At 34.3% G+C, this 53,326-nt stretch overlaps 3 protein-coding genes across 3 annotated transcripts; 2 read left to right on the top strand and 1 right to left on the bottom strand.

Moving 5' to 3' along the window:
* The first annotated feature begins 7,361 nt into the window (after nt 1-7,361).
* Nucleotides 7,362-15,470, top strand: LOC131950337 (COMM domain-containing protein 4-like). The gene is made up of 9 exons (XM_059312440.1): nt 7,362-7,525; nt 10,330-10,401; nt 10,528-10,593; nt 11,062-11,101; nt 11,591-11,710; nt 12,336-12,416; nt 12,938-12,999; nt 14,053-14,167; nt 15,088-15,470. Exons 1-9 carry the CDS (start codon nt 7,523-7,525, stop codon nt 15,129-15,131), a joined length of 603 nt encoding a protein of 200 aa, XP_059168423.1. The 5' UTR covers nt 7,362-7,522; the 3' UTR covers nt 15,132-15,470.
* Nucleotides 15,471-21,606: 6,136 nt separating this feature from the next.
* On the bottom strand, nt 21,607-34,283 carry LOC131950359 (uncharacterized). Its single transcript, XM_059312461.1, has 14 exons — nt 34,135-34,283; nt 30,631-30,811; nt 29,891-29,997; nt 29,310-29,485; nt 28,640-28,838; nt 27,945-28,071; nt 27,466-27,625; nt 26,175-26,331; nt 25,154-25,286; nt 24,841-24,988; nt 24,026-24,229; nt 23,715-23,817; nt 23,127-23,271; nt 21,607-22,466 (listed from the first exon to the last, which is right to left on the bottom strand). The coding sequence occupies exons 1-14, from the start codon at nt 34,255-34,257 to the stop codon at nt 22,243-22,245; spliced, it is 2,187 nt and encodes a 728-aa protein (XP_059168444.1). The 5' UTR covers nt 34,258-34,283; the 3' UTR covers nt 21,607-22,242.
* An 11,888-nt stretch (nt 34,284-46,171) lies between these two features.
* On the top strand, nt 46,172-48,968 carry LOC131950364 (uncharacterized). The gene is made up of 3 exons (XM_059312465.1): nt 46,172-46,245; nt 46,689-46,816; nt 47,986-48,968. The coding sequence occupies exons 2-3, from the start codon at nt 46,804-46,806 to the stop codon at nt 48,816-48,818; spliced, it is 846 nt and encodes a 281-aa protein (XP_059168448.1). The 5' UTR covers nt 46,172-46,245; nt 46,689-46,803; the 3' UTR covers nt 48,819-48,968.
* Nucleotides 48,969-53,326: the final 4,358 nt, after the last annotated feature.

Raw genomic sequence — 53,326 nt, 5'->3', positions numbered from 1 at the left:
ATTTTCTGAGCGCGAACCTCATTTGAATTTTAAAAAATGACAAACTGTTAAAGCTAACGTCAAACTAGTAATGATCTAGAACCAGTTGCGTGCGTTGTGATTTCCAACTGTACATTATCTTTGTGGGAAAATTTAAAAATAAAATAAAAATAACCCTGATTATATGTGCTACGAATCTTACCAAAATACGTATTTATGTAGAGAATTATGTTCTTTTTTACCAAACTGTAAATCACAATTTCATTTAAAGACGTTGATTAATTTATTGATATACTCATTGGTAGAAACAACACATTACTGTTTCAAAGTTTAGAACAATTACTGTATTTATAATGAAATCACATGATTCATTTATTTTTTGTTAACAACAAACATGGCGGCTTCCATGGAAGACTTTGTTGCCCATTCAAAAGTTTATTATAAAGCTAAATTTTATGTCGGCTTTAGCTTTAACAGTACGTCTGTTTGCTATTTTTGTTAGATTCCAACACTATTATCAATTTTCATTGGGATACGCTGGGCAGTTCTTCTAATTTGAATATACAAAAAATTGAGCTAACCTAGAACTTGTGTCTAGAGATTCTAGATATACCGATAAGCCAAACCTAAGTTTACTCGATAAAAAAAATTGAGTTTGTTTTTTAAACTATTTTATTCCTTTAATATTTGATATGAATCTTTTCTTTTTAGCTTCACAGATCATCTAATTCGAAAATACAAGGAATTTTTCTAAATATAGAGAGCAAAAACTAGACTTAAGCAAAGTTTCTTCCAGGCATCTCTTCGGGGGGGGGGGGGGGTGTGGGGCGGTGCCCCCCACCCCCGAAGAAAGTCTACCGCCCCCCCCCTCCCCAAAAAGAAATAGAATGTATATAGAAAATATATACTTTTGACTGTGTCCGCCCCACCGGAAATTGTAGTCCGCCCTCCCGAAAATTTCAAGTGCACCCCCGGAGAAAAAAGTCTGGAAGAGACACTGGACTTAAGCCAGCCGTAGATTCTAGATCTAGATTCTAGATCAGCTCTATCTAGATTTAGAATGAGTTTCTAGACTAAACTATGTCAGACCTTAATTATTTTATATATATATATATATATATATATATATATATATATATATATATACGTTTTGAAATAATAAGGCTTATTCATGTAACTTAAGTTTCATACGCTGGCTCTATCCCACTAAATTTGCAACTAATCGGAAGGGCCGAGCTGGCTGAGATGATAATGTAATAGACACCATGCGAGGGGTTCGAGACAGCATGGCAATGTTGTTTTTTTTTTAATTCACAGTAGGAAATCACAGCACACGCAATTGGTTATAATTCATTATTATTAGTTTGACAGTAGTTTTAATAAAGCATTCATTTATTATTTAAATAAGGTTCGAGCTCAGAAAATTCTATAGAAAGAAATCGGTGTTTTTAAAAGACAAAAACATGCAAGCGGAGGTGTGACTTCTCTTTAGATGAGAATGATAAAGTTGCCATACGGGACTTGACGGGACATTTGGCAGGTGAAGTAGAGTTTACTTGTTTCTTTGACCTCAAAATATGAAGCGATAGTGTGGTCAGACACTTGCTCGGTCCAGATCGGTGTTTTTAAAAGTAGAAAACATGTCTGACATGTGACGTCTTTTTCAATGTGGGTTCTGGTTTTTTTTCTAAAAATGTGTGACAATGGGAAAAAGAAGGGAAACGATAAAAATTGTCAAACAAACGTAACTTATGGATTTCCCCCAAAACACAGGGTTATTCAAGAATAACGGGTAGTCTAGTATGTCATGATTTTCTTTACGTTTTTTTTTTGTTGATCATCCGTAATTCTTATAATTTTGAATGACGATTCAACCCTAATTTTTAATATTGCTAAATGAAACAGATTTAAGAAGAATTAAACCAATGTATTCAGTGGCCATCAGGCCAGACATTCTACCAACAGACATTCGTAAACACCCTTCTCTAACCAGAGGCAAAATTATGGAACGCGCTACAATGTTGTTAATTAGCAATTCATGATTGTCTTTTTAAATAAAGTAGGTTTTGAGGATCTTACCCTCATCACATTTGTTACAAGACTTTTTACAATTGACGAACATGTAACTTGGGTTCAGATAACATTCGTCTGTTCCCTTCCAATTTACACAATTCGTGTTAAGATCTACACAGTCCGCTGCGGTGGGGGTTGGGAGACAGCATATGTTAACATTTCATCTTAATGGGACAGTCTCGCCCTGACTAAGGCATTCGCCGAGAAAAACTTATTAGACATACACATGTCAAATTTGTTACAGTGGCAGTAAAGTTTCTTTGGATATAATACAGCATATAATTTGATGGGTATATGTATAGCGCCAGTTATTCTAAAATTTAATTTAATATTTTTACATTTGTAAATTTATTGTAAACAATTTTTTTCAAACCATAAATAAAGTACTTAAAATTTGGTATAACATTTCCAGTTTTCATATATTGTATCCTCTGGTAGGAACTACTATTAAAGTATTCTGATGCGAGATAATTCTTTTTGATTTTTTTTTTTAGGAACTTTCAAATATCCCTTAAGATTGGTTTGATTTCGAAAAATTCTATAATGTACAAAATTTGTCACAATGAAAACTACTAATTCCAACCGTAGGTTACTATTTTATGCATCTCCTTGCGTATTTTCTGCAGGAAGGGCCTAAATGTTGGAAAACTGCAGCCCTATATTTCTTTTTATACATTTTTGGGTCAAATGATTTACAAAAATGTTTGCATCGTTCATTGACTTTCTTTTATGTGATGTTTTAAAGCTCCTTGATTATAACTATAATGGTATAACATTTAAGTGTGTATGCAGAATGTTCTTCTTTTTTGGCAAATATTTTCTTCAATTTTTCATTGTCTGGTTGATACTGCCCGCTTAAGTACTAGTACTATTATGAGATTTGTACTAATGACATCTATATCTCTCAGTGTATATAAACTTATTGTAATTTGTCAGTACTGCGTGTTAAGAGCGTATGTAGTGTGTGTGTGTGTGTGTGTGTGTGTGTGTGCGTGCGTGTGTGTGTTTTTTATATTTAAAAAAATGTCAATGGTACTTTTTTTTCCACTTAGGTAAATCAATACGTATTAGTACTAGATTATGCGATCATTACTAAAGGCATGTATACCTTTCAATGTAGAAAATTTAGTCATAGTTGTAATTGTAGGTACTAGATGTTAAGACTCTGTGGTGTGTGTGTGTGTGTGTTTTTTTAATATAAAGAAAAAATATGTCAATGTTACTGGTGGGTTTTTTTTTCTCATTACAAGATCAGCATGCATTAGTACAAGATTATGAGAATTGTACTAATGGCATATATAACTCTCAGTGTAGAAAAATTAAAAACAGTTTTCTGTGGTGTGTGTGTTTTGATATTTAAAAATATGTCAAAGAAACTATTGCTGTTTTTCCCAAAGCAATATCAAGTACTGATTTTTTTTTTTTAAATATTTGTTAAATAACAAGTACATCTTTGAACCTGGTACATTTTGATAAATAACTAAAGCAGCGGCTTGTTATGACATGGGAACAGAGGCGTAGCGAGGCGGAGGCCAGTGTTTCTTCCAGACTTTTTTCTCCGGGGGGGCACTTGAAATCTTCGGGGGGGCGGTAAACTTTCTTCGGGGGGGCGGACACTGTTAAAAGTATATATTTTCTATATAAATTATATAAATTTCATTTCGTTCGGGGGGGCGGTAAAAATTTTCGGGGGGGCTTCGCCCCCCCGAAGAGATGCCTGGAAGAAACTCTGGCGGAGGCGGGAAGAGGGTGGTTGACACGATAGCGGAAACTTGCAAAAAATATAGAAAGAAATATGCTTTTGTCAACTCAATAAAGGTTTAATTAGAGTTAATCCACATATATTAATAACTGACTATAAATAAACATCTTTATTATTAACTGTGCATACTTTAAAACTATCTCCCGGCAAAATTTAAAGGATAAAGAAGGTTTTGTTGAGCATTTGGAATAACTGATAAGTAAATCAACGACCGGTGAGGGGGTGACACCAAAATCCAGAAATATAAAATGCAAATATTTTTCCACTTGAATTAATAGTCGGAATAATATAATGTGCGTAGAACTTGAGGCCATTAGACAAAATGGAAGTGGGGAGACACCAATTGCAACTATTTATAGTCCTATATAGACCTATATAGGCCTATATATATATATATATATATATATATATATATATATATATATATATATATATATATATATATGTATATGTATATGTATTTTTTATGTTAACTATTTAAAACGATTACAATACGTTTTCTATTCCTTGTATAAAAGAAAATACAGTGGGACAGTAGAGAGGAACAGTTTGGTGAATTTTCAATAAAGTAAATAATATTTGACTCTTTTATGTTTTTTGTAGCCTGTTAGGCCTATAAATTCAAGATGAATCCCCTATAAACTGTATATAAACCCACACTTGTACCTGCTTCCGCGCTTGCGTTAAGAATAGCGTAGACTATTTGCACGATCCTAAAAGTCAAGACGGAAACCTCAAGTAGATCCATTCATCGCAATCTGAAATTAATCGACACAGTATCGTTGTTTGTGCTAGTATTCAGAATTTCATTCAGGCATCTCTTTGAGTGGCATTGCACCCTCGTCCACGTACCCTTTCCAAACAAAATTGGATTTAAATAGAAAATATACGCCTATACCTTTAACGGTATCCGCCACCCATACATATAAGTTCTTTCCCCCACCTCGGTAGTTTAATGTACCCCTGTCCAGGAGAAAATGTCTGAAATAAACACTCTTAGTATTTTAACCTAAAGTAATCTAAGTTAATAGTCTGTAGTGTATTATTATATACTTAAAGAAAAAAAACATTTATTTTCTCCTTTTTAATACATTATTACATAAAAGCTTGTTATTAAAACCTTTATAAGCAATATTTTTACGTACTTTAATTTTTCTTTATATACAATAAAGCTGCATGAATACAAACTATTGCGCACTAAGTGAACCTGATAACGCGCGTATAATAGTGCGAAAAGAGTAGCAGAAGTCTGCCTTCTAATTGCAGAAAATTTTAATATATTCATTAAAAAATTAATCAGTTATCCAATTAAGTCAAATTTGATGTCAGTTTGCATTGTTTTCAAATCTTGACCCACGTGTAAACTTTGAAACGAATATGTTAGTTAAAAGTGACCGAAATTTAGTTCGCCCGTTTCGATCTATGACGACAGTTAGACAGACTGTCGACAGACAGACTGGCGACAGACAGAGGACGGAAGTTAAATAAAAGCTTGTAAAAAGCAAAATAAAAATAAGTAGATTCTAGATCTAGATCTAGATTTTGATCAGGATCTAGATCTAGATCTAGATCAAGATCAAAAAAGTAAAATAAAATAAATAAATAACTTGTATATTTTACATTCCCTTAAAACGTATAGATAGTTAAAATCAATGTAAGGATCTACTTTACCTCAATTAAGACGTAAATAAAAACTGAATTACATTAACCTGTTGACAAGACGCCGATGAAAAAAGAACATATAGATCTAGATCTAGAGTCTAGAATTTGGTGCGATTAGCGCCAGTGTTAAACAGAACAACAAAAACATGTGTGTTCAAAAAGAACTGCAAACTTTTTCGACCTAGGAATACTTGTACTTTTTGCATCTGTGAGGCGAGGTTAGATAATATATAAACTTAGTATATAATATAGGCTATATGAGACACCAAGTTTTTTTTTACATTTTCAAAAGTAATTTATAAAACAGAAATTTAGCATTTATTTAGCTTTCTTTAAACAAATATTTTTAGCGCAATTTCCATTCTGGAGAATTGCGTTTATTTAATGTAACAATTAACTGATCGGGAAATTTAATGATGGCTTATATGTCTATCTATTGAGAGAGAAACGGTAAGACAGATTTTGAGTTTTGTAAATTTTCGATGAAATGTCTATAGGCCTACTGTCTTTATTCTTTAAATATGTCTCATTGAGTTGTTTATACGTTAAACTGATTAATTTTTTTTCTAGGGTGCCGACGAATCCATTTGCTTCATAATTCAGCACGCTTTGTTTTTATTTTATTTTCCGGTTAATATACTGAAGCAAAAACGTATGTGTGGTCCAGTCAGTGGCGTCGCGAAGTCGGGTGTCATGCGGTGCGAGACCTAATGGTGTCATCCCCCCCTCCACCCGGAAAAAAAACTTTGTAATATAAATATATATTATTTATATATAGGCCTTTCTATATATATATATATATATATATATATATATATATATATATATATATATATATATATATATATATATATATATATTTATTTATTTATTTATTTATTTATTTATTTTAAGGTCAAAAGAGGCCTATATATAGTTGCAATTGGTGACATCACCTTCCCAATTTGCCTATTGGCGTTACTGAGTGCGCTCAATCAACCTATTAATTCGTGCGCGGAAAAAGCATCGTTTTCATCATAAGTCATTAGATTTTGGTGTCACCCCCCCCCCCCTCTACTCTCGATGATTAACTTATCTGCTATTCAAATAATCAACAAGCCTTTATTCCTAACTTGGTGATAGAGTGTGTACAGTTCATAGTAAAGATGCATCATGGTTTTCTATAGTTAGTAATTAATACAGGTGGATTAAGTCTTATTAAGCGGTAATTGAACTGGCTGAAAGCATATTACTTCTATATAATTTGGAATTATTCGCCATGGTGCCACCCCCTAAATGGTGTCACCCGGTGCTGTCCGCATCCCCCGCCCCCGCCTCGCGACGCCTCTGGGGGTCCTAGTTGGCTGAAAAGCTTTGTTTATACTTTGAAAATAAATAAAAAACAAGGTTAAGCGTGTACAAATACACGTTTCGAAACGTGTTTAAAAGGTTGCGTAACCCTCTGTGTATAAATAAATTCAACAATGCAGCTTAAAACGATCGCATAATTTATGCCCGATTTTCTACCTGTTTTCGTTTCTACTTGATATGATATGCGCCAGGGTAACCTGGGCCCCGGCTAATTATTTTTAATGCATTAAAGAGAGAGGAAGTCTTTTTGCTAAACTACCAGTGTTATTATTCCTAAAATGTTTAAGACGCCCAAAATGTAGGCCTACACTTTCGTTACATGTTAAAAAAAAATAAACGTCTTTGTACAAAGTCTAAATATATTCCTCACTTTAGAAGACTAGATTCTAGTATAAATCACAATCATTGTTATTTAGAACTAGGTCTAGACCTACATTCTTGAAAATTATAATTAAGGAATACGTTTAAAATAAGATAATATTTTAATGTTTGTTTTTGCTACGCTTTGCTAACTACCGGCAATTAGTTTGATTATTAAAATGTTTTTCATATAATGAAGAGGTTTACTTTGTTTACAAGTTCTATATCACATAGAGCCGTATAATCAAAACGGAAACATAAAGGGGCGTTTTCACATGATGATTTTGAAGCATGAGACCTAGACTACAAATCTGAGTTAAGCCACGTACAACGAAAATGGTAACATAGTTCTTAGCATTTTTATTTCTTAAGCTATTCGAATTGATACACATCTTTTTGCTGAAGTGTTTTCATCTCACAGCTTCACCTTCCTGCTCAGCCGGTCACGAGTTTGAAGTTTGAAGTGTATAGTATTTTAACTATTTTTTTTTAGATTTAGAATATCTACTATATTATCTAGATCTAGATTTCTAGATCTCTGATCTAGTTAACTGGGTAATCTATCGTTTTAGGACATTTTAGTTGCGTAAAATCGTCCGAAACTAATTAAATTAATGTGAAAAAAAGTTGACTCATTGAATTTTAGTAGCCTAATTAATAGTTTTTCTCACTAAATCTAGAATCTACGCAATTTTCAATTTAAACATGACCACTGAATAATAGACATACATATTTAATCCATAAGCCACTAATTTTGAAGTTTTTAGTTCGTTTTAAACTAAATTACTTAATTTAATATTTATTGACACTCACTGCCATGGCCAACACATCTCTCCATGACAACTCTTCTAACCCTTGAAGGTAAAGAAAACCACAAATGCGATTAGACTTTTTAAGTGGCCATGTACCCAGAGTTCCCCACTAGTGATCATCAAATAGAGGTCACATGGTTTTTAAAATATAAAAAATTTGGTTGTCATTCAAAAGTCGTGTCTTATTTTAAAAAGCGCATGCAATATTTGATTTATTTCTTCATATAATGATAAACCTAATAGTTCTACAACCTCCAATTCATTTTTGTGACCTCCAGGCTGATATTTTAGAAGTTCTATTAATTTTAATGAGACCGACTTTTAAATTTAGCCTTCATTCTCCAAAGCAAATTTTAAAACGCTTTTCTGGCATATTTAGCCTTGCCACTTATGGTTTGTTGTTATGACACGGAAATCCCGCCATTTTGCGCGTGGTAAACATTTTTAAATGTAATTAGTTGAAGGTCTCTGGAATTTGGCCGAAAAATCGCCGAAAATCGAACGTCCGGTCCGGGCGCCATATTGTTGTTAGCAACCGACCACGCCTCCAAGTTAGCGAGAAATACTACTAATTAATAATTATTTCACATTTTTAGGAGGATTTATGTTTTGAAAGTTTCAAAGTTTCATTCATGATTCATGTAGAATTGTAATTGTAGACTCTACCTTGTTTTTAAACAATTGTATTGTATTAAAACTTTTCAGTAAAAAATAAAGACTAGCGATGTTTTCATCAAATGCAACCAAGCTCATTTACTTTAGCAGCCATCTTGTTAAAAAATTTTTTGGTAAAATTATAGTTAGAGATTCAGGGGAAATCACTCTAACTTACAGACGGCCGATGTTTATATATATAGCAAATCCGGCTCGCAAACACTGCTGTTTAAAGTTACTTTCTCGCCTATATTGATATATTTAGCGACTGATTTTGGTTTATTATTCAGTTATCAATGATATTTGACACACAAGATCACAATATAGTATACTTCTATTAAAGCCTTAACAATGAGGCAACTTTTTCTCACATTACTAGCCTCAGACGATTTTATGCACCTAAAACGATATATTACCGTTAACTGTAACTGTAATGATTTGTAATCTAGATATAGTTGGGAATCTAAATAGTAAAACATAGTTTATTCGTCATCTTTTCCTGTTTGTGCTCAAGTGTATTGGAAAAGTACATAACTTGCAAACCAAAAAATTCCAGGCTGTTCTACTAATTTGAACCCAGATTTGAAATTGTGACTTGTGGGTTAGCAGTCTAGCTCTCTACCGCTAGGCCATGCTGTCCTTAAATAGAAGAAGAGGCAGGTATCCTATGATTTATGGATTACAAGTTATGTTCTTTTCCAACTGACCAAGTTATGCCATGCCACATTTGCCATTTCAGTTAAGAATTTGAACAGACATATCTGGTTGAATCCCAGTGTGCTTGTATTTAAGACTTGAAGGGGGTCGGCGTGGTCGAGTCAGTAAAGCTCATGGTTGCTAAGCCGAAAAGTCTCAAGTTCGAACCCTCGGGGAGATGAGGCTCGTTAGCTGGGGACAGCCACTCTTCTAGGAGAGACAACTCCAAAATTAATCAACTACTGCCTTGTAGTTTGTTCTTGGTTGGACAAAGGCTATGGAAGCAAATCCAAAAAGAAAAGCAGGCTGAAATCGGAGTCAATGGCCTCAATGGCGCATAACCAGTTGACACGTAATCCTTAATTGTGATGGAAGCATGGTCGAGTCGGCAAAGCTCATGGTTGATAAATTCAAAAAAGTCGCGAGTTCAAACCCTCTGGCAGATAAGGCTCGATCCCTCCCAACACTAAAAATTAAGAACGAAGAAGAAGAAAAGACTTGAATAGAAATGTTTGATTTCTCAATGTACAAATTGGATAAAAAGACAGATAAAAATGTTCTAGATTAGGTCGTAATGACTAATTTAATGAATTGATCATAAGATAATTTTCCATCCTAATCAGAGAATTTATCTGGGAAGATTGAAAGAGGTCAATTAATTGAAAATGATTTAAAATTTGTTTACAAGATTAGATCATAAACCTAGATATACCTAGATATACAATGCAAATTTTCAAAAGTTTTGAAAAAATAAATGGAATAACTGGACTGTATATTAGAGACATTGCATTATTGTGGTGTGTGGTAACCTGGTTACGAGGGAAATGATAGTACCCTGGCATTGGCAAGACGATGTGTAGATGGACCTGTCTTAATTTAAGGTTTTACCTCAGTGTTGTCTCCTCATATGTTCAGCATGAAGAAGTTAATTGTGCTCTGAATAGTCAAGTAACTGTGTTCTTTACTAACTCTTTTATTCAGAGGTTTAGATTTTGTGGAGATCTAGACTGCCCAGATTGGGTCCTTGCAGAAATTAACATACTCTCAAAGATTGTAAGTACCTTTTTCAAGTCCATTTGTAATGATTCATATTTAATGACAGTGTTTTCATTTCCTTAGACTTTAATCTTAAGCACAAGTACCTTACTTTAAATGTTCGTTGAAACTTTAACTTTGCAGACATCAGTAAAGATCAAACTACTAGCAGTTCAAGTATTAAAAGATTTACTTGGGGAAGGAATAGACGTAAGTTGACCTTTGTTTATTTGACCACATTGTAAGTAAAGTTCCTTTTCCAACCTGATAGTTCAAGGGGTAAGTGAAGTAGATTTCACCTATTTCTGTGACCTCAGTGTATGCATTGATAGTGTTTTCAGCACTATGCCAAGTTGCCTTTACATTCCCTAATGTTAATCAGGTTTCTAACAGAGCTGTGTGGACTCCTGTACGTCCTACATACTTGAACCAACATTCAAACTCGTCATATGCACTATCATTTGTGTGTAGTCTCAGTGTGTGAATTGAATTTATTTTATTTTTGCTTTAGGTAAAAAAAAAATCACCTTTCATCTGATGTGTTTTGCTTTCTAAATATAATAAATTTTATCAACACTAAATTACTTTAACTAAACATCCACACAAAACAAAAATTATTCTTTTTTCCTTTTTTTAACTAACAGTTTTTTAAATAAAACTTGTAAATGTTCTTTTCAGTATGATAAAGTTCACAAGTTAACCTCTGACGCCAAGTTTGGTAAGAACAGTAAATGTTTTGTGTCTTAAAACAAAAAACTCTTTTTAGAACTGCTAGTTTTATGGCAGATGCTCTAGAGTTTGTCTTTTCTGTGAGCTCAATATTTAGTGGTCAGCAATGTGTTCAGCTGTCATTACATTTAACTACTAATTACTGACTCTAATCATGGAGGCCATCTCATAAAGTCAGTCTTCACTTGTTTCAGTCTAAGGAACGTAAATTAAAAGAAAATTATTATGCTGCAAATTACATATTTCCTACTTTAAAACCTTAAAAACTAGAGATATTAAAGCTTACATTTTTGTCCTATTTTCTATAAGACCTATATATTTAAAAGAATATTCTGTTTAACAAATTTTGTATTGCCTTATTTTAAATTTCAGAAACTTGAGATATCAAAGCTTTTATTTTTACTGTCTTTTATAAAACACAAATTTAACAGAACATTCTATTTAACAAATTTACTTATTGTCTCATTGTAAATTTCAGAAACTGGAGACATCAAAGCCTCCATAGCTGCGCTGTCTTTTATTCTGTCTAGTGCAGCCAAGTATGATGTAGATGGCGAGACTCTCTCCAATGAGTTGCAACAACTAGGTTTACCTAAGGGTAAGTAGCTCAGGGTCATCTTAGAGAAGGATTTAGAAATAACATGACAGGCCAGGTGTTTTTCAAAATTGGGGAGGGGTGGGGTTCTGATATTGTTGGGATGATGTATTTTGTCTTTATAGGTGGGGAGGGGGGATTCTTCAGAAATGTAATAGCAAATATCCTGTGTTCTTTAAAAATAATACAAAATCTGGAACACCTGTTAATGTATGTTGATATTTTGGAAGCTAGGGGAATTTTATGATGTTATTTTAAAGGAATGTGGCTGTTCTGCCTTTTTTGTGACTTAAAGCAGGATTTAGATTAAAAATCAGCTAAATTTTCTGTCATCTAACTTTTTATGACATTATGTATCAGCCAAAATTTTTGTTAATTTATTTCTCTTCTTTAAATTTGTTGAAATCTCTGTATAGTGCTACCAATACTGTTTAGCAGTATATGAAAACATTACATTCACATTTGATTAATTTTGTTGTCAATTGTATATGAATACATTACATTCACATGTCATGAATTTTTTGTATATAAATACACCACATTCACATTTATGAACTATGTTGTAAATGAATACACTAATTCAGATTTAATGAATTATGTTGAGTGATTGAAATAATACCTTCCTCAGAACACACAACGTCACTGTGTAAATCTTACTCTGATGCTCAGGTCAAGCTACAGGAACATTTTAGACAGACAAGTTTACGAGGTCAGTTAGGTTTTTTAACTCAAGAAGTTGTATAACATAATATTTGTCAAAAATTCAATTTTGATTTTTTTTTCATTATTGTAATACTTCCCCTCATCTTCTGTATTTAAAAAAGTAATATATATTTTTTCTAAATTTTTTTTTAACATTATAGACCTAAGATTGGTATTTAATACTTCTATTTTAATATAAATATAAATATTTTAATTTTGTAAATACCAAAGCTAATTTATATTGATACATAAAAACCAAAAGTGGACATAATTTTTAAATTTTTAACAAAAAAACTGAATGAAGAACAGTTGTATTTTTTTACAACAATGTGACAATAAGAAGAAAAAAAACTAAAACAAAGCTTTCTATGAGCTTAATCCTTAAAGCGCGCCAAGCCACGATTGTGGCTTTGCTGTTACATAACTTATAACGCGTAAGACCACGTGGCGTGCACTTTAATGGTTAATGCTGCTAGATATACAAAAAAAGTTTTGTTTACATTTCCTGTAATGTATTAAAATTTGCAGTATCAAATCTTGACTCAGTGCAATGGAGAGTTGACTATGTTCTTAGTTCAAGTGAACTTCAGGTGGGTATCCAATTTTTCCATTTTTTAACTGCCACTGTTGTACTGTTTGGTAGAAATTCCTTTATAGAACTACAATGTCACATTTATGCCATTGGTTGAAAAAAATTATAATGTCCTTGTAAGTAGGCCATAAAATGTACCCATTTGAACCTAGTGGGGCAGGTGAAGTAAAGTTCACCTCTTTCAATGATCATGGCATATGAAGCCATAGTGTGGTTAGGCTTTACTTTCCCTAATTTGAGTCAGATACCCATTAGAGCTGGGTGGAATCATGTATGTCGAACAGCCTCGAGATCTGAACTTGAGACTTTTGGGTTAGCAGTCAAACACCCAACCATCCGAGGTTAGAAAGGGGAGCTTTACTTTTTTTTTAAAACATAAATTCAATCACGAGCTTTAGGACATGGTGTAAGAGTTAACTAAAATGACAGTTCCTGAAGATGATCATTAACCCCTTTACTGTGGAAAAAAAAAACTTTTTTTTTGGAAACTGTGTATTTTTTTTTCATTATTTGATTTGTTATGTTGTCCTGACAAAATAAAACATCATTTTGAGTGAAAATGAGTTGACATTTAGAATTTATGAGGTAAATATAAAGAAGGTAATTAAAAAGCACAGTACCAACATCACGTGATGACCTATTTTTATCATAGGCTGTTAAATTGGCTGTTAGATTAGCCTCCCTCTACATTGTTAATGATTTCCAATGCTATTTTTGTATTTTCGTATCAAAACGAGTTAACTCGCGACGCACGGCACACAGACGACTTTTTTATCTGAAGACGAGTTAACTCATGATGTACGGTTAAGCCCAAGATTTTATATGACGAGTTAACTCGTGACACACGGTAAAGGGGTTAATATAGACTTAAGACTCTTAAGTAGTATATTTGCTTTTTGAAAAAAACAAAAAGAAATTGTTTTGTTTTGCAATTTTTTTGATCAATTTTATTAGTATTAGTAACTAAGCTAAAAAATATTATTTTTTTTTTTAAAGTTTGATGTTGTTATACTGAAATGTATTTAAAACGATTCATGATTTCTGCTATCAGCAAGTCAACGAGCCCAGTGTCCAACTGAAGCTTGGAGTCACCCAAGGGGACTCGGCTAATCCAGAACCTGTTGCATTTACACTGACCGCTGACAAGTTTAGAGTTCTGTTACATGGTGAGTTGTGACACTTACACTGACCGCTGACAAGTTTAGAGTTCTGTTACATGGTAAGTTCTGACATTTACACTGACCCCTGACAAGTTTAGAGTTCTTTTACATGGTGAGTTCTGACATTTACACTGACCCCTGACAAGTTTAGAGTTCATTTACATGGTGAGTTCTGACACTTACACTGACCGCTGACAAGTTTAGAGTTCTGTTACATGGTGAGTTGTGACACTTACACTGACCGCTGACAAGTTTAGAGTTCTGTTACATGGTGAGTTGTGACACTTACACTGACCGCTGACAAGTTTAGAGTTCTGTTACATGGTAAGTTTGACATTTACACTGACCGCTGACAAGTTTAGAGTTCTGTTACATGTTGAGTTTTGATATTTACACTGACCGCTGACACGTCTAGATTTCTGTTACATGGTAAGTTTAGAGTTCTGACATTTACATAAAACTTACAGTTAAAGTCCTAACCTGAATTAATTAAACCTCACTTTTTATGTATTGCTCTGTTTTTTTTTTACCAAATTAGAGCTGTAGTTAGTCTTAGTTTTTCCATTCCAAAACTTATTAGGACCATGTTATTGAAACTTTTTTTTTTCACAAGATACAACAAATATAAGATTGCAATAAAATTTCAAATTTTTATCTAACCTTTTTTTTATAATAAATAACATTTTGGAGAATTTTGATTTCTCAAGTTTTGAAAGCCACATTTCAATGTTGCTGGATATTTTTCCTTTACCTACTTCGGTAACGCGGTAATAGATATAAAACTACTTACAATATATTTATAAATTCTTTATCTTGAAATATATTATTTTGTAATAAAATAATTTTTGTTTCCGCATGTTTTGTAATCGTTGCTGGATTTTTATCCTTTACCTACTTTGGTAACTCTTTGTTTAATTTTTTTTTAGAACTGAAGCAAGCACAGACAATCATGGAGAATTTAGAGAAATGATTACAGGATTATCTCCCCTGCTTTATCAGTTTATAAAAGTTATTCTAGATTGTGTTGTAAAAGGTGACAATGAGAAAATAAACACAATATTAAATTGTCCTTTTAACATTAAAAAAAACATACAATAAAGAATAAATATCCCTAAAAACACACATACATAAGATACAAATACATTTTGAGATAAAAATATGTTTAGTTGTGTGTTCTTGTTTAATTAGACTACTTCAAAGAATGTCCATTTAACTAGAAACATTATTGTTCTGCTCTTTTGTGATCATTAACATTTAATGTATACTTCTGTCATTACTTAAATGTATTTTTTTAAATAAAACTTTTCCATAAAAAACTTTGTTTTTATTGTAACAGGATCAATTATAATATTTATAAATCTACAATTTATTTCATTGTGTTTTACAGTGAGTCTAAGTATTATGTAAATTTATAAAATTATTTTTATTATTATTATTATACTTTTTTATATTAGTATTTTGTTAATTTATGTATGCAGCACTTCCCTATTGAAGAAATCATGGCAAAATAAATGTATACCATAATAATTGCAAAGCAAGAGATTAAAGCTGTCTTGAATAATACAGCTTAATACATTGCTGGGTGATTATAATCAAACATGTCACTAAGCTTGTTTAAAATCACCAAACAAGAGACTAGAATGACTAACTCCATCAGATGAATGCTGCTGTATCATATATTAATACAATGTTGGATTCTTCTTCTTCGATCTTAATTTGTGAATATGGTGGAGGATTCAGACAAGTCCAACTTCGTGGACAAACTGGACTGTGGTCTCCAGTTTGTCAGGTGCCCCATATAATTTTTCCCTGAGTGGGGTGGGCTGGGGCCAGTGTCTGTCTCGTGCCTGGCTATACAAAGTACATTCCTGGAGTACGTGCTCCGTGTTTTCCGGGGCCTTGCCACAAGGGCACATTTCGCTACACCCAACCTTCAGTTTTCTGTGCATGTGTTGATTTAGTCTGTTGTGGCCTGTTCTAAGTCGAAAGATTATGTATTGTTGTTTTCGTGTTAAATAATAATAGCCGTCGTCTTTAATGTAGTGAGGGTGTGTGACAGACCACATTTGCGTTTGTTTTTTATTATTCTTTTTATTTCTTTTGGGTGTAGCGAAATTTCCGGTTGTGGTTTCTTTCCCCCAATTTTTGCCAGCTGGTCTGCGATCTCGTTACCCTGGATCTGGCAGTGGCCCGGGATCCACTGCAGCACAATTCTGCTGCAGGTATTTTTTAGCCTCTCTAGTGCTGTCATAAGTGTTTGAATATAGGACTCTGGATTTTGTAGGGATTGCAGGACTGATTTGGCATCTGTGAGAAATACAATCTGACTATTTGGTGATTCAGGGTGTTCTGACAGGAGGTTTGCTGCATGTTCTAAAGCTTCTTTTTCTGCCCTAAAATTGTCGGATAGGCTGCCTGTGGCTATTGCCTTTTCCAGGCTTTCTCCGCTTGGCCATTCAATAAGGATGCCAGCCCCGCCATTTTTTGTGGCATCTTTAGCTGAGCCATCTGTGAAAACTCTAATCCAGGTATTGCTGGGGTACTGATCCTTAATGTGTTTATTTGTTATTTTCTTAAGTTCTTCTAGATCATAGTCTGATTTTTTTCCTATGGTGTCTATTGAGTCAATAATGGTTAAGTGACAGTGGGATATCCAAGGCGGGGAGAGGTTTTGAGTTTTTATTGCTTCAGGAATGATATTTTCGATTTCATATTTCTTTTTCAGATTCTTTGCTTCTTTGATGAAACTTGTTCTTTGTAGTCTGGTTGATGGACTGGGTTTCTGGAGTTTTTGTTTTAGGTTATGGTTTTCCAGTGCCTCTAGCTTTGTGTATTGAGTGAGGATTTTTGATTCTCTTCTTTCTTCTATTGAGCTAAGAGCGGCTATTTCCTCCATAGCTTTTATGGGTGTTGTTTTCATGGCTCCTGTCATTATTCTCAAACCAATGTTCTGAACTTTGTCAATTTTGCTAATATTTATTTTTGCTGCTGAGCCCCAAGCCGAAGCACCATATTCTAACGTAGGTCTCACATAGCTGGTGTAGGTTTTTTTCAGGATGTGGTGATTTGCACCCCAGTCTGTTCCTGCCAGTTTCCTCATTAGATTAGGTCTTTTGATCCCATTACTTTGTGTGTTTTCTATTTGTTTTCTCCAGGTAAGTCGAGTGTCAAAAGTGACTCCTAGGTATTTGGGGTGGTCATTTTTTTCTAGCTCTTGGTTTTCTAGGGTAAGTTTCATTTTTTGATGTTTAGTTGATAAGGTGAAGATTGAATAAGTTGTTTTCTTGGTATTGATGGATAAGCCCCAGTTTTTGGTCCATTTGCCGAGCTTGTCAAGTGTTTCTTGAAGACGAAATTTTGAAGTACCAATATATTCCTCTGTGCTGATTAGTGAAAGGTCGTCTGCAAACATGCTTCTTTTTACTCTCCTTGGGATGTTTTCATTTAAGTCATTTATATAAATGAGAAAGAGAGTAGGAGACAAGACTCCTCCTTGAGGGACTCCATTTTTTATAGTTACAGTGTGACTTCTTTTTCCTTGCATGGAGACTGATGCTTTTCGGTTGCTTAGGTAACCTTTTATCCAGTTTAGCATGTTATGAGATACAATGTTGGCTAATTTAGCAAGTGTGAATAGGTGGCTTTATAGTAGTAGTAGTAGTGGTTAGCCTGTCATCCCACTAAAAGATATAAGTCTTGTCATTAATGCATAAGAATGAGAGCCTTTGTGGCAACTCTGTCCTGTCCTGCTTTCTGGCATTGTGATCCTTCTAGTGACCCCATGCATACCATTTAATCAAGATTATTTCACCCATGTCTTTCTCCGTTGTCCTGGCTATTCCAAAATGAGGGCCTAGCTTGCCATGACTTTCCTAAATCTATAAATAATCTGTGCCATATTCTTGGGTTGATTTCTTTCTTCAACATGTCTTCTTTGTTTTGTTTCGGTGATTAGTCCGCAAGTAAGTATTCTGAAGCATCAGTTAAAAATTGTATTTTTTTTAATAGGGTGATTTTCTGAGATCTTTTCACCTTAGTGAATAAATTTATTTTGAGTCCATATCTTTCACTTTTAAACTTTTAAACTATATGAGTGGAAAAAAACAACAAGATCATAAGGATAAATTATAAAACAACCAGAAAGCACAAAAAAGTAAATACTATATTTTATTACGAAAAATATGATGTTGCTTTCAGACATGTTTTTATGGTTAAAAATATCTGCCAATTAAAAGATATCAAATCTTTAGTAAAAAATGAGCTTATTACTTAGCTGCAATATACATCATATTGTAAATCAACAGTAGTGGAATGTGATCTAGCAGAAATAAATTATAAATGGCTGATATTATAACAATAACATGCTAATGGTGACAATCAGAAAAAAAAATATATTTACACAAAAAGAGATAGAAATCAAATTCTGATTGTTAAATTGTATTTACACAGATAATAGAAACATGCATATCAAACAACCACACGCCCAACTGACCATTACAATACAGAATTGAACTATCTGAACATCCAACAATTAGTAATATCAAGTACTCATAAGTGATGAAGCCATCCTTTTTGTGCAGTATGAATGATATGTTGTGTATACATGCAACTTCAACAGCAACACATCTATAATAATTTATATGCATCTTAGCCACTAATAAAGGTCTCCTCTTAGCTGTCAACAAACACTGAATATATGCCTGTAGAACATAAAATCCTTGCATAGGATAATCTAGTTGACAAAACCAGAAAAAGAAGAACAAATGCTTACAACTGACAAAACTAAATGCAAGACAATTTTAAAATTTAGCTACCCAACAAGGCGTGATCTGTAGCGAATAGAAATCTAAAACATGGGTCAGTCGCATGCACACAACATATTTTATCAGCTAAATCGCTGCATCTTTATCAAAGTGTTGAGCAAAATGTTTTCTGCAATCTAAATTTACAGAATAAAAATGTTTAAATACATTAAATCCTTTTTCTAAAAGTGCTACAAACAGGAGTAGTTTACTGGTAGTAAAGAGAGCTTATGCATTAATGTATCATTTGCTTTAGTTAATGTAAATAAGAACAAAACAATAAAGTGTAGATTAGATAGTAGTGAAGTTAAACATAGCTGCACAAAAATTGAGAAATGTGTTTGCAGTTGCTGTAAAAGTTGTGTAAAAGATACATTAAAAATGTATTTCCACTGTGCATACATTGAACAATTAGTAAAAGGTAACAGCTGCAATAAAATTGAGTCAAAAGGCTGGCAACTTACAGTAACAACACAATCTTTTTACAGTGAAATCATTCACAAGTTTAAAAATTCTAAAGTTGTAGAACACAAAACCACTGAACTTAAAATTTCAGTGATGTAAAACCTAAAAATTAATTGTAATAGATTTGACAACACTCATAAGGCGAAAAAAATGTATTGAAAAAATGAACAAAAACAATATAAACCTATGTGTTAATGTTTTAGCAGTGCAGAATATTGCAATCGGAACAAACGTGTGTAATACACATACAGAGTATAGAAAATAGACATGAATTTATAGTAAAAAAAACAATGATCCTAACTACAGTAGAACCAATTTGGAGTTAGTACAATCAATACAAGCACTAACTTGTACCTTTATAATGTTGGCAACTCTTCAGATTTTATAAAACATACAAGAAAACATTTTTAGACCTTACACAAATCAACAAATGTATATTTGTTATAATTCAACTGTACACAAATATTTAAGTAATATTTTTTGATGTAGAAAGAAGTTTAGTCTGAGTTCATGTTTTGATGAAACTTTACCATGATGAACTATAAGCACAACTTTATTCTAAACATCTTTGACACCAACCTGAGGATATTGAGCACTATTTACAATTTTTTTTTTCTAACTACATTAACATGTCACTCATTTACGATGGACCATTCAAAGGGCTGTCCATAAATTTGATCAGACATGTAAAGAAATCAACTCTCATGTGGGTATTAATAGAACTTTTCAGGAAGAAATTATTTATTTGAAAATTAAAATTTCAAAAAATTCAACAATATATATAATTTACACAGGTGGTAGAATTGAGACAGTATAAATACGACTCAGACTGTGTTCATGTATGCACATAATATGTGCAACTTTGGTAAGGAATGGTTAGAATTGTTGAAACAAATGTAGTAAAAGGGCTTAAAAAAAAAATGTACTAAAAATTCACACAAAAAAATAAATCATACACACACAAAAAAATGGCCATTGGGAAATAATTTGTGAAATTAATTTGTCAGCGTAACCATTTTGTGAGAAAACTTTAAATGATTTTTTTTTGAGAAAAAGTCTAGCAAAGTAAAATTTACAAATATTTTTTAAAAAAATCTTTAAATAAAAAAAATCGGATTTCAGCAACACAGCGGAAAAAGTGTTATCTTTACATCATAAATCCAAACTACTAGTCTCAATAAATTTGAATATTAATGATCTATTATCTAACAAATTTTAATCTTATAAAATTCACACGCTGCTAACATTATATATTAAGGGAATTATGAATGATGTTAAAACAAAATGTTAATTAATAAAAGAAACATGATAAAACAAATTAAAATATCTTTAGAGATATTAAACATGAAGAAGTCAATTGGAAGCAAATTAGTTACACACAGTGTCTGGGGTGATGCTGGCAAGATGTAGAGCACACAATTTCTTACACAGGTCTTCAACCCACAGCAACAATCCAGTCCACAGCTCATTTACATTAACTGAGAGAACAGAACCAATAGGGACTGCCCTCACTACCCTATTGTTTTAAAGCCTACACATTTCTATTATGACCAGAAAAAAATATGCTGATGAAAACCGCACATATAAATGTGCTTAAGGGAATTTTTTTTCTTATTAACTAGATAATTCATATACGTTTGCGAAAAATGATCACATGAAAATTGTTAAATGAAACACTTTTTCTTGAAATATCACTACATGAAAGCGAATTAGCATAATTTGTTTTGTGCATAATTATGTTCGCACAGTTTACAGTTGAGCTAACATTTCTGTACATATAAAATCTGTATCTGGTGTTATGACTAACTACTTACATCTCATACCAGTAATATTATGCCATTGTAGAAAACTTGACCACAAGAATATTCACGCTTATGTACATAAAATTCAACACTGATAAGGCAAACTTCTATTAAATGTATATGCTTCACATAGCTGCTACATCAGCTTATTAACATAAAAAAAATCTGCTTACTTTAAAAACAAATGTCAACCACAGTGTGAATTGATTATTTGAATAGAGTCTAAAATAGGACTAATTTTCTGTCAACAAACCACACGCACAAAAATTGGTATACAACATTTACACCTGCAACACGCATATTACACATGTCTAAAAAAAATATCTTCGAAGTAAGTGATTAAACCCTCCCCCCCCTGATAAATTCTGATAAAATAAACTTATGGCAAAGTTTATTTTTCTAGATGTGTATAGCGTACATGTCACAAGTGTAATTGCGGTGTTAGATAATAAATTTTACAAGCTGATTTTAATTTGTATTTTGTTAAACACAGAACCCATATTATTTAAACACTATGTTTGCAATTACAACACTAACTACACGTCTAAGAGAAATAACCCAGCAAGTAAATATACATGTTCAGTGGGGAAAATGTTTCCATATAATAAAATTAATTTGTTGCATTTTTTCCAGACATGTATGGTATTCATGATGTAAATGTAAGTGCTGTGTAAGTATTACTAGTTTGAAATATGCATAATTTACAGTAGTCATAAATTAAACATTATTAAATAAAGTAGGAAACCTTACATATTTAACTTAGTAGTGGGTAGTTGAGGATAAAAAGAAGTAGAAGATAGTTGGATGCTGACAAAATTTTGGCATTACTAAAATCTAAAATTAGGGGTTGATTAAAAACCTAAAACTCATCCTAACTAGGCTGGTTATTAAAATTTGCTGGTAAGAAAAATGTACAGCTGTCCAATGAAGGGCCAATTTACAACCATAATATGTACAAATGCCTTATAGTGTTTTATGTGCAGCAAAAGAAACAGATCTAATGATAGAATATCTACAAGTTTGTTAACAATTTTAAGGCTGAGATAATTATTGCAAGTATACTGAAAGTTAACACAAAATGTACCGATAACTTATGTTGAGCCGCACCGCTGATGTCCCTGTTTAAGTCCTCTGGTATAAAAAGTAGAGAGCTTATAATGTGGATGACACCATTGGTGGCCCCAATATCTGAGTGTACAACTTGCGCTCTGACACCTCCAAACATGATGTAGGTTGCTGTGGTAAAGAGAAAATAATTTTTTAAAATAAGTTTTCTGCTCATACAAATTTTAGACGGGGGACAACAGATTCAAGATTAATCTTTATATGAGATTAATACGACAGTAAAGTGAAAGGTTACGGTCAGTTTTCTCTCAACCCGAACACGCAAACAGCCTCAGTAGTTGCTAAAGATTATGGTCAGGTCTAAGGAATTGATACTAAGCTTTAAACAACCTGTCAATTTTTAGCAATTACCAATATATTTTAAATATTAAAAATCTTAAACTAGATACATATGGATTTTGGGCCTAAGTAATTTTAAAACTGGAGGTAGTCATTTTTGGAATTAGCACAAGCTTTGTTTATTTAAAAATAGTGCAAGTGGAATTATTTTAAGAAGAATGAATTAAATTTTGTATTTGAACTTTAAAAAATGATTTATTTAGAAAAAAAAATCATAAATAGAATATAAGTTGGGAAATAATTCCACCCTGGATCTAAGCAGGAAAACTTGGAAGTATGTAGGTAGAAAAATTAAATCTTAAATTTACTTACTAAGAACATTAAATTACAATACAAAAAAAATTACAATTTACTAGAAGTAGGAATCTGTTCTATCATGAAGGATCACAATATTATCATTAGTCATAATCATGTGTTAAATCTTCTACTCACTTCTTTGTCCACTGGGGATATTGGACCTGGAGTCTGTCTGTATGATGATCTCTTCACCATTGTCAGCATAATAACTCCTAGGTGCACCATAAGCCAGCTGGTCAATGTAAATCTTCTCTCTGAATGTGATTAATCTTCTTAGGAGCTAAAAATAAACCAAAAAAACAAGTCCGTTACACTTCTTAGAAGCTAAAAATAAAAAAAAGAATTCAGTCCTTTACATATGCTAATATGACAGCCTATTTATACAATGAAACAAAAGTAACAATATCAATGCTTTTGATCTACAACTTATAATTGAATTGCTCTGAACATCAAATCCAGCTCATGATGAATACGTATTTTTAAAAAATAATCTATATGAATCTAATGTAGTGGTTTACTAATCATAACACTTTCATAATTATTGAATTAGAAACTGTATCGATTCCATTGATAGGTAACTTTAAAAAGGCTTTTAAAAATCATATACTTTCATAAATTTTAGTTTAAAAACAAGTATTTATATCAAGTAGTCGCTCTGAAGATAGCAGTTCTCATGAATGTCTAATGAACAATGTAACAAAATTAAAGAAGAAAAAACCTTACCCATCTCCATCTCCTCTGGTCATTCATAATTTGTCGTCCATAAGCAGTCAATGCAAAGTTGTCAATAGCAGTTCCATTTGGTACAAAAAATGTAAACTCACATCTAAGGAAAATTGAAACGTATGTGTAAATGGTGTATTAATATAAAAAAAGTTACAGTTAGTAATTGTTTCATTACAGAAAACTGACAAAAGTACTTCATATAATTAATTTAAAAAAAAAATTGGATGAAGTGCTATTTTGGACATTACCAAAAGTTTCTCAGTGCTGAATGAGAATAATGAACATGCATATGAAAAAAAAGTCTATACCTGTGAAGACCATCGCCACACAAGCCTCCGTAGAAATTTTGATTCTGATTGGCTTGTCCAGTGTTAGTTTGCCAGGTGCCAGCAGCAGGAGGGACTTGACCAGCAGCAGCACTGGCACTAAACACACAGTCCTGGTTTCTGGTCAGAGTTGGATCTCTCATGTAGGCGTCCAGACCTACGTACTTTAGCTGGATGTAGGTTGACCTTTTGGATAAAACACAGAAAATTTTTAAAAATCAACATTGAATACCTTTCTAAGAATTACAAGTAATTTTATTTAACCAATATTAACTGATTTTTATGCACATGCACTTTATTCAGTGAAATCATTTTTTCTTTCTATTTTTACATTAAACATACAAATGAATATTTATTTATTTTCAGTTATGATTGGATATGATATAAACTGATTTTAAATTAAAGTAAAAGTTTATTGATTCTTTAAAAAGATATGGAGAAAAAAGTCCGGAAACTATAACATCTTCCTTGTGCAAAAATTTAAGATGCTAACATTAGAGTGGTTGTTATTTTACAGGTTACATAAAATTTTTTACTACTTAAGCAACACATTTTTTAAACAATTATTTTTGTACTGGTATCTTGAACTTTGAGAGCAGTCATAGAATAAAATTTCACTGTTCTGACAATATGCAAAAGTAACTTCAACTTAAAATGAATAATCTTAAATAAGTGTTGTGATACTGAAGAGGGAGTGAGACTGAACTTATCACATGTGCATTGTTGTAGTCCTAAAATAATATTTCTATTTGCAAGTAAGAATATTTTTCTCCATTTAAATAAAACAATCTACTCACACGAGCCAGTCCTCACAGAAAACAGTGTACGGAATATCCCGAGTGGGAATCCCAAAAACTGCATCAATCTGATGGACCGCACCATTAGTGACACCTATGTCAGGTTTGATCACTCTGGCCTTCACATATCCTCCTTCTACCCATGTGTCTATAATTGTGAGATAAAAAGCATGAACGCTCTTTAAAACATTTTCATTTCAAATACAATTTAGCCACTTCATTATTTAAACAAATGTATTAATAAGTTTGTGAAAATTAAAGTTAAATAATTTGTAATCAAAATGTAATATAATTGAAAAGCATTGTATTTTACCATTCCCTTCACTGTAAACCTTGATCAGACGTCCATTGTATCTTGAGACAGCTGTTTTATAAGCTTCATATCCTCCGTTATAATCCATTAAGTTTATAGACTGGCCTTGTTGTAGAAGGCTCATCTCTAGAACCTATGTGATAAATAGGCAACAGATTATTTATACAAATTTTAAAATTAAACATTAATAAACTGCACAGAGTTATTGAGATAAAAAAAAATTTTATGATAATAAACATTTGGCTCCAGCTTATATAGAACCAGACCTGTTGGTACACAAAAATTGTGTACAGAATACAAACGCTGAAAAAATTTGCTGACAAATTAATGTTAATAGTTGTGTTACAGCAAAAACAATTAAGATGGTCCATTTTAATCCATTTTTGTAACTTATGGATAAAGGGAATCACAGGTTCAGCATTATGAGCCGGTGATTTCTAATCTTTTGATTAAGTCAAGTACTGAAATAGCTGGAAAGTCCTTTAAAATATTAGCACAGACTTCAATAAGAAATGAATGTTGACTATCATAAAGGTATGAGAGTATGTGTTGTGAAAAGATTTTTGCTTTGTGACACGGTAAGCAAAGCTGTGACATTTTAGTGTAGTAGCGTTGTTGCTGGGGAAGAAGGATAGTTTGCACTTTGTCTTGTTGTGTGTAAAGAAGAGGAAGGTTTTGTGCCAGAAATTGTATACAGTGTTCTTCTTGTGTGCATATATATACTCAAGTCTTGTCTAGAATGTCACATATTTAGTGACTATGTCATCTATAATTGTGGAATAAAATAAGAATTAAACTTTCTGTGTTAAGTAGGCCTAATTATCCTGCTTTCTCAGAATGAAATCGTATTGAAATGATCTGGTAGTGGAAATCAAGCTGTAGTGTAAATCCTCACAGCTTAATTGAGAGCTCCCATTTATAAAGCTCACAACCTCTGTAACAGTTACTGTGTGCTACTCTACTCCTACTGTCAAGTGCATAGAGATCGCTATGGAAAAAAAAAATTCTTTAAACCACCCACCATGTTGATCAATGACTGGTTGTTGATGTAGTTTTGGTAGACGTTAGCGATGGCGTACATAGCTGGGTTGGTTGGTACAAAAACAACAACACCACTGGTGGCTGTGATGTAGTTCTGTAGATCTTTTCTTGCTGCAAAGATCAGCTGCTCAAAGTTTCTGTAAAATGAAAATAGAAAAAAATTTGAATATTATTTAAAGGACAGTTGTAGGAAAATCAAAACTGCCAGAAAATAATTTTAAAATACCAGTCATTTGAAAAAATCAGAAGAGACTAAAATGGAATGCAAAATTAAACTCTGCTAAAGAATAAACCGGGAGTGATCTCCGCTAAACTTTCTCGAATATTCTTATATAACTTGGAATATAGACATGATTTTTAATTACTTAAACTTTTAAAAATAGAATAGAATCTCATAGAAAAAAGAATTGCCCACCAAGCTAACACAAAACAAAATGTGCATATTCGTGCACAATATTATTAGTACTTTATAAATTTACATGCGTTTTTTGAGAAATCGGAAATAGCGTAAATTAGTACTTCCAGATCTTTTACTTACATGTGAAAATTCATTTATCTATCCTAAATAGTTCTCAAGTTATAGGCTTTTGAAAAATTCAAAGTAGAAAAAAGTACCACTGCGGGTTATCAAAAATAGCTCTAAAGTTGATACGGATCTACGATTTCGATAAAATACTTATATATTAAATTTCATCAACCTAGCTGTAACGGTACCCAAGTTATCGTGTTTACACACAGACATACACACAAACACAGACAAGATTGCAAAATTATGTTTTTCCGTATCAGTGAGGTGTAAAACGTCGAGATTTGTAAAAAAATCTCAATTTTTTTTTGCACGATTACAAGACTTTCTCTATATTTTGTATATACAAAAGTAAAAAAAACAGATAATAAATTTAAAAAAGGAAAAAAAAAAGTTATGCTTTCTAGGTTATGCCAAAATATGATTAGACATCTTTCAGTGGGAGTACATGTGGTCTTTATATTGAATGTTTAAAAAAAAAAATGTAGTACTTTATGGTAAATAAAATCCCAGATATGGCCACCATCACCATGGCAACGGCAGGAAATTTTTTGGGCCATTTTTTTTTACTTTTAGGCTTAACTCTAAATACTAAAAATGATAGTATTAGGTTTGGAAATAAGGATTTTGGCAGAAACCTCTAAAAGAATCTCAAAGATGACAGCTGAATGAAGAAGACCTATATGTTACACATTTTTCACCATAGACTAAGAAAAATTTAATGCCAGCTATCAAAAAACCTTACTGAGTGTTAGGATCAATCTGAATCTCCTCAATAGCAGTCTTGTAAACAAATCCCAGCATGGCATCAATCTGATGGACAACACCATTGAGAACAGTTCTGTTGCCTGGGTTAAGTTTGGCTGTTACAGTTCGGCCGCCTTTTAGTGCACCCGTCACATAAACTTAAATAAAGTTAGTAAACTTAGATCAATTTAAAAAGTAAAATGAATTGAGTTCTTCAATAAGCAAGTATCATATGCTTGTATTGTAAAATCAAATATAAGAATACATATATAATGAATAATATGACAAAAGTGAAGAAGGATATAAGTTTGCAATGCACTTAGATGAGTAGAACTGCAAAACAATCAGTTATATATTAAAATAGATAAAATAATTTACCCAAATGTACTCAAGGAAATATTACTGAAGTTGGAAATTTATTAAAAGTAATAGTAAAAAAATATCCTGGCAAACCCAGCATAAGTGATGCTTAATTACCTGCTTCCCTGTTGAAGTTTTTCCTGAAGACAACAGCCCCTGAATTAAACTGTGTGTTGAATCTCTCATTGTGGTTAACTAGTGATGTGTACAGGACTTGGTTGGGGACGATATGGAGGGTGATTATCTGTAAATAATAAAATCCATAAAGAATTAATTCATATCAAAGTAACGCATGTGAATAATTTGTTTAATTAAAAACATATTCGCCTTGACAATTAAAATGAATTAGTGTGTTATAATTTTTGAACCCCCAACCTACCTTCCCATTATCAAACAAGAATAACCCAAACCCCCTCCATAAGATTGTGGTGCCACTTATGGAGTATCCTTAAGTAACATTACTACATGATTATTAAAAATAAACTTTAATCAACTATAGAATTGTTTTAATAGAAAGAATAGCAAAACATTTTTAAAGTGGGGATGACAAAGTAAATTTATTTCACAAATGGCATGCTGGAGATGATTATTTTATTCAGGGCAAGGGGGCATGTGGTAGGTTATTCTTGCATCAACCTAGCTTTGGTGGGTTCTAGATTAAAATTGGGAAACTAACAGACTTAGTGCTAACCACACAAATCAAAACAATGAGAACTTAACCCAACCTACTTAACAAACAAAGACTACCACAAAAAAACATTATATTCTATATCAACAGTCAAATCAGATAATATAATCAAATTTACACATACCTCCAGCATCAGCCTGGTGTTGCCCTGTAGCTCACTGAGTTTCTGTGATGGGATCAGGTTCAAAGCCTCGTCAGACGGGATGAAAAACGTCACCTGTTTGCCTGCAAGGATTTGTTGGACCTGTTTGTTGTAGTTGTATTCTCCATCTTCCTGTGGGGCTTTTCTTAGAAACTCCATAATCTTGCTGAAGAATAAATACCTGGAGTACCGAGAATACTACTGGTTATTTAATGCCAGCAAACATACACTCACAGATAAACACATAACAAAACATTTTCTACACTGTAAAAATTCTGAAATAACAATGCACTAAATCACAAAAGATATTAAAATGCTAACTAAAATTTGCATGCACACTTAAAAAACAAAATAGCATAACCAATAAGATGAGTTAAGCTAACCTCAGAAGTAAAACAATGCTTATTTTCATTTTCCTTAACAAAAGCAGTATTTACTTATCTGAACTTAGTGGATTCAGAGGTATCCAAACAAAGGAAATAATATAACCAACTATTTAAACTGAGCTAATAACAGAAAAATGAATAAAGTATTGTGCCTTATGATGACTTTAAAGGCTGTGATGAGATTGATGTAAGAAATAATAAAATTAGGTCTAACTCAAAGGTGAACAGACCAATTTGTGCACATGAAACTACTTATGTGAACTTACGTTAACTTAGACGGGTTGTAGCCAGACACATAAGCCAGGGCATTGTCCTCTAGTGGCATGTCTAAAACCTGGTCTATGATGTGAATCAGGTGCTGGCCAGCTTGTATGTTGGGCCGGATTAACATTCCTCCGTTACAGAAATATTTTGTTGGGCCTGGGGTACCACTGGCTACATTCTGGTGAGGAAATGCCATTTGTTAGATAAGGAAATACATAACTATTAGGGTTACTGATGTTCAGACAAAAACATAAAATAAAGGCATCAGACCAAACTCAATAATGTAGTTAAAAAATTGTAAAACCTTTGAAAATATAAATAAAAAAACAAAAATGTCTCTATATTGACTTTATTCATGGAATAAACCACTATTATTTTACAGGCAAAGCTCATAAACTAGCTTTGTTTTTTAAAAACTTCTATGTTAAACATGTATTGAATAACAACTGGACAAATAATATGAGAATTATTGACCACAGTAAAACAAGATGACAAGCTAAAACAAACGGGGTAATGGATTAACTAGAAAGATAAAATGTTTCTATGTGGAAATCTAAAAATATGGCAGATAACTCATACTTACACCACTCCTGAGGTCTCTTTTGTTGAGAAATACTTTACGGTTCCTTACAGAATATGTCGTGATAGGATTAGCATCACTAAAGGCAGATGTTTCAACTGCTTCAGTTACTAAATTTTAGGAGTATAAAAAATAAAACAAACAAATCAACTTATGTTGAAGCTTTAAACAGATTTAATTATTTGGAAATTAAGGTATTTTTTTACAGCTTTTATTTAACTTAACTTGCTTCTTCAGTCTATCTGTCATCATAGATTGAAATGGGAAAGCAAAAATTAGGCCAAGCATCACGATCCCTCCATTGACCTTGCCAGTACAGTCCAATGAAAAGATAGGCAATATATTTGGTACCAGCTCAGTTACAGAAAGTTTCCAAAAGAAGGCCAGAACATAACTGGTAAACATAACTCCTTCAAGATTTACCCCTGAATCCTTTTTACCAAAATGGGGTTTAAAATCAGAGTGGCACTGCATCTAGATGAATCGCCTTACTTAACTAGGCTGAGTAGCCCCATCTGTCGATAGATACCAGATTTTTGGTGCCAAGTATCCGGCATTCACCGCTTCACATTCACCTATTAGTAAAAGCAGCGTTGCCACACAAGCAGAAGACCAAGGCCTGGACTTAAATGTCAGAGGCTATTGGAGATGCATGCCATCTATTTTATGTTACTTAAAAGAGAGAGAGAGAGAGAAATAGAAAGCTATATATTGGATATTTGTGCAATTTTTTTTTTACTTACATGTAAAGGAGTTGACATATTCCTTAGCACCTAAATTATTTCCACTTGTCTTGTCATACAAAGTGCCAAGCCTGTAAGGTGGCATCAGGGCGTAGGCTGTGTCATTAAACACAAACAATGTCAGGGCTTGTGGGCTTCGGAATGTCTCTTCTAGCTGAGCCTCCATGATAATGGCCTTGAACTGTGGATGTTGGATGTAAAATATGCAATGCAGAACTATTTATTGTACCAATAAATAACCCGTAAATTAAAATCCTTATGAATTTCAGCTTGCGTCAATTATAGTTTAATGAGATCAGGACCGTATCTCTCACCCCTTCAACTGCCCAATGTACATTACCTTCCTTTCAATTACCTGGTCAATTAAAAATAGATACACATAGGTATATGGTAAGGGTGTATATGTGGGACGGAGTGTATTTTCTACTGAACCAGTCCTATGTCTGGTATAATAGGGATTGTATACTCATGTTTTCTAATTGTGGAGAACCGTATCAGCTCCGCAAAGTGTGTAACTGTAAGGGCCTACTTTGTAACAACATATGTAGGTACAGACCAACACTAGGAGTTGAGTTAGGGAGCATTAAGTCAGCTTTATAGTATCCATCTCTCTGTTCCTGGTCACAAACATGCTTCCTCCTAATTCTAATCGCAAACTCTGACTGACACCTCGGCTGTCACTCAATCAGTTGCTTCACTTGTTGCCCTCGTTCACTCCATTCAAAAACACAATGGCATGACAACAAATCTGGACACGACACCGCCTGGCAACACAAACTCCATCCCACATATACCCCTCTCATACATTTCACAACACAACAGTAAGGGATAGGGAAATCTGGTAAGGTTAGGGAGTTGGAATAATATAATATGTATTCCAAAAGGCAATTGTAATCAATTGTTGTGAATGTGGGAGATGGATAATATGCTAGGCCCAGTTTAATAGCATTAAACACATTACTGAACAGAAGGTGATGTGGAGAACTACTAATACAAAAGCCTTGAGGCTTTGTATTCCTGGACCATAGTTCTGTGCTCAGAACTGACTACACGACCCCAACAAAATTATAACAGAGAAACATCTGAACTTTAAGAGAAAGAGCTAATGTAGCCTACTTATTTTTGTGTGAAAATATGTGTCATGTACAAATGTCAAGGTAAATCACATATAGTTTCCAGACTGGTACATTCATCATTGGAGCCAAGAGGTACTTAACCATTAATGTCCCGTAACGCCCGCTGCCGCCCGACACCGTTAATGTCCCGTAACGCCCGCTGCCGCCCGCTTACAATACGCATAGAAAAATTAAATTTGTTTCATTAAAATTTGGCCTACAAATCCTAATTTTTAACTAAACAGGAAGTCGGATAGTTTCAGCATCCTTTTCCGGTCTTCTAATTTCAATGGCGCTTTTGAAAGATAAAAAATAAAAGTTTCTTTCTATCTCAAAATTTAAGACTCATCTGTCCTATTTTTAGTAGATTTAATATTAAAAATAAAATAATGCCTCTAAACGTATCTAGGCATGTATTTTATGAATTATATATCTTAAACATAACCAAATTGATATTTAACTGTTAAATTCGATGCATAGTTGTTTAGATAAAAATAAATAAAGTTGACTACCGAAAATGACGTGTTTTGAATTTTCTCCGACATTTTTTATTTTTATTCTGTACTTGTACCGAATATAATATATTCTATTTAATACTGTTGGAAAGCCAGGTTTATTCTCAACATTAAGCAGTAGTTTTTATCTTAATTTTCAATTTCATTTAGACAAAAACAAATATTTTGTGAAACTATTCACTTGATCATACAGAGTTATGCTCCTTACATTGGGCCGTCATGGGTGGAGTTTTGGTATAATGAATGGGACATTAATGGTTAAACTGAAATTACAACCAAAATTATTACCCATGTGTACCTCTATACAGTACTCTATTACTATAGTAGCTAGTGCTGTTTTAAATTTTTTACAACACAAATTTGATTCAGCATATCAATTCTAATAATAAGGCTTATTTTTAAATATATAATTATCTTTGTCACTTAAAATGTGTATGTATATCTTCTAAACATAGATATTGTGGCATGCATGTTTTTTGTATTTTATTTTACATATGATGTCATTTGATATTACACTTATCAGCTTGAGTAAATAATGTCTATGTATATCATGTTGTCCATGAAGTGAGATAAGGGAACATCTGTTTTCTTTTTTAACAAACAAAACTACACACAAAAAAAAAATAAACAACCCCAGAACTCTCCATTATATGGTTTTAAAAATAACCCCACCCTTCCATTTGAAAATTTACTGATAAAAAATACATAAAAAAGCTGATTTTATTTTAAACATAATGTTTAGCTACATCAGAAGCCACTCAATGGCAGTCCTACTGAAGAGTTTAGTTGATATTGAATGGTGTTCTGTCAGCTAAAATATAGACGTATCTAACATTGAAACTTAAGGCTATTTTTGTGAATAATGTAAATATAGGCCCTTAGCCACAATAGGTCCAGTAAGGCTAATAATAGTAGTGTGGTGACTAGTATGCTAATTAAAGCATAATTGTTGAAAGTAGTAGTAGTAATAATAGATATGTCTATATATCAACTATCTACATTGTAGTGTATTAGGAAAACAATTGCGTACTGTATGTATGTTATCTGTAGCCTAAAAATGGGGTATAAAAAAATAAGTGTAACTATTAGGCCTACAAGTCTTATATTAAGTAGGCGTATTATGTTTATTTAGTGTATGCTTATTATATTAGGTCTATTAGGCCTAATGATTTTTTTATTTAGGTAAGAAAAATTCATAGGCTAAATGTTGATTGTGATTTTACAGATTACACACCATGGAGTTGATGGAGATACTGTTTCTCCTCCTACACATGGTAGATTCAATAGGCCTGAACTAATAATCATTATATAAGGCCTAAATCTCTCATTATTACCAGGGATACAGAATTTAATACAGAACCAATGGGCTAAGGAAAAGTTAATACCATTAGGCTAAATTTAGGCTACAATCATTTTAATTTTCAGCTCAGCCTCAAGTGTAGGGGAATTAGTATTAGGCCTAGGCTACCTAACACTTTTTTAAATACTTTTTTTATATTTAGCCTAGCTTGGGCCTATTAATTTTTAAGTTGCAAGAAAAACAACTAGACTCTCTAGATCTAGACTAGACTCTAGATCTACTACCTTACACTCAATACACCGCCTTACGCCTTACAGTCTTTACATTAATGAAACGTTTCTCGAGTACATCACAATAATTGCATAATGATAGGCCTAATTATAGGCCCTAATAGGCTAATGCCTATTACTTTTACTAAAACTATCTCTCATCGACTAGATCTAGTCTAATCTAATACTAATACGGAAGTGTTCAATAAAAAAACAAAACAAACCCCACAACTGCATTACTTAACGTGGGGTGGATTTACACCACAGCCACGGGGTGTAAACTAACTACTTTTTTTCTGTAATACCTGACTACATCCTAGTCCATCCAAAGCATCGAAAGCTGTATTTCCAGTGGTGGCGGCCTGTGCATGTATCTGCGAAAAAGTCGTTGCCAATACAAGCAGACGTAACACCAGCGAGGACGCCATTTTTTTCTGAACCAAGTCCGTCGCTCTGCTTGAAATACAGGTGAACGATTGGCCTAGGTGTGTCAAGTCAGCGTGACAACCGTAATCGACTACTGTTTGTAATCGAGAAATATATAAACACACTTTAAAAGATAACGTATTGTGAATTCAACCTGTGATATTTTTATCTAATTAAATTGATTTTAGTACACGAACTATTTTATATCGATCTACTGATACTTAAAGTCATTTTAAAATAGTCTTACTTATTAGTTTGACATGTAATCGACTACTAAAATTACCTTTACAATGAAAAAATTGTCATATATTGATGACCTAGTTCTCACCTGGAATAGACGAAAACAGTTGTGTGGGCTAGAAAGGATTCCCCGGTGATAACTGAACGGTGACAGCAGTATATCTCGGTAGTATTTCAGACACAAGAGGCAATACATTTTCTTTTGGGGTTCTGCCTAAACAAACGCCATTTTACTTACGAAATGTAAACGCTGTGAAAGAGATTTCATTAGTGACTTTCTTTTTTTCTTCTTATTTTTACATTGTTTTAAAAGCTTCTTTTTTATGAAGATTTTTTTTCTTCCGAACACGAAATCGATATTTGTATAATTATTTTTTTTTTGTATTTAGAAGACAATACATGCACTGTTAGTGTTACTTATATAGGCCCCTGTTCTACTTAATACATGGAGGTCCATGTTGCTCCATTGGAAACTAAATTTAGGAGCGACGAGGCAAAAAATAAACAAAACAACAATCCTAATTTTTTTCTTTTCGTTGCTAGATTATGTTGTTGAATTTTCTATAGTTTCTTTCGGGTATCTTTCACAAGTCACCCCCCCCCCCCCCAACCCCAGTCTGGAGTACGCCTATACCTTTAGCCCAGAGTTTCTTCCAGGCATCTCTTCCCCCCCCCCCCCCCCGCCGAAAAAATTCTACCGCCCCCCCCCCCCCCGAACGAAATGAAATTTATATAATTTATATAGACAATATATACTTTTAATAGTGTCCGCCCCCCCCCCCGAAGAAAGTCTACCGCCCCCCCCCCCCCCCCCGGAGAAAAAAGTCTAGAAGAAACACTGCTTTAGTTTCGTGCTGTAAATTACATCTTGAATACCCTTTATTAAAATTTTATGAATTTAAAAATTCTTGACATTTTCCTGAGTAAGAAAAACTTAGTTTTGCAATGTTGTCCATCTGTCTGTAGGTATGTATGTAAACAAAATACCTTGAGTACCGTTTATGTTAAATTGACGAAAGTTCACATATAAGTATTACATCAAATTTTCTGTTTTCTTTCAACTTTTAATTAAGCGTTTTCCGGTACTTAATCTGCCACCGGTTTCTCAAAACTTGAGCACAGTTAAAGTTAGGTAGAAGAAATTCATTTCTTCATTTCTCGTTTTTACTTTGAGTGCTGTTACAGTTAGGTAGACGCAGAGGCGTAGCGACCCTTCCCGGCGCCCGGGGACAAACTTTCGATGTGCACCCCTTCCTCAAACTTTCGATTGACACCCCCCCCCCCTCAAAATTTCGATTTGCAACCCCCCCCCCCCTTAAACTTTCTATTTGCACCCCCCTCAAGCTTTCAATTTATTTTTCCAACCCATTTTGGCGCCCCCTCCTAAGGTTGGCGCCCGGGGACATATGTCCCCCCCGCCCCCCTCCCCCTCGCTACGCCTCTGGATAGACGACATTTAATATACAGGTATAACGTATAAGATCTTATATTCGTAATTTTTGTTCAAGGGAGATCACTCCCGCTTTATTTATAGTTTTTTTTTCTATTTTGAATTTAATTATCTACTCATCGTATGTTTACATTACAGTGTACCTTTCCATATTTATCCATATCGCAATCTCGCTTTGAATAAACATTACCCAATTCGTATCGAGTACGACTTAGTAGGGTAAGGTATAATTTTATAGCGTATACAATAAAAACTTGAGCTCAATCAATACAGCCATGGACCATTTGCGTGTTGATTTACAGTTAGCCTGTGCAAATTGTAAGGCTAAAGTGGTACTCGACGTTATTTAATGGTCGTAAACACACAGTAAAACTGTATTAGCCCGACACACGTACAGAGGTTAGCATTACAGGAGGGAGGGGTGGGGTGTGTCACTATGGTACTAGTTTCATACTCAGTGGCGTAGCGACGTCGGGTGTCACCCGGTGCAGCACTCAATGGTGTCCGTCCCCCCCCCCCCCCCCAGAGGCACAGCGACCCTTCCCAGGGACAAACTTTCAACTTTTGATTTGCACCCCTCCCCCTCAAACTTTCGAATTGCATCTCTTAAAAGAAAATTTAACACTCGAATTAATCACTTAATTAAGTGGAATTATCATTTTTCTCTATATATTTAATTATATTTTGCTATTTTTTGCCTTGGTGTCACCCCCCTAATTGGTGTCACCCGGTGCGATCCGCAACCCCCGCCCCCCCTCGCTACGCCTCTGTTCATACTAGCTTCAAACTTTATTACAGTTCGAATGCTCGTTTTCTATTACGTGAATAATATAGAATATAGTACTACTACTAATGGTTCGCCGATTTCTCGTACTGTACTTTATCAAGTGTGGTCGTGTTAAACGACAAGGTCATATAAAACAGCTTTCATTTCAATTAGTAAGTAAAGTTCCCTTTCCAAACATGACTGTCTATAGGACAAATGAAGTACAGCTCACCTGTTTTATTTGACCTAGGCATATGAAGGGATAACGTTGTCAGCACTATGCCCAGCCTCATTACTCTCCATAACGTAAGTTAGGTAGTTACCCATGAGAGTTGAGTGGAAGATAGGTCTACTGGCTCGACCCGGATTCGAACTCGAGACTTACGGGTTAACAGTCTAGCTCTCTACCGATAAGCCACTTCTTCCCATTCTAATTTGTAAAGTAGTTTTATTTTCTCCAATAATATTCTCACTCTTGATGGGTAGTTTCTAAAATATAGCAACTGGATCAAGCAAATCTAAAATTGGTCCTAAGATTGTTTCTAATTTTTCACTCTAGTAAAGTAAACGACTACCAGGGAAGCGTGAAATAAATTATTATTTTTTTTTACAACGGGCGGGGCTGTGTTGGTCTGGCACACAGAGGCAATCAATCAAGCGTAACAAATCAAAGATGGCAGCGGGAGGTATCAATCTCAGAGTTCAGGTATGGGGTAAGTTCAGCTGGAGAGTGACATACAAGGGGGGGGGGGGGGGGGCGGGGGGGATAAAGTGTGAGTCCTTAGTACAACTAATCTACTTGTCCCAAACGGTCTATCCTAGCCTAGGCAGAGGCGTAGCGAAGGGGGGGGGGCGCCAACCTTAGGGGGCGCCAAAATGGGTTGTAAAAATAAATTAAAATGTTATTTTAGCTGCATTTTTGCATTATAGTTTGAGCGGGGGGGAGGGGGGTGCAAATCGAGAGTTTGAGGGGGGATGCTAATTGAACATTTGCTCCCGATGGGGCACTAAATTGAAAGTTTGCCCCCGGGCGCCGGGAAGGGTCACTACGCCTCTGAGCCTAGGTCTAATACAGTACAGACATCTCGTGGCTTTCCTCCACTAGCTCATCGAGACGTCCCATCGTCTCCTCACTAGCTATCCCAGTGAGAGTCTCCGTGTGTGTCTGAGCTATGACTGTCCCTAGCTTCTTTGTCTTCCCCCACCAAGCCTAGCCTAAATTGGATGTCACAACAGTTCTGTAGCACCTAATTAAAAGGTCAGACCCTACTGATAACTTCCTAGGTTTTACGTCCAGTCTGCCCGCCATTCACAGGTCAATATGGCTGTCATCCGTAATTGCCCCTCTTACAACACGTGCTTCGTCAACCCTATACTTGCAATCTACGCCCCCACAGTCGTAACAATATATATATATATATATATATATATATATATATATATATATATATATATATATATATGTGTGTGTGTGTTTATGTATATAGATAGATAGATAGATGTCTGTATAGATACTATATATAAATATCTTCTATATATATAATTCTCTTCTTGGAGACATTAGAAAACAAGCTGTTAGCGCGCCTAGCAGTCCCCTCTCTTCCTCTCTAGGCATATCGCAACCTCCCCCACCCCGACATGGTCTGGTGAGCTGTGGTTCACGCTAAATGTTTACAATTGTAAATCCGGGTTTAGTGACGCCTATTAGGGGCAGATATTTTAGTTTGAAACTATTTTAAACTGAGGGGAGGTAACTAAGAGGAGGCTGCTTTCATGGGGGGGGGGTAGGGTAGGGTAGGGGTTAGGGTTGGGGGTAAGGAGGGTGGGGGGTATCGTCCTTAACTGCCTACTGATAGTGTTTTAAAGCAAATATTTTCAGTGGCAGCGTTGATACTGTCGAATTCACATATTATGAATGACTGAAAAGTAGAAAATAAAACAACTAAATATCGGCGTATGATACGCCGCGGGTCGGCTCGTAATTATTAATGTACATATGGAGGTATATTTGGAACCAATTTATTTTCGATGTTTCTATGTTGATTATGACTAAGCAACAACCAAGCAGGCCAACGTAAATACAGACTGAACTTTGGACTGGCTGCACAAATATTGATACAAGACTTGTTTAAAAAAATTACTAATTCACTTGATCAGGCGGACTTCACTATCATGTAGCTTAATTAAAACATAATGAATTCAATTTAATTGGTAATTAGATGTGTATTTTTTGAGTTAAAGCTCAGTTGTAATGTTAGTATATTTTGCTTTTCTTTATGTCTCTTAGAACTGGTGAGCCTTTTTAGCTTGTATTTGGCCGTAGTGTACTTGCGCAGTTTGGGACGTTACTGAAGTAGAATGTAATCATGTGCTACAAATTGCTACAGCTCTAATTCTCTGTCACGTTGATAGAAAATTTACTCCGATTTAATGTACCGCACGCTCCCACCTCCCCGTAACGGCGAATCCCCCAAAATGTTTGAATCCAGTTTCAATCTATACCAGTGTTTCTTCACCTGGGCTCGATCAAACCCCAGGGGTTCTGTGAGTCAGACTAACGCCCCCCTCGCTACGCCTCTGCATACACATATTTTTTACTATTGTGACCATAATCAAACAGCGATGAAACAACATAGTAATTATGGAACAAATTTGTATAAATAATTTTACCCAAAAATATTTCGTTAGAAATACAGTTTTCCCAAATACAGACTGATTGTTCTGAAAATAAAGAAAAGGCTAGCTAACAATTTTATCTTTATCGAGGACTAACAGAATGCAAAAAATTAGCCAGATATACTGAGCTTAAGTACCCTAAAGTCTGCGTTGAAATGACCCTCTGTTTTTCCCATAAAATACAAAGATTATATAGGGAAATACAACTGGTCAGTTTTGACCGCTTTACGAAGTTTTCCCAGATATGCCGAGTTTTTTGTGACACCCCTAGGTGTTCTTCTACCACCTCACAAAATATCAAGGGGGGTCGTCGGAGGAAATTTTTTTTCGTAATAGAGCTCATATAAAGAGAATTTCACTCGCGGTCACTTTTTAGCCCTCGTCGAGGGCTTTGAGTGTAACCGACAGTTTTCCCTAAAGGTCAAGCCATTGACCTATGAGCATGCAAAAAATTAGCCAGATATACTGAGCTTAAGTACCCTAAAGTCTGCGTTGAAATGACCCTCTGTTTTTCCCATAAAATACAAAGATTATATAGGGAAATACAACTGGTCAGTTTTGACCGCTTTACGAAGTTTTCCCAGATATGCCGAGTTTTTTGTGACACCCCTAGGTGTTCTTCTACCACCTCACAAAATATCAAGGGGGGTCGTCGGAGGAAATTTTTTTTCGTAATAGAGCTCATATAAAGAGAATTTCACTCGCGGTCACTTTTTAGCCCTCGTCGAGGGCTTTGAGTGTAACCGACAGTTTTCCCTAAAGGTCAAGCCATTGACCTATGAGCTTGCAAAAAATTAGCCAGATATACTGAGCTTAAGTACCCTAAAGTCTGCGTTGAAATGACCCTCTGTTTTTCCCATAAAATACAAAGATTATATAGGGAAATACAACTGGTCAGTTTTGACCGCTTTACGAAGTTTTCCCAGATATGCCGAGTTTTTTGTGACACCCCTAGGTGTTCTTCTACCACCTCACAAAATATCAAGGGGGGTCGTCGGAGGAAATTTTTTTTCGTAATAGAGCTCATATAAAGAGAATTTCACTCGCGGTCACTTTTTAGCCCTCGTCGAGGGCTTTGAGTGTAACCGACAGTTTTCCCTAAAGGTCAAGCCATTGACCTATGAGCATGCAAAAAATTAGCCAGATATACTGAGCTTAAGTACCCTAAAATCTGCGTTGAAATGACCCTCTGTTTTTCCCATAAAATACAAAGATTATATAGGGAAATACAACTGGTCAGTTTTGACCGCTTTACGAAGTTTTCCCAGATATGCCGAGTTTTTTGTGACACCCCTAGGTGTTCTTCTACCACTTCACAAAATATCAAGGGGGGTCGTCGGAGGAATTTTTTTTTCGTAATATAGCCCATATAAGGCGCCGGTCAGTCGAGGTCAGTTTTGACCCCCTCTCCGTAGACTTTTCGGCCAACCGTCACCGGCCCTCGTGTTCCATCGCCCGAAGGCACCATCGTGCCAAATTTGACGCGCCTGCGGCGCCGGGAAGTGCCCTATCGGGCACTTGACCACTTTGCTTTATATATATAGATAAGCACGATCGCTAAGTTTTGTTACAATCATAATATCAGTGCACAAAGACACACGCGCTAACATCTAGCTACATAAACCATCGTTGTGTTAGAAAAAAAATTGAGCATGATAGCCTACACACGAAGGCAGAGCACGCAAGTTTTGATTAATTACACACTGCATGCTTTAAATAGCCTCAACACCAGGCCGTAGTTATCTACAGATCTCGCCACCATACCTGTGGGTAAAGGAAAAGGTGATTCATTTATTTAGATGGCCAGTCCACTAACTCAGAGGCGTAGCGAGAGAGGGGGGAGCGGGGGGTGCGACAGCACCGGGTGACACCATTTAGGGGGATGACACCAAGGCAAAAAAATAGTAAAATATATAGAACAAATTTGAGGGGGGGGGGTGCAAATCGAAAATTAAAAGTTTGTCCCCGGGAAGAGTCGCTACGCCTCTGAGGGGGTAACACCATTAAGTGCCGCGCCGGGTGACACCCGACCTAGCTACGCCACTGCAATATCTACAGGGTGGACTGGCCCGGCATTTTTCCTCAGGAAAAAATATCGGTGGGCCCACAGGAAAAAAGCTGTAATAGCCTAATTAATGTTTTTTTTTTATTTTTATTTTTTTTTATTTTTTTTGATTTTTTTTTTTTTGGTATTACTCCTGTTACTCCTGTTACTATTTAAACTCCTTCATATCAAAGCGTAAAATTCAGGCCTTTATGTACAAAAAAATGCCCAATCAAATTTTAATCGAACTCTTCTTTCTTCTTAATCGTTCTTAGTTTTAGTGTTGGAGGGGATTCCTTGCAGAACAATTAAGTATACGTGTCAGCTGGTTATACGCCATTTGTTAACTCCGATTTCAGACTGCTTTTCTTTTTGAATTTCGTCCAAGTAAGAAAAACCATAAGGCAGCAGTTGTTTTCCCGACTGGACCACGCCGACCCCCACCAGATACCACTTAGAGACCACTACCCCTATCGGTGGTATCTGAGTTATAAAAATAGCGTAATAAAATCAGTGTCCAGTAATATATGAATGCGGTCACCCGTAAACATCTTGAACACCGTCCCTTTTTTTAAATATGACTTTTTCGTTGGTGCGAAGTTTTGAAGAATCTTTTTTAGTTGAATCGAGTGTTAGCTTCCTTAAGAGCCAACTTTTAGTCCGACCCCCCCCCCCTTCCGAAATGTGACGTTATTTATATATAGTTCCCACACCCACTTGAAAATGCAGAAAACGGCACAAAAATAAGCACACAAATCAGCAAAAAAAAAAAAAACAGAATAGAAAAAAACAACAACACACAACTGCAGCGTTGACATTTTAAATAATATGACAAGGGAGGCGATCGTGACTATCTGCTGACTACCTGTTTTCTCTTTAGCTTCGCTTTGATCATCTTGCAAATGGCTTTGTTTCTAAATCTTCAGCCGATCGAGTTAAAGACCTTATATTTTTGGAAAAAAATTGTGTATTAACTCCCCAAACTTACTTGCTTGTGTCTTACTGCTGACCACACTATCGCTTCATCCCGAGGTCACAGAAACATGTGAAATTTACTCAGTGGCGTAGCGAGGTCGGGTGTCACCCGGTGCGGCACTAAATGGTGTCACCCCCCAGAGGCGTAGCGATTTGCACCCCCCCCCCCTCAAACTTTCGATTTGCACCCCCCCTCAAGTTTTCGATTTGCACCCCCCCCCGTCAAGTTTTTCTCTATATATTTTGCTATTTTTTGCCATGGTGTCACCCCCCCCCCCCCCTAAATGGTGTCACCCGGTGCGGTCCGCATCCCCCCCCCCCCCCCCCCCGTCGCTACGCCCCTGAATCTACTTAACTTCCCCAAAGACCCATAGGTAGAAAAGTTTACTTGTTTGTTTTTTTATTAATATCCTGTACTTTTTGTTTTAAAATTAATATTGATGTTAGTTAAATTTGGATTTGTTTTCCATTTTCGGTGTACAAAACAAACGGTATAAAAATAAACTGCTGTTTTTGTAACAGTATTGGTAAAACTTTTTTTATGGCGTTTAATAATGTAGACGATGTAGAGTTCATCTGTTAATGTGAACATAGCTTAATAAGGAATAATGTAGTAAGTGTTAACTCCAACTGCTTTGATTTCGAGCTGGAGGGACTGATTGATGTCCTTCAGGCGCTGTCATGATTCGAACTCGCGACATAGGCCTGCGTGTTAGCAAACGAATGCTTCACATTCACAGTAAACGAGACGAGACTTACTTAATATCGGGAAAACGTTTTTTTTTTTTGCTTCGCGGATAGCAACTGAGTCGTAAAGCTGTAACACAATAGAACTCGAGTCAGTGAAGTAATACTATGGACTCCAATAGCAAAGTATTTTCAGACATAGGTTTTATTGTTTATTCTGTGAATAATTTGAGTAATAGACATCAAAAGCTGGCTCCAAATTTGTGTTGCTAGATATCATATTTGTCAACCAAAATTGAATATTTTATAACATTTGTGAAATAAGTACAAAATTACTTCCGGTTTGATTAATGCTAGAAATAGTCAAAAAAATAACTACTAGCAATATGATAGTAATTTAACAAACTCTTTTATTTTTAATGTGGATTAGTAGAGTCAGGTTATTGTGGTGATTGGGGATGTTACATTATTTAATATAAATACAATACTACGCTATACACTATAGATCACTATTGTGTATTTTTATCATGCAAAACAGTGGTTCTGACTTTTATTGTTTTACTCTCTATGGCCATTCCGGTTGACTTCAATGTGAGGTTGAGGGCAGTTTTTGAAAATATTTGAATTGATCAAATAATTTTAAATTGCTTTTCTGCGGCTTATATTCGACACAAAAATATAAAATTGAGTGTAATCATTGATTCTTACAAGGCTTTAATATTTACAAATATAACTATAATTTTATCCCATGCCATATTTTAAGAAATTTTTTTTTTTCAAAATTTATTATGATTACATGGACTTTTCATGCCTATTGTGGTTTGGATATTCCCGGTGACGCGGACATGTTTTTTTCAAATGTATGAAGCCCCGTAATAGACACGCAAACTAATAGATAGCATTACAGCACTACAAGTCAAATTAAGTTAGAGCGTCGAATCTATCATAATATTTTAGTAAATAGGAAATGTGGGTCTGATTTCTAAGTAAGGTAGCTAAGATATAATGTTAGTGTGAAAGGTAACTCGCCAGGTTGCACTATAAAAACAACTCCAGCAGGAATTGGGAGATATAATGTAATATCTTTTTGTAGTTTTCTTGTTTCGTGGGAATGAAAAAAATGTAATTTTAAAAAAAATGCAATCATTAAGATTTTTTTTTTCTTTTGCTATCACCCAATAGTGTAAAAATAGTTTTAAAGAACATGCAATGTTATGTAATGTTATGTATTGTACAACAAAATCAATTGAGAAAACACCAAAACAAAATCCAAGATTTTAGTATTTTTCTAGTAATTATTTGAACTCATTAATCGTATCCATATATAGCAAAGTTCCCTGTTTAGACCAAAAGATCCATAAGGCAGGTGAAGTAGAGTTAATATGTTTATTTACGTCAGCATATTTATGAATTTCACTTCACTTCACAGCAGTGTTTCTTCCAGACTTTTTCTCCGAATACTGTTATTAAAAGTATATTATTATATTTCCTATATAAATTCCATTTCGTTGAAGAGGGGGTGGGGGCGGTGAAGAAGATGCCTGGAAGAAACTCTGCTTTACATGCAGAATTGTAATGACGTTTCATTACGCACCCACACATAAAGACATATAACCGTGGATTATATGGTGTCAGAAAAAAAATTGGAATGATACTTTGATATTGTTAGTCATTTAAATCGTTTATATTATAGTCCAAAACGACAGTTTAATTTTTTTTCTTGTTATAATGTAAGTTAAAATAGGGTGAACCACATATTTAATAAAAGCGACAAAATAAAGTTTAATTATGCTGACATTCAAAGATAATTAAAAACAACTAAGCACAACCGAGTTAGCTTTAGTTTTCTTATTTTATGTACCTAGTTTGTATCTAATGTGTATTAAGGGTCGTCCATAAATGACGTCACACTCGGAGGGGGGAGGGGGGTTGGTAATTTTGTGACGATGTGTGATGAGGGGTGGGGGGGTTCAGATGGTGCGACGTCACACTTTTTTTCATTATAAAAAAGAAATGTTAGAAAACTAATTTTAGACGTTATTTCGCGTTTTAAAAAATGTTTTAATAAAATTGTAATAGGAATTGATTAAAATACTCTATTTTGACAGATTTCAGACAAGAGTTTGGAAAATTATCGATATTTAAAAAAAATTCAACTGCAATTTTGAGGGGGGGGGGGAGGTTTAAGCTAAGGTGTGACGTCATTTTAGGGGGGGGGGTCTGGCTTTTTGTGACGACCACCAGTGACGGAGGGAAGGGGGGGGGAGGTAAAAATCGTCAAAAAAAGCGTTACGTCATTTATGGATGACCCTTAGAATGTAAAAACGGGAATAATTCAATGAACTTGCGAATTCCTTGCTGCTCAACTTAAGTTATTTTCCCAGAAACTCATAACCAGCCGACAATCTGTATAACGAATATATCCGGTATATATGAGCTGTGAGATTTTATAAATATCACTAAAACTTGACATTTTTTAAATACCACTTCGTTCCACAAGATACTTTATTACATTTCCGCCGTCGACCATTGTGACATTAAGAAACCACTTTTATTTCAAACCCTCACCCCCCCCCCCCACCCACCCACCCACCAACACCCGACAACGCACACGCAAAGAACAATGAACTACACATTGTTCCTTTGAAACAACTCAAGAGCGTATGAAATTCATAATTTAAAAATCGGAAAATCCTTTTTTTTCCCCGACATTGAATAAATGCTTTTTCAAGTACAATCGATTAGAACATGGGTCTCCAAACTTTTCTGTCCGAGGGCCGCATTAACTATCAAATTTCAGTTCAGGGGCCAGTTTCTTCCAGGCATGTCTTTGATTTTCTGGGCAAAGTTCCTAAGCCATCACCAAAAAAAACGGTTTTTCTGTGGACAAAAAGATCTCCGCGGGCCGGATAAGAGGACATCGCGGGCCGCATCCGGCCCGCGGGCCGTAGTTTGGAGACCCCTGGATTAGAACAGTGCTAAACGGGAATTCCCAACAACTAATGCTGCGTTGTCGTAACACGTTTTCGGGAATTCCAGATCTTACCACAGTGTAAATAAAACGCTATTTATTGTACGGTCAGCATTTTGGAACGCACTTATTAGTTAGTCATACTCCCAAGCTGGTGTGTTGACGAATAGGCTCGGTATAGGTAAAGTGACACTTCTAAAAATAGTAAGAAGATTTTTAACATATGAACTACGGATTTATTTTTAGAAATGCACCTATTCAAGTATGCTAGTATTTAATAGTTAGAACAACATTTGAAGTTTTTAGTGATATTTGTGATAATTTTATGACGATGTATTTTAAATGTATGTTGTTAAAAATGCATTACTTTTTTTTCTAAATCTAATGATACTTTTCTAGGAGATACTACTAATTTTTTAAACCTTTTGTATACGTTATTTTGAAAACTTATGTGTGGAACTTAATTTACATGATTATATGCTACTATTAAAAAAGAATTCAGTGTGTAAATCTTTGTTTTATATTTATAATATATACACACAAATTTCATTTGGATTATAGAATATTTGTATTTAAACATATTGTATTTTAGGCACTTTTTTAACAACAGTCTGTTTTTTGCAGGTTTGTTTGAGTGTTGATTAAACGTAAGCCTTAAACAGTGTTACCACCCAGACGAATTTGAAAAAAAATCAAGAACAAGCTTTCATAAGAAAATATTAGAGCTTTCTTCACAACAATGGTCAATTTACGTGAGTAAATTTTAATTTTGTTATGAATTTCATCAACGTAGGCTTATAATTATATTAAATATTTTAAAATTATTAAAGGAAAATTAAAGGAGGTTTGCGTTGTCGCGTTGGTAAAGCTCATGGTTGCTAAACCAAAAAGTCTCTAATGCAAAAAAAAAAAAATTATGCTTTCTAGTTTGTTTTGAGTTGGACAAAGTCTATGGACGCAAATTTAAAATAAACCGGGAGTGATCTCCCCTAAACTTTCTCGAATATTCTTATATAAAACAACAGGGGATGGTAACTGGGGATATAGTTATGATTTTTAATCCATTTTAAATACTTAAACTTTTAAAAATAGAATAGAATCTCATAAAAAAAACATTGCGCACCAAGCAAACGCCGAATAAAAACGCGTATAATAGTGTGCAATATTATTAGTACTTTAAAAATTTACATTAGTTTTTTGAGAAATCGGAAGTAGCGTAAATTACTACTTCCAGTCAACGGAAATTACTCAAAATTTAACAGAAGGTAGAGAATTAGATCTTTTACTTACATGTGAAATTTCATTTATCTATCTGAAATAGTACTCAAGTTATAGGCTTTTGAAAAATTCAAAGTAGGAAAAGTACCACTTCCGGTTATCGGAAATCACTCAAAAGTTGATACGGATCTACGATTTTGATAAAATACTTATATATGAAATTTCATCAACCTAGCTGTAACGGTACTCAAGTTATCGTGTTTACACACGGACAGACAGACAGACAGACACACACACACACAGACATACGGACAAGATTGCAAAATTATGTTTTTCCGTATCAGTGAGGTGTAAAACGTCGAGATTTGTAAAAATCTCGATTTTTTTTTGCACGATTACAATACTTTCTCTATACTACGTATATACGAGAAAGTAAAAAAGCAGGCTGAAATAGGAGTCAGTGGCCTTTATGGTGCAATAAAAGTTGACACGTAATACTTTATTGTGTTGGAGAAAAACACCTTCAACACTAAAATGAAGCAAAAAAAAAATATTAAAAATAAAGAGAAACTTTAGATACTGTAATGCACATAATAAGCCAGGCTTATAAAAGTTCATTTACGTTTTACTAAGTTAATCATTAAATGAATTAAATAAAATGTGTATTTATTACTAATTGAGTTCTTGTATTTTGTTTCAACAGATTCGTACGTAGCACCTTGTGATAAAAACCCAGGACATACAGCCTTTATCCCGACGAAGACATTTACAAAAGAACGACTTCCGGTTCGTTACCATGACGACGACATCGTGGATGTAGTTAAACTTTTGGCTGAGGTTACGGTAAGAATCGCCGTAAAAGTTACTAGCCCGGCTCGGCCTGATAAGCTGCCGGGAACAGATGTTCCCTATCCGTGCTACGACCTGAGAGGAACGAAAACACTCCGGACCGGAACTGGGTACGCGGGGCAGGTGATTCTACGTGACGCGGCGCCGTGTCCGTGTGAGGAATGCCGGACGGCGGACGTACCTTGCGATAGGTGGTCAGAGATCCACGTCACAACGTCTCAGCATTTGGTCTTTGACGACATCGAGGCCAAGAAAACAGCTGCCAGGTTCTGGTTCGATGATGATAAAAGTCTTTTAGTGTCTGTAAATGCATCCCAAGTCTTGGAGTCTGATATAGAAGCGGATCGATGTGTTGTGATGTTTATTACACATGATATACAGCTCGCGATGAAATTGAAAGAAACGCTATCAAAACTCGAGGAAATGAGAGCTAAAGTTAACGAGAAGTACGGTGAGAATGACAAGCTTGTTGTGATTGTATCTCACCCACACGGATGTTCCAAGCAGGTGACAGTCGGGGAATGGGAAGTACAGGAGGTGGAGAAAGGTAAGAGAAGGTTCGCCTACACGGCCCCCACCTGCCCAGGGAGTGGGGGCGCACCGGTTTTTGTTTTAAGCTCAAAGAGCCAGTTCTTCCATACACACAGTGGTACTGACAACCGTCTCAACTACAGCAGCCTGTGTTAGAATTAGAACATTATTTTCACAAATGTTTAATGTACGATTTGTAAAACTTGGTTAGCAAAATTATTATTTTAATGACAATGTTTGCTTATTATAGAATCTTTATGTCATTCCATGTTTTCGAAAAATAAAATAATTGCGACGGTAAGCATTACCTCATCCCAACAAAAAAAAAAAAAAAAAAAAAACTACATTGCAGAATTGTATTATACATTTATCTTAAAGCGGATTTTTATTATAAAAATACGTTTGAAATAAACAAAAGTATTATATGTATCTGATGAATTTCTTTAATTATTTATCTTCAGATATGTATGGGTCTTCTTCTTCTTCTTCTTCGTTCTTAATTATTAGTGTTGAAAGGGATCGAGATTTATCTGCAAGTGGGTTTGAACTCGAAACTTTGTTCGAATTTATCAACCATGAGCTTTTTGCCGACTCGACCACGCCTCCAACACAATTGAGGATACGTGTCAACTAGTTATGCGCCTGTATGGGTCTAAAAGCATTGCATTTTACAAGTCCTGTTCTTAGGTAAAATCTGAAGAATACAATAAAGCACAAGTATATTTGATAAGTACACTTAATTGTGTTTGAGAGGTTCTCTTCCAACACTAAAATTAACAACGAAGAAGAAGAAGATTAGAGACGTTATTTTAAATCTTTGCCATTGATTGCTATTGCTTGTTTGAATTAATTAGTAACTTTTCCCCCAAAAAGGTGATCCGAATCTAGTGTTTACTATGGTGGAGAAGGGGAGGGAAACGGGTGCAGTGTTATGAGTTTCAGCTATCTCTTTAGAGGGGCGGAGCACCCACTACAACTCTGCCCCCCACTGGAAAACTTAGTCAAACCCACCGAACATGATATAATAATCACCCCTCGAATGTTTCAAGTGCCCCCCCCCCCCCACTGAGAGAAAAGTCTAAAAGAGACACCGAGAGAGGGCGGGCATTCAGCCGCTACGCTCTGGATACACATCTGGGTGCATTCTTCACTTAATAGATTTAAAAAAACCTTTTTAGCGCAATTTCCATTCTGGAGAATTGCGTTTATTAACCCGTCATTTCTGGATGGATGGATGGATGAATGTATGGATGTGTGTCCGCAGCTTTAAGTCGTATCTCCTCCTCAACGAAGCAATATCGATGCCTAGTTACAAGAACAATTATGTTAAGCAAGTTACGAGGATGAACATAGGCCATAAAAATTCCGGGTTTCTTTCATGGATTTCCCGGAAAAGCCAAAAAACCTCGAAAAAATGCAGTTTTTGGCCCACATCTCGGCAACCAGACCACTAAGCGACTTGAAACATGTACCAATCGATTCCTGCCATAATTTAGAACAATATTGCCGAAGAAAGTTTTCAAAAATATCCTTTCGTTTGGTCACAAAAAATTTTTTGAATTAATTAAAATTTGGACCGAATTAGTAGGCATTTTATGCAACCACACCACACGCGTCATCACGTTCAATAGCTGCGCCATCACGTTCAATGGCTATGACATCACGTTCGGTAGCTAGGCGCGCAATGGTTTTTAGTCATGTTACTCTATTGTAAATAAAACATGTAAAATACTGAAAAAAAAATTAATAAAAAACGTTTTAATAACTAACCAATGGTTTTACTAGCCCTGCTCTTGATTTACGCTACGACAGAGCTATTTTTAGATAACATAAGGAAATTGCGCTAAAATTGTCACTAGACTTTTTTAAATTACTTGTTTTCTATAAATCTCTTAATTGTTCGGAAACTTGGGTTTCGTAAATTTATTATGGTTGTTTTACGCACATTTTCCGCGCCATACTGTTCAGCACTGATGCAAAACAAAGCTTTAACTTTTATTGAAGCCATGATCTTATTTTTGAAAGCATATTTATCTGCTGTTGCGATAAAATATATTGTGTTTTAGTATGTGGTATACTAGGATAAGTTTTGTGTGGTCTATATTTTCAAAAATTCTATTTAGTAGTTAAGTAACCCTTAAAATTTAAAATAGATATTTTTAACATTAACTTTATAAATTAAGATTAATTAATAGATCTAGATTTCTAATAATATTAAAAATTGTTGTATCGAAAGTATGACAAAAAATATCACACATATAAAATTCAGCAAAACTAGATCTAGATCTAGAATCTACAGGCTAAATGTAGAATTACACAATACAACATCTTTGTGAATTAGGACTGATAAATAATCATATAGAAAATATGAGAAAAATATTACACACATAAAATTCAGCAGTACTAGATTCTAGATCTAGATCTTGAATGTACAAGCAAATTCCAGAATTTAACAATACATAATCACATGACATTGTTATAAATGTTTTGCACCGGACAATGCAAATAAATCAATATTTTGATCCATTCTCTACTAAAGCAATGCATCAGATTTAAAATACCAGTAGAACCTACACAATTTTAATATTCTTATTTCCTGTCGTCTACGTTGATCCTAGATAGCAGCAGTGTATGCATACTTGGTGACTTAACAAAGAAAAAATCTAGCTCTAACAAGGGTTTTAAAATAAGAGTTACAAGTTCTAGAGTAAATATGGAAACACAATAGTATTTGCTGTAGAGACAGAGACGAAGCGACGTATTACGGCGCCCGGGGCGGACTATCATTTTTGCACCATCTTCCTCCCATTTCTAAAAATATTTATTCCTGTGAGTGAAAAAAAACTACCATCCCCCAATTTTGAGAGATTTGTGGCGCTTCTTACCAGTTACTATCCCGTAAAATTGTCTATTTTTAGTGTCACAGAATTGTTAACTCATCTTGTAAAGCGTGTAATCGTTTATTTTCGTAACTTTAGCTGTGTTAGATTCAATACTTAAAATGAGGTTTTAAATTAATTTTTCTATCCTTTTTGTGCGCCCTTTGGGGCGGCGCCCGGGGCGGCCGCACCACCCGACCTTCCCTAGCTACGCCATTGTGTGGAGAAAAGAAAAAGATAATCAATATTTAAAGATAATAATAAAAAAAAACGGTTCTACATCCCTTTACATAGGTATGGGAGACACAGCTCTTTGGATGTTTGACATGAACGTGTTTGAAATCATTCTCATGGTTTGTGCTATGTTTGAAGTAAGCTGGACACAAAAGGGTAATGCGAGCAAATATTTTTTTCCTGTGTTTCTTATAGAGAAGAAAATCTATGTTGTGACAGTATAATGTGCATCAAGTTCATGATGACTATCATATGTTTAAGTATATGTTCGAATATCTGAAGTTGAGTCCCCTACCTCTCTCAAAATCTTTATATATATATATATATATATATATATATATATATATATATATATATATATATATATATATATATATATATATATATATATATATATATATATATATATTAGTTGGGGACAGCCAATCTTCTAGAAGAGACAACTCCAAAATCAAACAACTTCTGCCTTGTAGTTTGTTCTTGGTTAGACAAAGGCTATTGAAGCAAATCCAAAAAGAAAAGCAGGCTGAAATCTGAGTAAATGGCTACATTGGCGCATAACCAGTTGACACGTATCCTTAATTGTGATGGAGGCGTGGTCGAGCCGGCAAAAAGTTCATGGTTAAAAAATTCTAAAAAGTCTCGAGTGCAAACCCTCTGGCAGATAAGGCTCGATCCTCTCCAACACTTAAGAAGAAGAAGATATATATATAAGTTTTCAAAACGAGATATAGAATAATTTGCTGATAATTTAAAATGTACTACTATTGTAATCTTAAATATAGCCAAGAGCAAACTCAACTGAAACCTGTCTTGAATCTGTATTGAAACATGACAAAGCTTTGATTATATATATATATATATATATATATATATATATATATATATATATATATATATATATATATATATATATATATATATACGCTAACATTTGCCTTTTGAAATAAATACAAAACGTACATAATCCAGTGATTAAAAGTAAAACCGGCTTCGAGTATCTCATCTATGGAACAAAGTTAAGATGGCTAGAAGGAAGGGTAAGATTTATGGTAGCCTTGTCCACAAACGCCATATATATATATAGGGCTATATATATATATATATATATATATATATATATATATATATATATATATATATATATATATATATATATATATATATATATATGTATATATATATATATATATATATATATATATATATATATATATATATATATATATGTATGTATATATATATACAAATATGTATATATATATATATATGCTTATATATTAATTGTTTGAATAATTAATTAATAGATCGATCGATAAAGTATTTAATTAATTGATAAATCACTGAAAAAATAATCTCTTTATTTATTTGATATGATTATTTGAATATTTGTCCATCCATCCATCCATCCATCCATCCATCCATCCATCCATCCATCCATCCATCCATCCATCCATCCATCCATCCATCCATCCATCCATCCATCCATCCATCCATCCATCCATCCATCCATCCATCCATCCATCCATCCATCCATCCATCCATCCATCC

This window comes from Physella acuta, unplaced genomic scaffold (assembly GCF_028476545.2).
Source record: "Physella acuta isolate Inbredline_101_S28 unplaced genomic scaffold, ASM2847654v3 ptg000756l, whole genome shotgun sequence".
NCBI lineage: Eukaryota > Metazoa > Mollusca > Gastropoda > Physidae > Physella > Physella acuta.
This window is presented reverse-complemented; position numbering and strand designations above follow the sequence as displayed.

Coding starts and splice junctions, on each gene's coding strand:
- LOC131950359 (XM_059312461.1), bottom strand. CDS start 34,257: ATGGCGTCCTCGCTGGTGTTACGTCTGCTTGTATTGGCAACGACTTTT. Junction 29,486..29,890: donor AAAGAGACCTCAGGAGTGGT/GTAAGTATGAGT, acceptor TTTCCTCACCAG/AATGTAGCCAGTGGTACCCC. Junction 23,272..23,714: donor ACCAGAGGAGATGGAGATGG/GTAAGGTTTTTT, acceptor GTTTATTTTTAG/CTCCTAAGAAGATTAATCAC.
- LOC131950337 (XM_059312440.1), top strand. Junction 10,594..11,061: donor TACTTGGGGAAGGAATAGAC/GTAAGTTGACCT, acceptor TGTTCTTTTCAG/TATGATAAAGTTCACAAGTT. Junction 14,168..15,087: donor GTTTAGAGTTCTGTTACATG/GTGAGTTGTGAC, acceptor ATTTTTTTTTAG/AACTGAAGCAAGCACAGACA.